The sequence below is a fragment of the Helianthus annuus genome, chromosome 17, assembly GCF_002127325.2.
Source record: "Helianthus annuus cultivar XRQ/B chromosome 17, HanXRQr2.0-SUNRISE, whole genome shotgun sequence".
NCBI lineage: Eukaryota > Viridiplantae > Streptophyta > Magnoliopsida > Asterales > Asteraceae > Helianthus > Helianthus annuus.
The window spans coordinates 129,125,375-129,197,463 of NC_035449.2; the positions used below are offsets into that span (position 1 = coordinate 129,125,375).

The window sequence follows — 72,089 nt, forward strand, 5'->3', positions numbered from 1 at the left end:
ACAGACGTGGCGCCTGGAACTAAGTCAATATGAAACTCGACTTGCCTTTGAGGTGGCAATCCTGGCAAGTCTTCTGGAAAGATTTCAGGATATTCCTTCACGACAAGAATGTCTTCTAGTTTCGGCTGAGCGACTTCTTTATCAACGATGTGTGCCAAGAAGGCAACACATCCCTTCTTCAAACACTTTCTAGCTTTCAAACAGCTAATGACCCTCAAAGGCGTATCGCGCTTCTCTCTATGAACCACGATCGTTTCTCCATCCGCCATTGGGATGCGAATGGTCTTCTCGTGACATACAATCTCGGCTTTGTTGCTTGATAACCAATCCATCCCTACCACCACATCGAAGCTTCCCAACTCGACTGGCAGTAGATCCAGTGTAAACTCGTGTTCTCCCAGCTCTATCACACATCCTCTAATGAGTTCATTCGTTTCAACTAGCTTTCCATTAGCCAGTTCAATTGAGTACGGAATTTCTAACTTACTAACAGTTAACGCAAGCATTTTCTTAAATTCTAGCGATACAAAACTATAGTCGGCACCAGTGTCAAATAGTACAGATGCAAAGCGTTGATTAATAGGGAACGTACCAGTGACAACGTTAGGATCTCGGCGAGCCTCCCTCGCACCGATGTTAAAGACTCTTCCTTGCGCTTGGTTCAGTTTTGGGCATTCTCGCTTGAAGTGCCCTATGTCTCCACAATTGAAACACTCTGGTCCTCGACCATTCCCATTACCACCTTGGGCATTGTTTTGGTTGCGATTCCCATTCCCAGCTTGATTACCACGGTTTCCTCGATTTCCATTCCCGCCATTTCCTTCCTGTTGGTGGTTTCCATTACCATTCCCATAATCCCTTTGATTGCCACAACCAGCACCAGCACCAGCCCAGCATGTATCTCTTGAGTGACCATTCTTCTCACAAGACTCATATTTTCTTAATCTGCACTGGCCAGAATGATGGCGCTGGCATACATCACACTTGGGCAGAACACCCATATATCCTCTTCCCTTGACTTTAGCACCAGTTTTTGCTTCCACTGGTGGGTTCACCTCCTTCTTCTTGCTGGCGCTACTGGTACCCTTTTTAAAATTGGAGAATTTCCGCTTGTTTTCCCCCCGAGGACTCCACATGAGTCTCCTTCTTTTTCTGATCAGCATTTGAAAACTTGTTTAGCCTGATGGCTTCTTCAATCAGTGACACGCTCAGATCGATGGCTTCAGTAATGGTAGCCGGTTTTGACGATGTAACCATGCTCATAATCTGAGGTGCCAACCCCCAGATGAAACGCTCCACGCGTTTGAATTCAGGCGTAACCATGTATGGTACCACATGGGACAGATCATGAAACCTCTGAACATACTCGGCGATTTTTGGGCCGTCCATCTTTAGGTTACAAAATTCCATTTCCAGCTTTTGTATTTCGGTCCGTGAACAGTATTTCTTCCTCATGAGCTCCTTCAGCTCAGTCCATGTCAATGCATATGCCGCCGCCTCTCCCAGGGTCTGTACTTGCAGATTCCACCATGATAAAGCACCATCAAGAAAGAGCCCGGAGATGTATGTAACTTGCTGCTCAGGAGCACACTTGCTCATCCTTAAAATAGAATCCGTCTTTTCTACCCATCTGACGAATGCAACTGCACCTCCAGTGCCGTCGTAATTTAAGGGCTTACAGTCAAGAAATTGTTTGTAGGTGCAGCCTGCACAGGCAATAACATTTACAGATAGTATTAGCGAACGTGTAAGAAATATCCAAATGTATCGTAGTGTGTCTCAAGCGACTTGGACATTACCATTGGGTGGGTTGTTGTTGTTGTTTCTTGAGGAACCTCCGCTAGTCTCTACGCAGGAGGCCTCATACTGTGCTATTGCTGCGGTAATTCGCTCCTATAGTTCAGCCTCAGTAGTAGGCAGATGTGTGTCTCGTCATGGAGGCATCTTCTAAAAGAAGATCATATTGGTCTGATCTTAGTAAGTATAGTAAGTAAGTAATATGCGTATGTAATAACATTCATCAACACAATAACATATAACATCCCATGTTATAATATAAAATAAAGAATTCAACAACGTATATAATGAGAACACTGCGATTTAGCTATCATATAATCAAGACCACAATACAATGTTTACAAGTTTTATAACTGTATCGTACATCAAAAGCGACTAAGGGCCACATCACCCTTGTCTGAACTATCTAGTCATATACAACAACCAAAATTCAAATATCAAAAGTCATCATGTCATCCTGTGGTCTTCAAAATGTTGTACAGTCAGGCTCAGTCGTTGTCTTCTCATCAAAAGTAACGCTACCTGCAACAGACCAAAAATCCTCATGCTGATGGGGGAAGAGGAGGAGGAGGGAAGAAAAGCAAATGGCGTAAACGCACCCAATCCTCCTCAAGTGCGTGGACAACGTGCGGCAGGTAAGCAATCTGCTGCTCTGGATTGAGAAAGCGAACATCAGAATCAGGGTGTAGGGGAAGAGGAGCTGGTGGTGTAGCAAAAGGAGATTGGCAATGACAAGGGGGGGGACACGGAGTCCTCTCTAGCTCCTGGACTCGTCGGCTCAACGCATCCTGCTGTAACTGCAGGGATATAAGTATGTCATATGTGGTATATCCAACATGGTAAGGATGATATGGGTCTGACAGAGGCATAACATTGGGCGATGACCACATAAATGGCTCGCCCATAGGTGCTGAAGCAGGAAAAGCAATGTGTGGGGCAGGTGTAAAAGGGGGCATAAATGAAAAAGCTGCTGTCGTAGGGGGCATATGATCGGGCTGCTATGTGGAAGGTCCTTCTCCTGGATGGGGAGGAGGAATGTCCTGTAGAAAGGTGATGGATAAGTCCGTGCGGTGGACATCAGATACGTGCGGGTGAACCTGGGGAACATCAAGAGGTGCAAAGACAGGTGCAGTAGGGGGTGTGACTGGTACGATAAAAGATGGATAATTGTCGTCCTCAATCCACCCATTACGGGCGTCAGCATATCTGGGATCGCCATGTGTGGCAAATGGTGCACGGTCAATAAACACCGGCACAGGATCAGGCAGAGGTGCATCAGCAATAGGAACATCAAGAACCGGTGGTACAATGACTGGTGCATCGACAACGGGTGGTGCCAAGACTGGTATATCAACGTGATCAGGCTCTAGTAAAAGAATAAGGCAAAAGTGCAACAGTTGGGACATCAATAGGGTCGTGAGCAATGACAGGCTCTGGGCCAACTGGAGTAGGCTCCACAGGTACAAACTCGACCTCAGGATCCGGGTCGACGTCATGGGGAACGATGGGCGCAACAGACATCGCCATGTCTGAGTCTGAGTCGGAGGAGTAGTGCTGCACGCCCTGGGCGTGAAGTGAAGCGGACGCTACAGACTCAAACGAGTCTGGGCCAGACGGATCGGATAAGGCCTCCTCAACAGGAGCCTCGACAGGGACAACAGGGTCAGCAACGGGAACATCAACAGGTGGAACATCGTCATCCACTGGGGCCCCACCATCCTGGTCACCCTCCGGGGGACCCTCAATGAATAAATCGATGTCGTCATCAGCTAACTCGTCAAGAGGCAGATCCTCGACAGGAACTGCAGTGAGTGGGAGAGGAGCAGGGATCTGAATAAGAGGTAGATCCCCATCGAAAGGACCATCAGCTAGAGGCATATCATCCCCAAAGTCTGGTAGGGCAAATGGCTGGAAGTCGTCCTCATCAGTGCTCGTAGTATCTGACGTATAAACCTCGCTCTCAGATAGGATCTCGTCGTCCGAGACTATCGCCATAGGATCCAGCGTGTCTGACACTCCGGTATCCGAAGAAGAGGACATGATGTCTGTAACACAACCACACATATGCACATATATCAACATGTAATCAAATAAGCATGTAAGTCACAACAACACAAGCAAGTAATCATCCTAGTCTTCCCCAGATTATCCCACCCAGTCTCTCAGACTGAACTCCCTAGTCTCTCAGACTAACTCCCTGGCCTCTAGGACCAAACCTTCCCAGTCTCTAGGACTAACTCCCTGGTCTCTAAGACCAACTCCCAGTCTTTAAGACTAATTCCCTGGTCTCTAAGACCAACTCCCTGGTCTCTAAGACCAAAACCTCCCAGTCTCTAAGACTAAACCTCCCCAATCTCTAAGATTGAACCCCTGTCTCTAAGACTGAACCTCCCTCAGTCTCTAAGACTGAACTTCCCCAGCCTCTAAGGCTGAACTCCCTCAGTCTCTAAGACTGAATTATAAATATAAATTTTGAAGTGTGTATTTGTGCCTTTTTGTTTGTAAAAACGTTTGTACCCTGGATCTGGACGCTTGTGTATGCAATGTAAAAATGTTTTCGTGAGAGCCCTGATGATCATAAACTAGACTCGAGAAAGATTCCTAGTTCTCTATGATCGAGGCTCTGATACCAAGCTGTCACACCCTAACTTTTGCGGAAGCGTGGGTTTATTTGGTGTGACTTATTAATACCATAGCAACAATCATGACAATGCTAAATGATAAAAACACAAGATGTTCATCCATTTATTAAGTTTAAAAATACCACAACATCATAGTTTAAAAATGTCGACACTTAAAATAAGTTACAAACCATAGCATGTTTAAAACGTGTTCATAAGACACAACAAAAGACCTAAAATAAAACGAGGTCTAGAGACATGTGACCCGTCCAGGTAAGGGTTACACCTCCCAAACCCTACAACCTTGGATGACATCTTTATTTAGTACGCAGCTTAACACGCATCACTTGCCAGATCCGGTCAATTCCCTGAAATACATGTAGTTTAAAAAATCAACAAAAGTTGAGCGAGTTCATGTGTATGTGAGTATGTATAATCCTTTAAAGTATGTCTGTATGTATAAAAGTCCCTGGTATGTAGCAATTAAGGAAAAAGAGATCACCAATGGGTTGCAAAGCCACTGGTATGTGTGAAAAGGTGCAGGAAGACTCAAACCTAGCAAATTTGTTACCGGCCTCGGCTGTAAGACATAGTCACCACTATGGGCCGCCCTGGCCTCATGGGTGTGGGCTCGCTACACCCAAATAGATCTATCACTCATGTCCCTCGGTCCTAACAACGAGGATTGATGGCCTTAAGTGTTGTACCCACCCTTCACATGATCTAGTAGTAAACCCTCCTTAAGCTAATCATACCATGTGATAAACGTTTGTAATAATCGTAACATGTATTTCACCCCCAAAGTATAAAACTGAAAACAGTTAAAAGAAAAGGGGGACATGAACTCACTGTAGTGCGTCTCCTGTGCTCGTACTCAAACCTTGTCAGCTACACGATACCCTACACCGAACTAATGTCTATTAGATGAACGAGTCGTGCCTTGCTTTTGTATTTACGGGTTTGAGTTACGTTACCTTGATATTATTCCAAGTTATAACTTCTTCTTAAAATAATAATAATTATTATTTTAACTTAAGTTTTGTTTTTTCGGTTTAGGAATAATAGTTAGGCAACTATTTCGTATCCATACTTCTCAAGTATTTTATATGTGCATTTCCTTCCCAAGGATGGGGGTATTTATACATGTATATTTGTAGTTTCGAAAAATATATTTCAATTCCCATTTAGGAAAAATATATTTAACTTATTTGTCCAAGAATAACGTTTATCCAAATATATGTATTTTTCCCAAAAATAATATATTTTCACTTCTTTAATTTCCAAAATAATATTTTACCCAAAATATATGTGTAAGAGTATTTTCTGGAATAATTCATAAGTTACGTTTTCTTGTTCGGTTCCACAATATTATGTGTGTAACTTAAATATTTTATTCCTTGATATTTTTGGTATTATTTTGGAGTTGTAAATGTCAAGGTATTTTGTTAAGTTACATTATTTTACCCTAAAATAATATAACTAGTTCACAAAATACACAAATATTCACACAAGTGTCTTAGTATAAAATATATATTCTAAATATATGTTTACCCATTTTTATTTATGAAAACCAACCTCCGATACCTTGTATTTTGTAACAAAACCCATGGCGAAGTTTATTTTGAAAACATAGTTAAAAGTATGCTTGCAACACTTGTTTGGAAAATATTTTCTAAGTGTTGGAATTTTAGAAAATTTCGCCAGAGTTTCCTTTGTAAACAGAGGTGTCCATGCTTATTAGCATATCATTTTCTTTTAGGAAATCATTCAATCAATCAACAACAAGTTACTAAACAACATTACCCTAGTCAAGTGCGAAAACAATGCACTTTACATAACAACATGAACTTGGTTCTTCATAAAAACGCGTAGTAACTTAGTGGGGTGTTTAGTGGGTTTAGTTACCCTCCAAAGTGTGTTTACTTTTGTTAAAATCTCATTTTCGGGATTTTTATATGTTCACAACTTGTGAACATGTTTTACAAAAATATCCATTTACAACATTTTCATGTCTTACTAGTATTCATAAACTTATTTCCTTCCAAAAATAGTGTAAGAATCACGACCTTTCTAAAATCCGTCTTTTTAACTTGGTTTGTTTAGAGAAATCATTTGTAAACCTCGGATCCATACGATCATCAACTCACTTAGTTCACTTATTTTTCAAGAAATCTCTTTGTTACCAAGTTTATGTTGAAACATGGAGGTGTTGCTTTTATGTAGATCACTAATCACCTCCGAACTTGTTAACTTAAGTTTTTAATCTTACTTTAACAAGTTCAACCATGATGTTCAACATCATATTACTAGTAATCATCAAATAAACAACAACATCATCAAAACAACTTTATTTCATCTTATTTCATCATCATGTTAGCTTTATGTTCAAGACTTTTGTCTATGATCTTTTAGTGTTCTAGAGATTTCATCATAAAATAACTATTAACCACCATAAACATGAAGTAAATGAGGATCAAAGAAGCTTACTACTAGCGTTTAAGCTAGGGAAGAAACACTAGAGAAAATGAGTGGATAAAAGCTCGTGAAGAAGGTCCTTGATGATCCGTGAGTTCCACACTTCGTTATTCACCTTGATACACCTTTGTATATGTATGGAATGGATGAAACAAGATTGAATGAGGGTGATGATGGTGGTGGTGGTGAGTTCGGCCGAAGCCAATGGAGAAGAGAGAAGGAGAGTTGTGTTGAGTTAATGAATGAAATGAAAGTTACGAAGATCTAATGGATTTATAATAAATCTTCCAACATGTCTTTAACCAATGGTCTTAGTGTTTCTAAAGTACTAAACATGATCTAATAAACAATTAGATAAAATCATGGGGTCCCACTTGTTCCATAACCGATTTGGGGGGGGGGGGGGTTGTTTAGTTGAGATGTAATGGTAGTTAGTTTAAATGTTTAGATGTTAAGTGAACTAGTTAGGTGTTTAAGTGTTATGTCATAATATAGTGTGTCATGATGTTCGGGAACCATAACTAGTTCAGAAAATATAAACAATGCTTCTAGCATTATTTTGGTGTTTCGGGTAGTGTCCGTTTGATCGGTTAGATACCGTTCCGTTAAAGTGCTAAGTGATATCGTAAAGTGTCCTTTATGTAACTTTTAGTGACCCTTTTAATTCCCGACACTTAGGAAAGCATACAAGACAATTTTGCCATATTTTTGCAAGTGACTAGCATATTTAAATGCTGAATTTTGTAAATAAATGCAGAATTTTGCATTTTAAGTGGGTTTTATGCACTTTCCGGCACCTAAACTGTGACAACTCGAAATCTAGAACCTTTCGTTGTGTCGTGATGTGACTTGCTTGTACGTTACGTGATTAGTTAACCAATTGAACTTAATGATATACGTGAACTTTTATGTGTTTTGTATGTGTGCATTGTATATATATTTATTTATTTATACGAGTTATATGCGAGCCGAGAACCCGACTCGAGACCATGAGGTCTCGAGTGTCTAGTAATCGGTTTTGGGCCTTGGGCCGAGAACCTTTGGCCGGTTGGGCCTTTGGGCCGTAAACCCACTCGAAACCCACTAAGGGTGCACACACTTGAACTAGCCTATATAAACCACCCTTAGTTATTTGTTACCACTTTGATGAACATCACAACACACACACTCTCCTACTTCTCTCTCACTTAAACTCTAGAACACAAACACTTCATCATTTTCGGACCTTTGAAGTTTGGATCGGCTCACACTCGAATCGGCTAGAAGCTTCACACACACCTCACCAAACCGGTTAGTATCCATGATGTTTTGACTCATATTTGTGGTGTTTGTGCTTGAATGGATGTATGCATGAGATGATGCTTAGTGTTAGGATTTACATGATGATTCTTGATATGTATGATGTTCTAATGTGTATAATGTTGATAATCGGCTAAAGGGTCTTGACTTCGGACATATATATAGCATGATGGATTTTGGTGTTTTGTGTTTGAATGAGGTTGAACTATTTATGTTGATGAACATGAAACCGAGTTACATATGTCATATATTCGGCCTAGTATAGAACCGAGCCTATAGTGTTATGTTAGATAAGTGAGATTGTTAACCATGATTATGCTTATGATTGATGCAAAATGTGTTAGAATAAGGTTGAATATGTGATGAATGTGTTTGAATATTTGAAGAACACTTTGAATGATAGTTAAGAATGTGAAAACCCTTGTGATTTTGATCCATCTTTGACTAGTAACCTGATTAGGAAAACTGTTAGTGGAATGCTATTGGTAGTTTCCGGATTTGGGCCTGATTATACTGTACCATTAATCTGACCATCTGCATCAACACGTGAACTTGAAAACGACTGCTACCGACTCGCAATCACGCAGTTGCGACTCGCAACCACAGCGTGATGACTCGAGACCACGCGGTTGCGACTCGCAACCATAGCAGGACAAGCCGAAACCACAGGTTACGAGTCCCGTTGCGACTCGAGACCTCAGCATGACAAGCCGAAACCACGGTTGCGACACCGGTTGCGACTCGCAACCACCTGAGATCAACACACAGCATGACTCGAGACCATGCTTGCGAGTCCGGTTGCGACTCGAGACCACACTTTGGGCCTAAGTTAGTGGGCCGAATTTATGGATTTCTGTGCTACTGTTGATGAGTTATTTGGGCCTGTTATCACGAGCCCAACTGTTTGGACTTTGAACATGTGATTAACTGTTACCTGTGAACTGCTACTGATTAAACGTGTCTGCCATACGTGTTGAACATTTGTGCACTACTTGGTTCGAATCTGATTATACGTGATAACCGTGATAGGACGTTATTGACTACTTGCGACTTGATTGACTTTCTGTGTTTGACTGCCGAGCAAACCAAGGTGAGTTCACACCCTTTACAAAGCATGGGATTCCCTGGGTTGGGAACGGGGTTAAGGAACGTGGTTCCTCGTCTACCATTGGGTAGGACGTCAGTGGTTCAGGAATGTGATTCCTCGTCCGGATGGACGGATAAACGTACTAGACTAAAACTCTATCACGAAGTCCCTCCTTTTTGTATCGACTAATCGCCGGGCCAATGGCGAGCGGGTCATTAGTTAGATAGCGCTATTTAGGTCTGACAAGCCTCACACCGTGCCGCAGAGGACGGGCGTGAACTAATGGATCTGGGGCACGTCAATGATGATAGACATTGATGTTTTCAGGGCACATAAACATGACTACAGTCAGCAATCGATACGGTAACGAGTCTAGTATACACATGGGGTAGCCCCCACGGCTGGAGAGCCAGATGATGTACATGGGGTAGCCCCCACGGCCGAAATGCCTGATAACTACATGGGGTAGCCCCCACGGCCGGAGTGCCGGAGTAACTGGGAACGAACTGGTCACGTTTTTAAAACTATGGGGTAACCCCCACGGCAGGATGCCAGATAAAGTAAACTGTTTTCGAAACAACTAAAACGAACGCCCACCCGTGAACTCACTCAACTAGTTGTTGACTCGTTACTACATGCTTTGCAGGACCATAGGTACTCAGTGGGAGCTTGCATGGAGGAGGATCGTTGTGGGACAGGGATTGCTACAAGACTATGTTAAACTTGAAACTTTTGGAACTTATGTTATAACTTTAAACTTATGCTTCCGCTTGCAACTTAACTTGTTTGTTTTGAAACACCAATTGTGGTGGTTAAACTTTTATAATTACTTATATGCTTGTTCAGTATGATTGGTGGCTGGATCCTGGTCAGTCACGCCTCCAAGCGGTAGTACTCCGCAGGTGGGATTTTGGGGGTGTGACAGATTGGTATCAGAGCCATTGGTTATAGTGAACTTGGTTTTAATAAAGGAGAAACGTTTTTGTTAAAACCAGACTATAACCGGTTTAGTGCTCAACGGTCCACAACGACACTTCGCTCCTCATGCAAGGCTCGACGTTCTAGGTAATATGATGTATGTATATTGCCTACTTGTTAGTTGCGTAGTACATTGCTCATGGTATGCTTGATTAGTATAGCTACTGTTGTTTGAACACATGCGTACTTACTCTGTCCTACTATCGTGCTTTCGCGAACCTCTCTCACACGTATTGCTTTTATTATGAAGAACCATGTCTGGACGCGTTAACATGACACAAGCCCAGTTGACGGCTTTGATCAACGAGCGAATTGACGCAGCGCTCGCAGCTGCACGCGCAGGAGGTATATCCTGCAGTCCGAAATTGCTCTAGGATCATTTGGATCCTACTCTCGTGAACCAACCTTTGTGTTAAACTCTGTCTTTTCTTTCACCTACCTTAGGTCAGTATGCTCAGGCACCGGTGTGCACTTTTAAGACCTTTATGGACTGTCGACCCACGACTTTTAGCGGCACTGAAGGAGCAGTAGGTCTCCTACACTGGTTTGAGAAACTGGAGTCGGTGTTCGAAATGTGCGAATGCCCTGAAGCGCGCAGGGTGAAGTATGCTACTGGTACTCTCGAGGGTTTGGCCCTCACGTGGTGGAATGCTCAAGTACAGATGTTAGGGTTGGTTGCTGCCAACGCCACCCCATGGGAAACTTTCAAGGAAATGATCAGGGAGGAATACTGCAGTCGTGACGACATTCACAAACTGGAAGATGAGTTCTACAATCTCAAAATGTCGGGGTCAGAAATTGAGGCATACACTAAGAGATCGCATGAGCTTGCTTTGTTGTGTCCTACTATGGTGGATCCTCCCTACAAGCGAATTGAACTCTATCTCAAGGGCTTGGTGCCAGAGATCCAAAGTCATGTGACTTCAGCAAGGTTGACTACTATCCAGCAGGTTGTACAGTTGGCTCACCGTCTTACTGACCAAGCGGTGGAGCAGAACAAGTTACCGAAGCGTATAGGTGTTGCAACTACTTCTGGTGCTTCTAGTGGGGATAAACGAAAATGGGATGGAACTTCAAGCAGGGGTTCAACTTCAGTGCAAACTCAGTCTCAGCAGAGAAAGACGGACGATCACAAGAGCCCCAGTCAGCAGTCGTCTGGTGGTCAAAGTCATGGTGGATACAAGGGGAATCACCCCAAGTGCAATCGCTGCAGCCTACACCACAGTGGGCCATGCACCAGGGGCAACTGTCATCGATGCAACAAGCCTGGTCATGTTGCAAAGGATTGCAGAAGCGCATACCCCGTCAACCAGAATCGTCAGCAACCTCAGCAGAATCAGCGACAGCAGCAGGGTAACAACAAAGGGTGCTTTCAGTGTGGAGCTGAAGGTCATTTCAAGAAAGATTGTCCCCAACTGAACCAGAACAACAACAACAACCAGGGGAATGGTAACAATGGAAACAACAACAATGGTGCTAGGGGACGTGTGTTCGTGATTGGCCAAGGTGAAGCAAGGAATGATCCCAACGTGGTGACGGGTAAGTTCCTTCTCGACGACTTTTATGTTACAGTCTTATTTGATTCGGGTGCCGATACTAGTTATGTGTCACTAGAAGTTAGTAAGATGCTTAAGCGTATTCCTACACCCCTGAGCGACAAGCACACTGTAGAGCTAGCTAATGGTAAGAGTTTGGAAGCCTCACACGTAGTCAAGGGTTGCCAGCTTATTCTCGCTAACCAGACCTTCTCTATCGATCTTATTCCTATTGTCTTGGGTAGTTTCGACGTTGTCATTGGGATGGATTGGCTATCCCAACACCGAGCAGAGATTCTTTGCAACGAGAAGATCGTTCGTGTTCCTGGTTTAGGTGGTGAACCTCTCATGATTCGTGGCGACAAGAGAAGTGCTGTTGAGAACATTATCTCTCTTCTTAAGGCTCAGAAGTGCTTACGAAAGGGCCACACTGCGATTTTGGCTCTAGTTACTGATACCACAGAGAAGGAGAAGAAGCTAGAGGATTTTCCGGTTGTACGCGACTATCCTGAGGTATTCCCTGAGGAATTACCTGGTCTTCCGCCCCATCGCCAAGTCGAGTTTCAGATTGATCTAGCTCCTGGAGCCGCGCCTGTAGCCCGTGCACCTTATCGTTTAGCGCCATCAGAGTTGGAAGAACTCTCCACGCAACTACAAGAACTCTTGGATAAGGGTTTTATTCGTCCTAGCTCATCGCCTTGGGGAGCTCCAGTGTTATTTGTGAAGAAGAAGGACGGTACCTTCAGAATGTGTATCGACTATCGCGAACTCAACAAGGTGACTGTGAAGAATCGTTATCCTCTACCGCGTATTGACGACTTGTTCGACCAGTTGCAGGGGTCGAGCTACTATTCAAAGATCGATCTGAAATCGGGATATCACCAGCTGAGAGTTCGGGAAGAGGATGTCTCTAAGACGGCCTTTAGGACTCGATATGGGCACTATGAGTTTTTGGTCATGCCGTTTGGGCTGACGAACGCACCGGCAGTTTTTATGGATTTGATGAATCGAGTGTGCAAGCCGTACCTGGATAAGTTTGTTATAGTCTTTATCGACGACATCCTGATCTATTCTAAGAGCAAGGAAGAGCACGAACAACATCTACGACTTATTTTGGAACTCCTTCGGAAGGAACAGCTTTACGCGAAATTCTCGAAATGCGACTTCTGGCTTCGAGAGGTCCATTTCCTAGGGCATGTGGTGAACAAGGATGGGATTCACGTTGATCCATCCAAAGTGGAATCTATTAAGAACTGGCCTGCGCCTCGCACACCAAAGGAAATTCGCCAATTTTTGGGATTGGCAGGATATTACAGGAGATTCATTAAGGATTTTTCTAAGATCGCGCAGCCTCTCACCTTACTAACGCAGAAAGGCGTTGTTTATCATTGGGGAAACGCACAAGAGTTAGCTTTTCAGCATCTAAAGGATAGACTTTGTAGTGCACCTATCCTTTCATTGCCAGAGGGCACAGAAGATTTTGTGGTTTACTGTGATGCATCAATTCAAGGTCTTGGTTGTGTATTGATGCAACGAGATAAAGTCATAGCCTACGCCTCACGACAACTCAAAGTTCACGAGAAGAACTACACTACGCATGATTTAGAGCTGGGAGCTGTTGTTTTTGCACTTAAGTTATGGCGGCATTACCTGTACGGAACCAAGTGCGCCATCTACACCGACCACAGAAGTTTAGAACACATATTCAAGCAGAAGGAACTGAATATGCGGCAGCGACGATGGGTTGAGCTGCTGAATGATTACGAGTGCTCTATCAGGTATCACCCGGGCAAGGCCAATGTTGTGGCAGACGCCCTCAGTCGAAAGGACACTACGCCTAAGCGTGTAAGAGCTTTACAACTCACGATACATTCTAGTCTACCTTCGCAAATACGAGCTGCTCAGATAGAAGCACTGAAGCCAGAAAACGTTAGAGCTGAAGCTCTACGCGGGTCAAGGCAACGCTTAGAACAGAAGGAAGACGGTGCTTATTATGTAACAGGACGCATTTGGGTCCCACTCTATGGCAAATTACGAGAACTTGTGATGGATGAAGCGCACAAATCTCGCTACTCGGTACACCCTGGTTCGGACAAGATGTACCACGATATCAAAACTACGTATTGGTGGCCTAGCATGAAGGCCCACATAGCAACTTATGTCAGCAAGTGTTTGACTTGTGCGAGAGTTAAGACGGAATATCAGAAACCTTCAGGCCTACTTCAGCAACCAGAGATACCACAATGGAAATGGGAGCAAATTTCCATGGATTTCGTTACTGGCCTACCTAGATCACAGCGCGGAAACGATACTATCTGGGTGATCGTGGATCGACTCACGAAATCCGCACACTTTTTGGCAATCAAGGAAACGGATAAGTTCTCCACTCTAGCGGAGATATACCTCAAGGAAGTTGTTTCGAGGCACGGGGTGCCCACTTCTATCATCTCTGATCGAGATGCACGTTTTACTTCGGAACTGTGGCAGGCAATGCACAAGTCTTTTGGCTCACGTTTAGATATGAGCACAGCGTATCACCCACAGACGGACGGGCAGTCCGAGCGAACTATTCAGACATTAGAAGACATGCTTCGCGCTTGTGTAATCGACTTTGGCAACAGCTGGGAAAGGCATCTGCCACTCGTGGAATTCTCGTATAATAACAGCTACCACACCAGCATTAAAGCTGCTCCGTTTGAGGCATTGTACGGACGTAAATGCCGGTCACCCCTCTGTTGGGCAGAAGTGGGGGATAGTCAGATCACTGGTCCAGAACATGTGGTAGACACTACTGAGCGGATTGCTCAAATACGACAACGCATGGCGGCGGCTCGTGACCGTCAGAAGGCCTACGCCGATAAGGGCAGGAAACCACTTGAGCTCCAGGTTGGGGAGCGGGTATTACTCAAAGTCTCACCCTGGAAGGGTGTGGTTCGTTTTGGTAAACGCGGCAAACTCAACCCACGGTACGTTGGACCTTTTGAAATCCTTGAGAAAATAGGCAAGGTGGCCTACAGACTGAAATTACCAGCAGAACTCGGTGCAGTTCACAACGTTTTCCATGTGTCGAATCTGAAGAAGTGTCTGTCAGATGAGACGCACGTAGTTCCTCTGAAGGAACTTACGATCGACGAACAGTTGAAATTCGTCGAAGAACCTGTCGAGATCACGGACCGGGATGTTAAAGTCCTCAAGAGCACTAGAATACCTCTTGTACGAGTTCGTTGGAACTCACGTCGCGGCCCAGAGTTTACCTGGGAGCGCGAAGATCGGATGAAACAAAAGTATCCCCAACTGTTTGAGAACAGTACAAACGCTACTGAGGCTGAAGCTACGGAATTTCGGGACGAAATTCCAGATCAACGGGGGGTGGATGTGACACCCCAGGAAAACCGGGAAAACCATGCAACTTAACTAGCTTCCTCAGTGAGTGCCATCAAATTTCGGGACGAAATTTCTTTCAACTTGGGGATGATGTGACAACTCGAAATCTAGAACCTTTCGTTGTGTCGTGATGTGACTTGCTTGTACGTTACGTGATTAGTTAACCAATTGAACTTAATGATATACGTGAACTTTTATGTGTTTTGTATGTGTGCATTGTATATATATTTATTTATTTATACGAGTTATATGCGAGCCGAGAACCCGACTCGAGACCATGAGGTCTCGAGTGTCTAGTAATCGGTTTTGGGCCTTGGGCCGAGAACCTTTGGCCGGTTGGGCCTTTGGGCCGTAAACCCACTCGAAACCCACTAAGGGTGCACACACTTGAACTAGCCTATATAAACCACCCTTAGTTATTTGTTACCACTTTGATGAACATCACAACACACACACTCTCCTACTTCTCTCTCACTTAAACTCTAGAACACAAACACTTCATCATTTTCGGACCTTTGAAGTTTGGATCGGCTCACACTCGAATCGGCTAGAAGCTTCACACACACCTCACCAAACCGGTTAGTATCCATGATGTTTTGACTCATATTTGTGGTGTTTGTGCTTGAATGGATGTATGCATGAGATGATGCTTAGTGTTAGGATTTACATGATGATTCTTGATATGTATGATGTTCTAATGTGTATAATGTTGATAATCGGCTAAAGGGTCTTGACTTCGGACATATATATAGCATGATGGATTTTGGTGTTTTGTGTTTGAATGAGGTTGAACTATTTATGTTGATGAACATGAAACCGAGTTACATATGTCATATATTCGGCCTAGTATAGAACCGAGCCTATAGTGTTATGTTAGATAAGTGAGATTGTTAACCATGATTATGCTTATGATTGATGCAAAATGTGTTAGAATAAGGTTGAATATGTGATGAATGTGTTTGAATATTTGAAGAACACTTTGAATGATAGTTAAGAATGTGAAAACCCTTGTGATTTTGATCCATCTTTGACTAGTAACCTGATTAGGAAAACTGTTAGTGGAATGCTATTGGTAGTTTCCGGATTTGGGCCTGATTATACTGTACCATTAATCTGACCATCTGCATCAACACGTGAACTTGAAAACGACTGCTACCGACTCGCAATCACGCAGTTGCGACTCGCAACCACAGCGTGATGACTCGAGACCACGCGGTTGCGACTCGCAACCATAGCAGGACAAGCCGAAACCACAGGTTACGAGTCCCGTTGCGACTCGAGACCTCAGCATGACAAGCCGAAACCACGGTTGCGACACCGGTTGCGACTCGCAACCACCTGAGATCAACACACAGCATGACTCGAGACCATGCTTGCGAGTCCGGTTGCGACTCGAGACCACACTTTGGGCCTAAGTTAGTGGGCCGAATTTATGGATTTCTGTGCTACTGTTGATGAGTTATTTGGGCCTGTTATCACGAGCCCAACTGTTTGGACTTTGAACATGTGATTAACTGTTACCTGTGAACTGCTACTGATTAAACGTGTCTGCCATACGTGTTGAACATTTGTGCACTACTTGGTTCGAATCTGATTATACGTGATAACCGTGATAGGACGTTATTGACTACTTGCGACTTGATTGACTTTCTGTGTTTGACTGCCGAGCAAACCAAGGTGAGTTCACACCCTTTACAAAGCATGGGATTCCCTGGGTTGGGAACGGGGTTAAGGAACGTGGTTCCTCGTCTACCATTGGGTAGGACGTCAGTGGTTCAGGAATGTGATTCCTCGTCCGGATGGACGGATAAACGTACTAGACTAAAACTCTATCACGAAGTCCCTCCTTTTTGTATCGACTAATCGCCGGGCCAATGGCGAGCGGGTCATTAGTTAGATAGCGCTATTTAGGTCTGACAAGCCTCACACCGTGCCGCAGAGGACGGGCGTGAACTAATGGATCTGGGGCACGTCAATGATGATAGACATTGATGTTTTCAGGGCACATAAACATGACTACAGTCAGCAATCGATACGGTAACGAGTCTAGTATACACATGGGGTAGCCCCCACGGCTGGAGAGCCAGATGATGTACATGGGGTAGCCCCCACGGCCGAAATGCCTGATAACTACATGGGGTAGCCCCCACGGCCGGAGTGCCGGAGTAACTGGGAACGAACTGGTCACGTTTTTAAAACTATGGGGTAACCCCCACGGCAGGATGCCAGATAAAGTAAACTGTTTTCGAAACAACTAAAACGAACGCCCACCCGTGAACTCACTCAACTAGTTGTTGACTCGTTACTACATGCTTTGCAGGACCATAGGTACTCAGTGGGAGCTTGCATGGAGGAGGATCGTTGTGGGACAGGGATTGCTACAAGACTATGTTAAACTTGAAACTTTTGGAACTTATGTTATAACTTTAAACTTATGCTTCCGCTTGCAACTTAACTTGTTTGTTTTGAAACACCAATTGTGGTGGTTAAACTTTTATAATTACTTATATGCTTGTTCAGTATGATTGGTGGCTGGATCCTGGTCAGTCACGCCTCCAAGCGGTAGTACTCCGCAGGTGGGATTTTGGGGGTGTGACATAAACTATCACCTAGTGAAGCAGTTTTATGGTCCTTACTTCCCTACACTCCCTACTAGTGTAGTACCTCGTCTCTGGCTCATACTGGGCCTCAAATTAATGTCTGTCTATGTACTGGCACTGTCAGTATATCCCTGAATTATCTGCTCACTGTGCTAACTGTGCTTTGTGCATCAAGTATGTCACTAAAGTTTGCGTGTAATAAATGGAGTGACAGTATGAAATGTGATGCATATGTATGTTTGTAACAGAAATCAGAAAGCAGTTTAATCATCAGTTGTAATCAAGCATAGTCATTAAGCACAAATTTAATATTAATTAATTGTACGGATACCTGTAATTGTGAGGGTTGTCACATCTGGGATATGTGAGTATTCCTCCACCATACAATCATTCTTACACCACTATTCCTGTGACTGATTAGGAGATTGCCAACAAATCCCCGACAAGGTTTATGGTGGGGTTAAGGGTCTGAAAGTTGAGCCAGTCAAGACCACACAAATTACAATCTCAAATCCTAAAAAGAATGAAACAAAGAAAACCAAACCAGCACCTGTTTTTGTTAAATCAGAAAATGTCTCTAAGCAAACAGAGACATTGAGTTTTGAGTATGGCTGTAAAAGAACAGAACGTTCAGCAGACAGTTCATGAACCATTCAGCGGGAAGTTCGTTTATGTTCGTTTGATTAGCTTAACGAACGAACACGAACAAAAAAATTTGTTCAGTTAGCTTAGCGAATGAACACGAACACAGGTCTCATTCGTTCGACTGCGTTCGTGATCGTTCGGTAATATGTTCGGTTATGTTCGTTCATGTTCGTTCATTTACGATTGTTCGTGTTCGTTTAATTAAATTAAGAAAATAACAAATAATAAACGTTTTAGACATATTGAAAACTTAAAACCCTGTTTTTTCTGACTTTGCTAAAATTTGGACATTCTAAGACATTTTTTGGGATAATTATGTCTAAGTAAGTTAAACTTGATTCATCGATTGGTGGTGTAGTAGAATTCTTATGTTCTGATTTATCATTTTATGGTTGTATTTAACTACTTATATCCAATGTTTAAGAATAACAATGTTTTTATTTTTTATTTTCAAGTTAAACGTTCTTTTACGCTCGTTTTTATTTTCTTGCGTTCATTTGTGTTCCGGACCAATGTTCATGTCCTGTTCATGAACAACTGAATTTCCTTAACGAACGAACACGAACATAAACTTATGTTCGGTATGCGTTCGTGAACAGTTCACGAACATGCTAATTTCCTTAACGAACGAACACGAACATGGCCTTGTTCATGTTCGTTTGGTTCGTTTACAGCCCTACAGAGAACCCATCCAGAAAACAGAAAAATGACTTCCCTGATAGACGTTCCAACATCTGATCGATGAATGGAAGCAGGAAGTGGTCCTTACGGGTGGCATCGTTGAGTTTGCGGTACTCGATGCAAACTCACCGTCCGCGAACGGTACGGGTAGGAATAAGTTCATTCCTATCATTTGGGACTACAGTAATACCACCTTTCTTGGGTACTACTTGCACTGGACTTACCCAAACAGAATCAGATATAGGATAAATCAGCCTTGCATCTAACAACTTGATTACTTCTTTCTTTACCACGTCTTGCATATTCGGATTTAGACACCTTTGATGTTGTGCACTAAGCTTGTAATCATCCTCCATTAGAATCTTATGAGTACAAAAAGAAGGATTAATGCCTTTGATATCCATAATCTTCCATGCCATGGCTTTCTTATGAAGCTTTAGAACTTCGAGAAGCTGTTTCTTTTCCTCTTTTGTCAAAGATGCTAAAATGATGACTGGTAAGTGACACTCCTTGTCTAGAAATGCATACTCGAGATGCGGTGGGAGTTCTTTCAACTCCAAAGACGGTGGATCTTCAACCGAAGGTTTTGACTTTTCTTCAACTTCACGGTCAATATCCACAAATCGATCTGGATTTTGGGAATTATCGTCACTGATTTGGTAAACTGGCTGTTCATCTTCTTGGCCCTCCTACGATGCCATCTAGGTTCCTACACAACATATGTGTGCCCGTGTCCATTTCTTCAATCATGCCTTGGAAATGAGATCTTACACAAGTGTCGACAATGTCGACATAGTAAAGCATGTCACCGTAACTTTACGGATGTTGCATTGATCTTTTAATATCAAAAGTCACGTGCTCGTCATGTACTCGGAGCGTGATTTGGCCAGCTGCCACATCAACAATCATTCTCGTAGTATTGAGAAACGGGCGTCCAAGTATTAATGGCACTTTTGAGTCTTCGTCCATGTCAATAATAACAAAATCCATGGGAAACACATATTTATCAATTTTAACAAGCATATTTTCAATGAATCCACGCGGATACTTGATTGAACGACCTGCAAGTCGAATGCTCATTCTAGTGGGTGAAGGTTCACCCAGATCTAATTTAGCAAAAACTTTATAAGGCATAAGGTTTATGCTAGCTCCTAAATCAGCCAATGCGTGACTGACAGACATGCTGCCAATGAGGCAGGGAAGAGTAAAACTGCCCGGATCTCCCATCTTTTCTGGTAGACAGTTTTGGAGAAGGGCTGAATAGTTTTCATTCATCAATACACAAGACAAGCTTTCAAGTTTCTACTTGTTTGTGAGGATGTCTTTTAAGAACTTTGCGTATTTAGGCATTTGAGCCAATGCCTCAACAAATGGTATGTTTATATGTAATTGTTTAAACATTTCTAAAAACTTACCATGTTGTTCATCGTTCTTCTGCTTCTTCAGTTTGCTCGGATATGGAACGGGAGGAATGTAATCTGCAACTGGCTACTGGAGCTGTGCTGTACTTGCTGGGACTTGCCTAGCGTGCACCTCGTCCGAAGCGTCAGTTTGGGCCATCTCAGTGATCGGTGGTGAGTCCAATTTGTCAGGTCCCGTGGTTTTACCATTCCTCGTCATTACTGCATTAACGTGTCCTCTCGGGTTTGGTTATGTGTTACCTGGAAGACTACCTTGGGGTCTTTCAGACAACATCTTGGCAAGCTAGCCAACCTGATTCTCAATGGTTTGTATTGAAGCCTTCTGGCTGTGCATTTCCCCTTCCTGCACCATGAAACGCTCCTCATGCTACTGGTATCGTTTCTCAGATATTTGATTGGCATTGTTGGAGTTGTTTAACAGCTGCGCCATCATCTCCTCTAATTTTGAGTTATTTTGAGAGGCTTGTGGCTGGGAAGTGCTTCCTGAACCTAAATTATTGTAACGTGGTTGGAAAAATTGCCCTTGAGGCTGAAAAGATTGCCCCTGGGGCTGAAAGGTTTGCCCCTGAGGTTGTTGTGGTGCGGGAGCGCGTTGAGCATATCCGAGTGGGTTTTGATTATTAGAATTAGGTTTCCACCCAAAGTTTGGGTGAATTCTCCATCCCGGATTTTACGTGTTGCTGTAGGGGTTATTTTGGGGCCTAATTTGATTGCCCAAATAGTCCACCTCTTCGTGGCCTGTAAACATAACACCATGCTCACAAGTACCTGGCTCGTGTGACACTCCACACTGCTCACTTGATGATTGTACTTGCGAAATGGTCTGAGCTTGATCAAACCTTGCTGCCAAAGCTCCAATCTGCGCTGCAAGAGCCGTATACATATCCACTTGATGAACTCCATGAATAGACAATGCTTTATTTCGCACTCCACTGTGACGAGAACTCGACTTCAAAGTAGCTTTCTCTTTAATTGTGTAGGCTTCAGTTGGTGTCTTAGTTCCAAGATCGCCTCCCGCATATACGTCTATGCGTTCTTATGAGTCGTAGTTGAGTCCTTGGTAGAAGTTCAACACAAGTTGCCTTTTGGACAACCCATGATGTGAGACATCGATCAGAAGATCTTTGAACCTCTCCCGAGCTGCATGTAGAGATTTCCCTTCGTCCTGCTTGAATGTCATTATACGGTTCTTTAGCTTAGTTGTCTTTTCAGGAGGGAAGTATTTTTGCATAAAAAGATCTGCCATCTCGTTCCAAGTCGTGATAGACCCTGCTAGAAGTGACAATAGCGAAGATCTGGCTTTATCTCGCAAAGAAAATGGAAAGAGTCGCAAACGAATTGCGTGTTCAGAAACATCTCTAATTTTGAAAGTCGAGCACACCTCGAGAAATGAAGCAATGTGCCGACCTGGATCTTCGTGATCCTTCCCATCAAACTACACAGAATTTTGTAACAGGTTAATAATACTAGATTTAATTTCAAAACTCGGTGCTGCTATCGTAGGTCGGGTGATGCTCGGTAGCAAGCCTTCTCCTCCTGGTCGGCCAGTCTCATTCAAAGGTTGGTTATCCTCCGCCATGATGCTTCCTCTATCGTCCTCTGAACTCTCGATGTCAGAAAATATCATTGGTTCATCCATTACGGCCGCAATCCTTTTTGCAACGACAAGTGATCTTTCACGAAACCGCCTACTTCTTCCTAAGTTATTTTCTGATTCATTGGCTGGCTCAACAATAGCGGGTACAGGGGTTGTGGACATTAACCTACAAGTAATAATGAAAGCATTATACGGAAAAAGAATATAATGATATTATAAGTAATAATAATTATTTTACTATTATATTATATACATATATATATATATAATTTATTATACTTATCTATTTATTTATTTACTTATTTATTTATTTACATCCGAAAAATATTTTTTTTATATATCAGAAAATCTGATGAGATCTGATGAAATATGATTATTTCATTGAAAATCTGATATTTTTATAATTTTACCAGAAATTCTGATAAATTCATCAGAAATTCTGATAAATTCATCAGAAATCTGATAACTTCATCAGAAATATGATGATTTTATCAGAAAGTTCTATTTTATTTTCGTGAAGTAAATAAATAAATAATTAAACAAGCTGCTCAATTCCGAACAAGTAGATAAATAAATAAATGAGTACAATTAAATGAATAAATAAGCAGTTAACGAAATAAATAAATGGACAAAAATGAATAAATGAGTAAATGAGCGTAAATAAATAAATGTAAATAAATGCATAAATGAAATAGATAAATATATATAAGCGGTTCGGTTCCGAACACGGGCATAAATGTAAATATAAACAGAAATGAAATAAATGAATTGAAATAAGTGAAATGAATTAATAAAAGAAAATGGTTCGATTCCGAACACATAACGGAATTAAATAAATAAATGAAACAAAAAAATGTTAGCTGAACAATATATTAAAAGGTTAGTATGTTAGTCGGTTAGTTAGTTAGTTAGTTAGTTAGTTAGTTGGTTAGTTATTAAACATAAAAAAGAAATGTTAGTCCAACAATTAAATATTAACAAGTTAGTAAAAATTAAAGCAAATAAATACAAAAATGTACAAGTATTCACAATATTTTCACAGTATGTACACCGGTAAAATAATGACTTGGATTGTTCCAAAAATTCACCGTGTCCCCGGCAACAACGCCAAAAAGCTTGGTGCGTGTCTATGTATACATATTATTTACATTGATTTTACACACACGTGGGTTTTAATATTTATAAAAATGGTTTATACCTTAACATTAAAACACACACAAAAGGACAAGTGTATCCGTCATATATGTAGTAAAGTATTGGTAAGAGCCAAATACCGATCCATGGAACACGGGCATTATTAAGTACTAAATCTTTGTCATTAGGTTACCAGATAAAAGGATAAGTGAATTGTTGTTTAACTAAAAATTATCTAAAATTATTTCTAGAACATAATAGAATCCAAATATGAAAAATAAATATTATCTTGTTTCACAAACAACCTAAACATGTTATCTAGATATGTCACAAAAGCACTTAATCAATTTTCCAATTGCAAGACAGTTAGTCATCCGCTAGGAGTTTTCTAACATGATGATTCTTCGGAAAGTTAACGCGATAAACACACGTTAACCACCTAAAATCATTCTTTAGCGAGCTATTGATTTGCAAGACAGTTAGTCATCCGCTAGGAATTTTCTAACATGATGATTCTTCGGAAAGTTAACGCGATAAACACACGTTAACCACCTAAAATCATTCTTTAGCGAGCTACTGATATGTATTCATGTGAACCTTTAAAGATAGATTAGTCATCCGCTAGGAGTTTTCTAACCTCACTTATCAAAGAAAGCAATACTGATGGTCACAATACAGCCACGAGGATAAGAATTTAAGTAGATCATATAACAAAATATTTCATCTTACAAGTCTTGATCACAAATCTACCATGCTAGCAATTTCAGACCAAAACTACTAAACAAATATCATAAACTGCGTCAAGAACATGTAACAACACCATATAATTCGTTAGAACCCTTACGTGTAACAAAGCATTCTCAATCAAAATCCGATATATCTTAGATAAAACCAATACCCCTCTTGAGTCTCATGGTATAAACAAGTTTACAAATAAGTGATTAATCAAGAAATAGTTCCACTAACCACATATTCATTATCCAAGACAATCAAACATAATCAAGAACTCAACATCAATGAAACATTCATTATATAATCTTGAAGATTCAAACATGAAAAAGTACTAAAGATTCATACAAACAAGATTATAACATAAAGATTATTCAAGAAACAAGTTCATTACTACTATTACACGATACTATATTAAACATAAACTAACATCAGCTCAATACTTGAATAATGATAAGAATACAGGTATAAGAACAAGAAATCGAACCATAAACAAGCAAGGAATTGATGGGTTGGATTGGTTATGCTTCCATTTGGTCTTGAGGCTTCAAATTGGTCTGATCAGGACTGCTTCGAAACCCAGAAATCGCCCAGAAACATGGAGAAAACCCCAACATTGTAACCAGTAGCGAATGGTTCTATTTATAGGCAAAATTCTGATCCGCACGGCCGTGCAGTTGATCCGCACGGTCGTGCACTGTCACTTGTCGGGTGACGTCATTTCTCTGATTCGAGATCAGACAAGTGGACAAGTTGTCCCGGTCACCAGATTGGCACAGTCATGCGACTCGTCGCACGGTAGTGCGTGGTCATCAGAAATGTGATCAGAAACTATGGTCCTGATGGTCCACGGTCATGCGGTTGATCGCACGGTAGTGCGTTCCGAGGTCAACAACGGCACCATCACTCGCACTGGCAGTGCTTCCAAGGTCGGAGATCTGGCACGGTAGTGCACATGATTCGTACGGTCGTGCGTAGCCTGGCAGTCATTAGATTTTTGGTGTTTTTGTCAGATTTGCATCAGAATCGCCCCGTTTTCATCAGATTTGTCTTTCGTACTTTGTTTAAGACCTGAAAATATAAAAGTACCTGATTTGGTACCTAAATGTCACGGTTTCGGTCAAAAACGCTTGAAACGGGAGTGATTTGTGGGATAAAAACATGTATAATTTAACGTATATCAGTAGATCTCCCTTCTAATTGATCGGTCAAGAAGTTCACCGGGGCTTCCTTTTTTGCCGAGATCCCTGCCCGCTTAAGGACATCATGCAGCACATCTCGAACTAAATCATGTCGATCTTTAAATCCCGTTAATTCTTTGCAATGGTCTGCATGCTACCCAAAAGAATCCAATCAAGCCTTCCGACATACGGGACATTGGTCATCAACTGGGAAAAAGGGTACAATCAGCCGGTACTTGAGGATAGCCCGGTATTCCACAGCCGACATACATTGCCCTAAAAGCCTCTAGAACTTGAGGATAACCCGGTACTTGAGGATAGCCGGTATTTCACTAATTTTATTTTTGAGAGGTCTTGTGAGCGTGTTATATAGTGGCACATGCGGCAAACAAAAAATATATTACAGTTCTAAAAGCCTCAAGAACCTTTTTCTATTTTGCCTTGTTGATACCATTAATAGGAAATGGTCTATTAGTATAAATGGATTCATGATTAGAATTGAAATTGACCCATCAATAGGAACCAAGTGATCAACACAAACTACACAATCAACAATAAATGTGATCATTAGTGACCCATTAATAGGAGCCAAGTGATCAACACAAACTACACAATCAACAATAAAGGTGATCATTAGTATTTTGAGTTAGCACTGCTCGATCAATAGTAGTTACGTTATTGCTTACATAAACATCCATCAATAGTACCTAACCTATTGTTGATAGTAATCGATTACTAGAAGCCCCCAATCATTTTAACATAAAAATAATCTAATCTAAAAGTGATTTACATGATTCAAAGAGTTAATCTAAGATATTAAGAAATATGTTATTACTTTTATAGATGGTGCTTATAGATTCCGTTATGCGTATCTCTTAGGGGTGTGCAAAAATCCTGAATCCATATAAAAAAAGGGTTTGAATTACGAATTTTGTTTTCAGATGGGTTATTAACGGAAACCGAATTAGGAATTCAGTTTTCAGATCGGAATCAGATATCCTTTCTTTTTAATATAATTTGTTCAGGTTATCCAATAAAGCGATTTAACCAATTAAAGATTTAACAAATAAAGTAAATATCTATTTACCTATTATGTTCAATATTTCGTTTTTCAGTATATACAAAACAAAAACAGTAAAAGTGTAAAACCTTAAAATCCAAAATAAAATGAATACCTCTACGACTCTCTTAGCTGTCTTTGAAATAGTGAGTTCCAAACGGTTGTCCTGAAGACAAAGAAGAAGTAAAGCTAAGCAAAAATGTTGCTTGACTGAATTTGCTTTATAGAGTTTTCAACCAAATCCGAACCAAACTGAATTCAGTTGAATTTGGATTAGTTAGAAAATTTGAAATTTGGATCAATTCGGATAACGATTAGAGACGAAAAAAAATTCAAATCCGAACAAATCAAATAAATCGTTAACCGGTCTACTACCTAAATAGAGGAGGAGAATAATATAATATACATATTTCTAATATTCAGTGATTGTACATTAAATTATAGCTTCATATACACCTCAACAAATTGGTATGATAAAAAGAAAGAATCAAGCAAGCTCTTAAGAAATAATTGACGTCATGCTCTCATACTCGAGCATGAGTTATGAGTTTTGGGGAAAGGATATGTTGACAGTTTATTTATTATCTATGAAATAGGGTTCCTAACAAGAGGAACAAAGTCATTCCATGTGAAATTTGTAAATAAAGTCACCAAACTTACATGCTTGCCTGTTTGGGATTGTAGGGCAGTGGTAAGACTCTCATGACCTAAAAGGAAAATCTTAGGTGAAAAATGTATTGATTGTATTTTTACAGGATAAGATACATTCTAAAAAAATATAAGTTATAGGTCATAAAACCAAATGGTTTCGTCTATGTTTACCCTTAGAATCAAGAAACACAATCTTTCATGAAAGCTAGTTTTCATTAATACTCAGACCAAAAATCATGCTTCAAAGAGCGAGTGACAATCAAGCAACAAATCACGAACATGATTCTCCCATCAAAGCACTTAAGAGTATCAGAAAGTAAAAAAAAAAAAATAGCTAAAAAAGCAAAATTGTATGGTTCTGATTTTCAATTATATTTGGTTGAAGGATATTGGAATTGAATCTCAATATCCTTGTTGTTATAACATAGCAGAGGATCCAAGAATCTTTGATGAAAGATGCCGGTAATTCGTCGGCAATGACCAATGTCGATAGCAACTATACTTGGTCAAGATATAACAATCATATCCATTCTTGGTCAATCATGGTCAACATTTGTCAATCATAACCAGACTTGGTAATTATAGGTTGATCACAACAGACCTTGTGAATTTGAGCAAAGTTGGTTGCCTAAACAGACTTTCACCAATGAAAAACCGTATCTTACAAATCAACGACAAATATTTTCCTCAATGAAAATCCCTCGTATCTGTAATGAAACATTACTAGGCCAAACCTTCCTATCAACAAAAAAGCTATCTAGTAGAAAATATACATTTTCTTCTAATTTGTGAAAAAAACAATATAATATCATTGATACACAAAACATGTTACAACAAATCTATATAAAACACGTAAGAAAGAAAAATCATAATTAAAACAATATTAGAGTTGGATGAGCCTACATGTTTAACACACTTCCTTTAAAACAAATTTCACAAACTATTAGCATATTTGTCACAAGGTACAATATCTAACGTGCACTGCTAAAGGTGTGAATAAGTTGAAACATAAGAATAACACCAGTGTTTTTATAGAATATTTTGTGAAACAAAATGTGTGTGAGATATATATATTTTGGTAAAACGTTTTTCATATGAGGTGAGCCTCCCGTGAAATGGAACAAAGTTATTTATATTCTAGCATAAGGTACCTAAAATTTGGATATTACCACTTATACGTACAACCTCCCGTTGCGCTCACACACCTTTCTAAACTAAGGAAGGATCCACTTTGCCAAAGAAACACATGTTTATGTAGGAAACATATTCAAAAGATATCTGGGAAAGTAATAACATCACTTAACAGACAAACATTCTTTCAATTCAACTGCTCAAACGGGTACGTGTTTGTTTGTAAAACATTTATTTCATCGCCCAAGATATGAAACACGCTCCTTTTGTACCGCTTGTGCCAAGTTGATATCAAAAAGCTCACACCGTATTGGCATCTCCATCTCATAGAACGGATTCTTCAGAACATAATCCGTGTAGAGTTCATAAATATGCTTCAACAGATTCTCCATATTTTGTGTCCCCGGCTCAGATACCACGAAAAACTTTGTCCCTGCCAAATACACTTAATTAGTATAAAATCTATTTTGGTAGCAATTACCATAAGATTATTAAGATTAAGATGATTGTTGTTGTTATTGCATCTGTTTAGGAAGAAGTTGACATGCAAACAATAGGGGTGCTAAATGGGTCGTCTTCGCTGGTTGGCGGGTTCAACACGACCCGAACCCGACCCGTTTTCCACGAATTTTTTACTTTTTTTCAGCAAATTAATATATTAAAATTAACACTACTAAGAAAAACACAAATTTATATAATAAAATTACATTAAATCGTAAAAGTAAAAATTTATGTCAACTTCCATTTTTAAGTTAGAGTGAATTTCAAGGATTGTCCTTCATCTTTATACCCATTTTTAGGCGCTGTCCTTTATGTTCAAAATTGACGAGTTTTGTCCTTTATGTTTTCATATCATACACGTTTTGTCCTTTAGGCCTAACCCAGTTAGTTTTTTCAGTTAAATTTGGTCATGTGCTTTGCACATGAGGGCATTTTTGTCAATTCAAAGGTTGCAGAAGCTTTGAGCTGTAAATCTGTTGTTGAACTTACCTTTGAATTGACCAAAATGCCCTCATGTGCAAAGCATATGACCAAATTTAACTGAAAAAACTAACTGGGTTAGGCCTAAAGGACAAAACGTGTATGATATGAAAACATAAAGGACAAAACTCGTCAATTTTAAACATAAAGGACAGCGTCTGAAAATGGGTATAAAGATAAAGGACAATCCTTGAAATTCACGCTTTAAGTTATATTTATAGCATAAAATATACACCCAATTTAATTTATGACATAAAACATATTTTAAAAAATATAATATAATAGAAATGGGTTAAACGGGTCAACCCGACTGGGTTGACCCGAACCTGACTCGTTTAGGTAAACGGGTTCGCGGGTTCAACCTGAAACTGACCCGAACACGTTTAGACTAAACCCAAACCCACGAAATTCGTGTTAGGTTCGTGTCGTGTTTTCGGGTCATGTCAGAAATTCACACCCCTAGCAAACAGATGCTTATAGACAGACTTGCTGCAACTGCATATCACGAACAAGATATGAATTAAACATGAAAAAAAGCTAAAAGATAAACAGAAGTGGATGTTGTAACAATGTTATGATAGTCTCATAAGATGACATGACTGACCCATGTGCCAATACTATTAATAGGGGTGGCAAATCACTCTGAACCCGATAGGGAAATGCGCAACAGCTGAGACGAGTATTCGAGTGTGGAATCAGCTTTAACAACTCAAGGATGTGCGACGTGTATGGTATTAGGTGATGCCCACCTGAACCCTTTACTTGTATCGCAACCCAATATACTTACTATATATATTATATACTCTTAAAAAAATATAATAAATAGTATGTTGAATTTTTTAGAAACTTGAAATAATTCAAGACTGCATAATTTTTACAAGTGTGGTTGAATATTTGATATTTCAAGCCGGGTTTTCTAGGCGAGTTTGATATCAAGCTCCGGTAATGGGGATTATTCCAAATGGTAACTTTTTCCACATAAGACCATAAACGAGTATATCCGATACCCACGGGTTTAATTGCTAACTCGATGCGTAACGAGAAACAGATACCTGATGAGTATGTAATGGGTACGGGATACGGTTTTATAATCGGGTATGAGACTAGGATTACCAAATCCTGGAGGTCGTTTCTATATAAAATTAAGCATGAAAAACTAGAAATTCAATTTCATTTACATAAAAGGTCTGTCAAAGCAGTACCATAAACTATTCAACCTGCAACTAAATTTTTGAAAACAAGTATTAGGCTACACTCACTATTTCAAGCTACTATTAGGACTAGAGGTGGCCAAAAGGGCTGGTTGGATTGGGTTAGTAGTTTGGTCAAGATGGGTTTGGGTCAGGATGGGCTAAAAATAAAAATAATAAATTAACAATTAATAATAATAAAAAAAATAAAATAAAAATACAAATAAAAAAAAAATGAAAAATAACAAAAATGAAAATCACACGTGGGTGTTGTGCAAACCATCCTCCATTACAATTTACAAAGTGGTTACATCAGCTTTGATGCTTTTATCAAAATAAATAGTGCCAAAAACAGAATGAGAGTTTAAAACAAATAAGTTGCACATAGAAGCATATACAAATAAAGCTATTATATTACATACAGGATTTATATAAAACAAGGGACTAATTCGCAAGTGTGGGTCAGCAAAAGGCATCACACTTTTAAAGTTTCTGGCTCTAACCCCTTTAAGAATACTGGTTAACCCAATATGACCCATCAGCTTTTAAAATCCGCCCATAAAGACCCAAAAGTAGATGTTTGGGTCTGCTTTGCAGGTATATGTCAACATAGTGTATTTTTAAAACATAAATGAACAATAGAAAATAAAATAAAAATAAAAATATATGATATTAAATGTTATATAATAGCTTTTGTGTATTTTATTTGAAGAAAATTATTATTTTTCTAATACATAATATATGCTTTTCTTTTCTTTTCTCCAAATACTGGAATGGAACCAGAGAAATAAAACATAAACAACCACCCCTAATAAACTGAAAACCCTACTTGTAATATCCACGAAGTGAATCAACAACCAACCGTTCCACTTTTTCAGCCCACATCCCTAACTGCTCTCTGTCTCTAACTATTGGATTGGGTTTTCACTGGATTGGGCCTGCTGGGATCGTATCAGTCTTCCATGGTGCAGGTAATGTATAGTATTCTTTGCTGGATTAATGTTCACCTTTCTTTGATTAATGTTTGCTAGATTAATGTTTACTTTAAATCCTTTCAGAAAGAATGTATTTTTTTCATGTATACGAAACTGTAATACTTTGCTGGATTAACGTTTAAGTCTGGTATTTTTTTCATGTCCTAAAAGTTGATTTATTATGTGAATGTAACAGGGAATAGCAAGAATTCCGGAGGGTCCAAACACAGGTCCTGCAAACGTTGTAAGGGCAGGTTTACTAACATTGTAAGGATTACCAAACCGAATTTGATGTGTGCTCCCAGAAGCTATAGTTTGCATTTAAAATATATATAAAAAAATTAGAAATCTGTCAACAAGCAGACTCGAAACCAGGACCTATTGCTGCTTGTAAACCATTGGATCTTGGTTTATTTCGAAACTTAATGGGTTCCGGTGAACTCGTACACATATATGTAAGTCCGCCCATACCAGATTTACAAAGGTCGGTGTACATACATGAGGTGCTGATATTTTTAAAATACTTATAAATAAATTCTAGATAACACTTTCTGCTGTAAGGCATTCACGATCATAGCTAAGTTGCTAAAACTGGAGCCTGTGACATGCCTGATGTCATATACACTATGACAGGTATTCTGACACTTAAAAGAACTCCTGTTTATGCAGCTTTTGTTCTTGGTGGAAAGGACATAGAAAGATGGGTATGATAACATAGTTATTGAAGGCGCATAGGCCTTGCCTGAGGCCTAGGCGCAAAGCGCAAAAAAACGAGGGCATGAGAAAATAAAAGCACACAACAAGAAAATCTAAATATATATTATGACTGAGTTAGCAAAATAATACTATTTTTCATATAAAATAAACAAAAGCTATTACATAACATTTAATATAATCTACAGTTCTAAAATATTAGTGCATTATTGTAGAAAAATAGTTTTTCTTAGATAAAAGTAGAAATCTGGCTGGAATCTTGCCAGAATTTGGCCTAAAACTATCAGGAATATAGGAATCTCGCCGGAATGTGCGCCTGAACCATCACCTAAAGCGCAATTGCCTCGTCTCACATGAAAAATTATCGAATGAAGAAGATAGATACATACATACCAGTAAGAGACTGAAAGCAATGGAGATCAAATGTATCGGCTTCAAGAAGTTCGATACCAGAGCAGCCCTGAATGGGGGAGAGTTGCTGAGAGATTGCGTGCATTGAATGCCACAAACTGGCCAATCTCAAGCTATCATTCGTATCCATCCTTCCTTGTAATCCATAATCCTATTCCATTCCAATTTCTGATTTGATTATTATTATCCAAGATCCAAATAATAATTCAATTAAAATCATTCTGGAATTACCTACCTTGTAGAAGATGAGACCCCCTGATTTGTTGATGATGTAGAGGCTGTAAATTGCTGCCATAATTCCACAGATCCCTGATTTGAGTGCTGTTCGCTAGCAAGAAGAAGAAGTTATACAAACAGATATTCGAAGGTCTCGGATCAACGACAGCAAATGATGTTGTTTCACGAAACGGTTAAAGCTCCCACGAATCAGCTGTTTAATTTCTTCGTTGAAGCGATTGGAGAAGCTGTTTAAGATCTTAGATAATTCGTTACTCGATTTCTTGCCTGATATTGATGACGTGTGTGTTTGATTCGAAACCGGTTAGGGGGTGTTTGGGTGGGTTATTTTGGAGCAACTTATAAAAGTTAATAGAGTAAACTCCGATTTTGGTGTCACTTTTGTCACTTTAGTTCAAAACTCAAATCTTTTGCATCTGGGTTTATGTGGTTTCAATTTTATTGTCATTTTAATCCAAAAATGAAATCATGTTATATTTGTCTTATAAAATCTTACAATTTTGTCATTTTCCTCAGGGGCAAATCAGGTCTTATTTATCTTATAAAATATGGTATTTATTTATAAAAAAAAATGATTATTTTGCCCCTGTGAAAAAGGACAAAATAACAGGATTTTATAAGATAAATATGAGCTGATTTCATTTTTGGACCAAAATAGCAATAAAACTGAAACCACAGGGACCCAAATGCAAAAAGTTTGAGTTTTGGACTAAAGTGGCAAAAGTGACCAAACCACAGGGACCAAAATAGCAGTTTACTCAAGTTAATAAGTTGTTTTTTTAGTGTTTGGATTAACTTATTTAATAAGGTTTGTCTGTCAATGGATGGATATGGATTGGATCATGGTCTGATCTATTAATGATCCAACTTAAATGGATCATGATCTGATCCATGATCCAACATACTGGATTGTGATCCAAATAATTTTAAATGGACCGGATCGATCCATATAAAAAACATAATAAAAAACCTCTAAAAATCACAAAAATAAAAAAATTGTAAAAATTCAAAAAAAAACTTAAAAAAATAAAAAATTTAAAAAATAAAAAAATCTAAAAAAACAAAAATAAATAAATAAATAAATAATAAAAAATTAATAGGTTAAAAGGCCTCCACACAACCCAAATCAACCCATTTTAAGTTAATGGGTCAAAATAGCCACTTATAACAAACTAGATTTAAGCATGTAACACCCCGTGTTTTCCATAGGTCAAAGTCAAAGTCAAAGTGTTGACTGTTATTGGAATTAAAGATTAATAAAGATTAATTTCATTTTAGTTTCATTTTGATTTTCGTATTATTTGGAGTAAGTGTTGTATAATCAAACTAATCGACCGATAATCGAACTGTGAATCAACGATCGACTGTGAATGATAGGAAGTAACAACGCAATAAAGCTAGTCAATCAATAATCAAGCTAATCGAATCAATTATCAAACTCAAGTGTGGATAATTTTAATGCTTTTATACGTGTGTGTGTGCCTTATGTGTTACTTGTGCATGTTTACTTTTATGTTAAAGTGTGTGGTGAATCAATCGAATCAATCAAGACTCAAAGGTGAATTAAACTCAATCGAAATCGAATCTAAATCATGGTGTAAGGATGCTTGTATGTTAGATATAGTAGTTGGAACTAAAAGTAATTTGATTTGGAATTCTATCATTCTCAAATCATCGTTCATCGAACTCGAAATATCGCAAATCGTCGCGAAACACTCAAAACTAGGCAAGCCGTTCGAACAGGGCAACCTGATCGAACAGGCTAGCCGATCGAACAGGGCAACCTGATCGAACAGGCTAGCCGATCGAACAGGCTGTTCGATCGGGCAGCTGCTCGATCAGGGATGCTGTTCGATCAGCTGACCCTTTCCTCTTTTGGAAGCCTATAAATAGGGCTGTCCTTGTCAAGCTTTCCACTTTTGGAAAAGCTCTGACCGACCAGCCTCTTCTTCTCACTAAATCCCAGATTTCTCTCAAACCGGTAACTATTTCGCTCTAATCTTTGTACGTTTTTGTTCATTAATCGATTCTCCATCTTTCTATCTTTCAAAATCTGAATTTCATCCATGAAATCACCAAGATCTAGGTGTTCTTGAGTGATGTCATCATGGTGTTCTTGGTGTTCATCAAGAACTTCATGTTCTTGACTTCATTCAACCATGAATAAGCTAGATCTAACCGATTTCCACATCAATAACTTAAAATCTTCCAAAGATCTTAACATTTCACGGTGGAAAAGGATTGGAAGATGAGTTTTCATATCTTTCAACTCTTTTACACTCAAAAAGGTGCAAACGAGACTTGAACCGATTTACAAATCAATCTAAACAAACACATGGTTCAAGAATCGGGTTCTACCGGGAGATATACCGATTTCGGGTTAAACGTTAAACTTGGGTTCCAAACCGTCTCTGACCGAGTTGGGTGATTCCTGCTCGAGTCAGTAGACTAAGTAGGGATTTCAGCTTTGTGGTTCAATTCGTAGTCAAAATATCTCTAAAACACCAACAATTAACGGGAATAACCAAGTGTTAAGTGAAAGGTTAACCAAATCGAGAAGCTGGCCGAACGGCTAGGCTGTTCGATCGAACAGTCCAACCGAACGACTATGCCAGCCGATCGACTAGGTTAACCGATCGACTAGCACTTAGACCCACCAACTCACAAAAGTGTAGTATTGACGAGGTACTGTTCGATCGACTACGCCACTCGATTGTGAACATTACTGCTCGAATCATGAGATACTATACTTTAAAACACTTAGACTTTTCGAACCATTGGAATGTCACTCGATCGAACATGCCAACCGATCGAGTGACATATTTGAAAACAATGGAGTGCTAGCCGATCGGTTGGGCTAACCGAGCGAACAGCTGTTCGATCGGCCAACTTGAAAGGTAGTACAAACCATCATACACAAACACATCCTTCACATCAAAGGAAGAAACAATCCACTTGAAGAAACCAGCCGATCGAGCCAGCCAGCCGATCGAATGGATGTTCGAACGGACTTTCAAACCAATCGAACAGCCCACTCGATCGAACTGCTGTCCGATCGAATGGCCTACTCGATCCAAGTACATTGTTTACTTTTCCGCGTTACTCATCGTTGTGTTATCGAACTATTCAGGCTAACCAATTCTCAGTGCTCCCTTCAATCCACAATCAACCACTGTGAGTATACTCGATCCCTTTTTGCTTTCAGCACTTTTGGGTGTTACATACGTAATCTATCAAATTCACAAATAACACAAACTATTTGAACGCTAACCTACTTGCATGTATTACTTGTCTAAATGATTGCTGTTTATTATGTTTACACGTGGAGTGCTATCTACCTGCTTTAGCAACATAGTACTATAGTTTGGACTCAGCACCCGTTCACACGGGGGTTGCTAAGGACAATTACTTGCATGGATTACGGTGGTAATAATGTATTGCGAACTGTCTCGGACAGTCAACCCGAAGTCGTTGGTATCGATGGTCCCATGTTGATAATTTACATGCATCGTTTGCCCTTGTGTACGTGCTTGGTTATGCGTAAACTATTCGAACTCTATATGCTATAATAAACTTGTGTACTCACCTTTACATTATATGTATTGACTTTTATTTTAACGTATGTGACAGGTGTTTAAGCTACTAGCGTGCTAGGGAAGCGAGGCAATAATAAGCTTCTAGGAGTCTGTGACCTTAGGACAGTGTCCACGTACCTGCTCCAGGGCCATAATTATCTGTAGATCTTGTACTGGCACCTGTAGTCAGTAAGATTTACGGATAGCCGTCTAGAAGTCTTAAAACAATATTTAAATTCGGTTTGTAATAATTAAGAAATTGAGTTGTCGGAACAGTTCCCATATTGTTTAGTTGATTTCTATGATAACTTGTTATTATTTGGGACACGGTATGGGACGTGTTATATAACTGAATTGTATGATAGTTGTTGTGGAAACTTCTGAACAATCTGTTTCGCTCAGTGCCGCGCCCCGATGATTCCGCCATCGGTTGGGGTGTGACAGATTGGTATCAGAGCCATAACTATAGGGAATTAGGTTAGACACGATCTAGTCCGGATCGCTGTCTTAGAGACCTAGACTATAGTTAGGAACCAAGAGACCAAGTTTATGTGCTTATTTTATGTTGTTTCCTTCTATCAATACATCCGAACTCCGAGCCAAATTTTGTAATTTGGACGGGATTAGGAGTGAAACCCGCAAATTCCTGCCTAAATTACAAATTTTTGCCAATTATTTTGTGTGAATTTCTATCAACAAACAGGGGAGAATTATACCAAATTAGGGCTGAAACCCGTAATTTGATGAAAACTTTCCTCTAAATTTTCTTAAAACAAGGAAGAAATTGCTAAGCTAGGGGTGAAACCCTAACCTTGGCAGTTATTCCAACTTTATTTCATCTCGCCAAGGCAATTGACGGACTCCAACGACCTGAACTCACGAGTATGGTCTAGAATGCGCATGCATAATGCCCAAGAATCGAGGCAGAAACATGTCCCCTAGAGTCGAAAGTGACGACAAGTCAACTGTGAATAGTTAAATTGCCATGGTTAGTCAAAGTCTAGTAGCCGCAGACAATCCATTTTCCAAATTTGAGTATTGCTTCGTTGATTTTATATGATTTACCTGTTTACGTGTTTTAAGATTCGTTGATTACTCCATTTGTTATCAATCCGCGTGACTTTGTTGCTATCCTATCTCGATTCAAATCCCTGTTGATGTGATCTAAACGAAGCCAGTGTGCTATGCTACGCTATACGACTAAGTTAGACGAAACAAAGTGATGCTATCCGATACGCAAAACGAACGGCACTCGACTTGTGGTTATAGGTTTCTGTTTTCTGACTGCTTCTGTGATAAAATTGTGTGCGTGTTTAGGAAATTAAGTGCTCTATTTGCTTAATTGCTTATGTGCCCTAATTGCTTCTGTGCTTATGTGCCCTAATTGCTTCTGTGCTTATGTGCCTCTATGATTATGTGCTTATGTGATTATATGTGTTACGTGACGAGAGGTGCGACGTGATTCTAAGCTTTAGAGATCTAAGTACGTGTGAGACTCGAATTCGTTGTGTTGAGCCTGTGACGATGTCTATTGCAGACCATGTCGTCATCTGGACAACCTAGATCACACTCGCGTCTTACCCGTCAGGAGAAAAGAGATCGACGTCTGGCTGCTATCATCTCTAAGACCGTGGCGAAAGCCGTCAGTGATGTGTTCGAGAACGCAAGCAAGTCATCTGAGGAATCCCGAACCCTCACGCCCAAAGACTCCAACAAAGCTACTTTTAGCTTCAAACAATTCAAGGCATGTGGGCCAAAAGAGTTTACCGGTGAAGATGGCCCTACGGCTCTGTTTCATTGGTTTGACTCGGTAGAAGTCACCCTTCGTCAAAGCGGATGCCCAGATCACCTCCGTACTCTCAATGCTACCGGTGTCTTCCAGTCGCGAGCTTTGGACTGGTGGACCGCAGAAAGGAACAAGCGCGGGAACGACGCTGCATACGAGCTGACGTGGAAGGAATTGAAAGCGATCATGATGGACGAGTTCTGTCCTCCCCACGAACGCCAAAAGTTGGAGGATGAGTTCTGGAGTATCAAGCAAAAGGAGGGAGACAATGCTGGTCTCACCGCCCGTTTCAAGCAATTGAGTATCATATGTCCCGACCAGGTCAAGACTTCTGACATGACCATCAAGAAATACATCCGTGCTCTTCCGGATTGTGTCGCAGATTTTGTTCACGCCGCCAAACCCGCATCAATCGAGGAAACCTACCTACTCGCTGCCGAGATTAACGACAAGCGAGTTAAGGCTGGTTTCTGGGATAAGCAAGTCAAGCCCCTGCATCAAGTCACCGCCGCATCAACCGACAACACCACCACTCAAGCCTCCAAGTCTTCGAGAAGAAGAAAGAAGAACAAAAGTTGCGCTGCCGCAACCACTGCTGCTCCACTACAGTCTGTACCAGCCCAGCAGCAACAGCCACAGCGTTCAGCGCCAGTGATCAATGCGCCGCCAGCGAAGCGTGCGTACACCGGCCCCCACCCACTCTGTGCTACATGTTCTTATCATCATCCGGTGGGTGTGGCCTGCCGTTTCTGTGCCCACTGCAACGTTTACGGGCATTTCACTGCGAGTTGCCGCTATGGTCCTCGTCAAACGCAAGCTCAAGCCGCTGTCAACCAGGCTCTACTCCCAGCTCCTCAAGCTCCTCAAGCTGCACAGGCCCCGGCAAACAATGTTCGGACCTGCTTTGCATGTGGTGACCCTAACCACTTTGCAAACCGGTGCCCGAACAGGGTAGTGAAACAAGAAGCCCAACAACCCCAGCAACAACAACAACAGCCCCAACAACAAGCCGCTCACGCCAGAACTTTCAACATCAATGCACGTCAGGCTCAAGCTGACAACAACGTGGTCAATGGTACGTTCCTTGTGAATGGTATATATGCATCATGTTTGTTTGATACTGGAGCCGATAACTGCTTTGTGTCATTTGAATTTGAGAAACTTCTTAGACGTAAGCGCTCTTATCTTTCGACACCCTTCGAAGTGGAAATCGCTACCGGAAGAACCATTGCTGTCAATTCTGTGCTCCGTGATTGTACTCTCGAGCTCAACAATCATGTATTCCCGATTAATCTCATTCCAATGCAACTCGGAAGTTTCGATGTCATAGTAGGCATGGACTTTCTTCGTGAAAACCATGCTGAAGTTGTGTGTGCCGATAAGATGATTCGTTTTGTGCTAGCTAGTGGTGATATTCTATGTGTGTATGGTGAAACTACTGCGAAAGATCTCAAGCTCATGTCCTGTCTTCAAGCTCGCAAATATCTCCGCAAGGAATATCGAGCCTTCTTGGCCAACATTGTTGTAGCAGAGACGGACAAGAAAAAGAAAGTTGAAGTCAAGGATGTCCCCGTTGTCCGAGAATTTCCTCAGGTGTTCCCTGATGATCTTCCTGGATTACCTCCTAGTCGTGATATCGACTTTCGAATCGACCTTATTCCAGGAGCCAACCCAGTGGCCAAAGCTCCGTATCGACTCGCTCCATCCGAGATGCGAGAACTCTCAAACCAACTTCAAGAGTTACTTGAAAAAGGCTTCATTCGCCCGAGCACTTCTCCATGGGGCGCACCAGTCCTTTTCGTCAAAAAGAAGGACGGGTCGTTCCGAATGTGCATCGACTACCGGGAATTGAACAAGCTGACCATCAAGAACCGATACCCCTTACCAAGAATCGATGATCTGTTTGACCAACTACAAGGTGCTCAGTGTTTCTCCAAGATTGATCTACGTTCAGGCTACCATCAGTTGCGGATTCAAGAGGAAGACATACCCAAAACCGCTTTTCGAACCCGATACGGCCACTACGAATTTGTTGTCATGCCTTTTGGATTGACCAACGCACCCGCGGTCTTCATGGATCTGATGAATCGCGTGTGTAAACCGTTCTTAGACCGTTTTGTCATTGTATTTATCGACGATGTCCTGATCTATTCCAGATCGAGGGCCGAACATGCGCAGCATTTGCGATTGGTTCTCGAGTTGCTTCAGGGAAACCAACTCTACGCCAAATTCTCCAAGTGTGAGTTCTGGTTGGAGGAGGTTCAATTTCTGGGTCACATTGTGAATAGTCGAGGTATACACGTTGATCCTGCAAAGATTGAGGCAGTCAAGGGATGGGTTACGCCAAAGAATCCGTCAGAAGTTCGTTCTTTTCTCGGATTAGCCGGTTACTACCGGCGATTCATCGAAGGATTCTCAAAGATTGCTGTACCGCTTACCTCCCTTACTCATAAAGACAAGCCTTTTGTGTGGGGAAACGCGCAGGAGACTGCTTTCCAAACCCTCAAACACATGTTGTGCCATGCACCAGTTCTTACACTGCCGGACGGAAGCGATGACTTCGTTGTCTATTGTGATGCTTCAAACTTTGGACTTGGCTGTGTTCTCATGCAACGAGACAAGGTTATAGCTTACGCATCTCGACAGCTCAAAATCCACGAGAAGAACTATACAACCCATGACCTCGAGCTAGGCGCAGTTGTCTTTGCCTTAAAGATTTGGCGACACTATCTGTATGGTACAAGGTGTACGATCTTCACCGATCACAAGAGCCTACAACATATCTTTAACCAGAGAGAACTCAATATGCGTCAACGCCGATGGGTAGAACTTCTCAACGATTACGACTGTGAGATCCGTTATCACCCAGGCAAGGCGAATGTAGTTGCAGACGCCCTCAGCAGAAAGAATTACGTGATAGGTGTTCGAAACATCCAGGCTCAGTATAACCTCGAAGCTCTTATCCGCGAAGCACAACACGCTTGCTTTAACGAGCGTACGTTAAAGAAAGAACGAATCTATCACGATGGAACTCAGCTCGTGAGCAAAGCCAACGGGATATTCTATTATCTGGACCGAATCTGGATTCCGAGGAGGACAGATTTGCGAAAGATCATCATGAACGAAGCCCACAAATCCCGATATTCCATTCATCCTGGTGCGGACAAAATGTACCAGGACCTTCGCTACAAGTATTGGTGGCCTGGGATGAAAAGGGATATTGCCCTATATGTTGGTAGCTGTTTAACTTGTGCAAGAGTCAAGGCTGAACACCAAAGACCTTCAGGCTTACTCGAACAACCGCCGATACCCGTATGGAAGTGGGAAAGCATAGCTATGGATTTCATAACTAAGCTTCCGACCACGCCATCAGGTCACGACAGTATTTGGGTTATAGTCGACCGTCTAACCAAATCAGCCCACTTTTTGCCAATACGAGAAGACTACAAGGTGGCCAAACTAGCCCAAATCTACACCGACGAGATCATTAAGAATCATGGTACGCCTCGAGACATCATTTCGGATCGCGATGCTCGGTTTACATCGAGATTGTGGGAAACTTTTCAAGCAGCTCTTGGTACGACGCTGAATTTGAGTACCGCATTCCACCCGCAAACCGACGGGCAGACGGAAAGAACGATTCGTACTATTGAAGACATGCTCCGTGCGTGTGTTATCGATTTTGGTGGTAGTTGGAGCAAACACCTACCGTTGGTCGAATTTTCGTACAATAATAGCTATCACTCCAGCATCGAAATGGCACCTTTCGAAGCCTTGTATGGTAGGAGATGTCGCTCGCCTATTGTATGGCACGAGGTCGGTCATTCACAACTGACTGGGCCCGAGATTCTGCAAGAAACGACTGACAAGATCCACCAGATAAGGGAAAACTTGGTAAAGGCCCGGGACAGACAAAAGATGTACGCCGATAAACGACGCAGGCCCCGCGAATTTGCAGTTGGCGACTACGTGCTCCTAAAGGTATCGCCTTGGAAGGGAGTAGTCCGATTCGGCAAAAGAGGGAAACTTGCGCCTCGATTTGTTGGACCTTTTAAGATTCTGGAAAGGATCGGTAAAGTTGCCTACAAACTCGAATTACCGGAGGAACTCAGCAATGTCCACCCGACTTTCCATATTTCAAACCTTCGAAAATGCGTAGCCGACCACGACGCAATAATACCACTCGACGATCTTCAGGTCAACGAGACACTACACTTCGTGGAAAAGCCTGTCGAAATCATGGACCGACAGACCAAGCAACTCAGACGCTCTCGCATTCCTATTATAAAAGTGCGATGGGAAGGCAAACGAGGCGCGGAGTTCACTTGGGAACTCGAAAGTGACATGAAGGCCAAGTACCCGCAGTTGTTCAGATAGATCTGAAGCATCAAATTGGTAAAACCACACGGCGATGTACGGTTCTCGGCCTAATTTCGGGACGAAATTCCCTAAAGGAGGGGAGACTGTAACACCCCGTGTTTTCCATAGGTCAAAGTCAAAGTCAAAGTGTTGACTGTTATTGGAATTAAAGATTAATAAAGATTAATTTCATTTTAGTTTCATTTTGATTTTCGTATTATTTGGAGTAAGTGTTGTATAATCAAACTAATCGACCGATAATCGAACTGTGAATCAACGATCGACTGTGAATGATAGGAAGTAACAACGCAATAAAGCTAGTCAATCAATAATCAAGCTAATCGAATCAATTATCAAACTCAAGTGTGGATAATTTTAATGCTTTTATACGTGTGTGTGTGCCTTATGTGTTACTTGTGCATGTTTACTTTTATGTTAAAGTGTGTGGTGAATCAATCGAATCAATCAAGACTCAAAGGTGAATTAAACTCAATCGAAATCGAATCTAAATCATGGTGTAAGGATGCTTGTATGTTAGATATAGTAGTTGGAACTAAAAGTAATTTGATTTGGAATTCTATCATTCTCAAATCATCGTTCATCGAACTCGAAATATCGCAAATCGTCGCGAAACACTCAAAACTAGGCAAGCCGTTCGAACAGGGCAACCTGATCGAACAGGCTAGCCGATCGAACAGGGCAACCTGATCGAACAGGCTAGCCGATCGAACAGGCTGTTCGATCGGGCAGCTGCTCGATCAGGGATGCTGTTCGATCAGCTGACCCTTTCCTCTTTTGGAAGCCTATAAATAGGGCTGTCCTTGTCAAGCTTTCCACTTTTGGAAAAGCTCTGACCGACCAGCCTCTTCTTCTCACTAAATCCCAGATTTCTCTCAAACCGGTAACTATTTCGCTCTAATCTTTGTACGTTTTTGTTCATTAATCGATTCTCCATCTTTCTATCTTTCAAAATCTGAATTTCATCCATGAAATCACCAAGATCTAGGTGTTCTTGAGTGATGTCATCATGGTGTTCTTGGTGTTCATCAAGAACTTCATGTTCTTGACTTCATTCAACCATGAATAAGCTAGATCTAACCGATTTCCACATCAATAACTTAAAATCTTCCAAAGATCTTAACATTTCACGGTGGAAAAGGATTGGAAGATGAGTTTTCATATCTTTCAACTCTTTTACACTCAAAAAGGTGCAAACGAGACTTGAACCGATTTACAAATCAATCTAAACAAACACATGGTTCAAGAATCGGGTTCTACCGGGAGATATACCGATTTCGGGTTAAACGTTAAACTTGGGTTCCAAACCGTCTCTGACCGAGTTGGGTGATTCCTGCTCGAGTCAGTAGACTAAGTAGGGATTTCAGCTTTGTGGTTCAATTCGTAGTCAAAATATCTCTAAAACACCAACAATTAACGGGAATAACCAAGTGTTAAGTGAAAGGTTAACCAAATCGAGAAGCTGGCCGAACGGCTAGGCTGTTCGATCGAACAGTCCAACCGAACGACTATGCCAGCCGATCGACTAGGTTAACCGATCGACTAGCACTTAGACCCACCAACTCACAAAAGTGTAGTATTGACGAGGTACTGTTCGATCGACTACGCCACTCGATTGTGAACATTACTGCTCGAATCATGAGATACTATACTTTAAAACACTTAGACTTTTCGAACCATTGGAATGTCACTCGATCGAACATGCCAACCGATCGAGTGACATATTTGAAAACAATGGAGTGCTAGCCGATCGGTTGGGCTAACCGAGCGAACAGCTGTTCGATCGGCCAACTTGAAAGGTAGTACAAACCATCATACACAAACACATCCTTCACATCAAAGGAAGAAACAATCCACTTGAAGAAACCAGCCGATCGAGCCAGCCAGCCGATCGAATGGATGTTCGAACGGACTTTCAAACCAATCGAACAGCCCACTCGATCGAACTGCTGTCCGATCGAATGGCCTACTCGATCCAAGTACATTGTTTACTTTTCCGCGTTACTCATCGTTGTGTTATCGAACTATTCAGGCTAACCAATTCTCAGTGCTCCCTTCAATCCACAATCAACCACTGTGAGTATACTCGATCCCTTTTTGCTTTCAGCACTTTTGGGTGTTACATACGTAATCTATCAAATTCACAAATAACACAAACTATTTGAACGCTAACCTACTTGCATGTATTACTTGTCTAAATGATTGCTGTTTATTATGTTTACACGTGGAGTGCTATCTACCTGCTTTAGCAACATAGTACTATAGTTTGGACTCAGCACCCGTTCACACGGGGGTTGCTAAGGACAATTACTTGCATGGATTACGGTGGTAATCATGTATTGCGAACTGTCTCGGACAGTCAACCCGAAGTCGTTGGTATCGATGGTCCCATGTTGATAATTTACATGCATCGTTTGCCCTTGTGTACGTGCTTGGTTATGCGTAAACTATTCGAACTCTATATGCTATAATAAACTTGTGTACTCACCTTTACATTATATGTATTGACTTTTATTTTAACGTATGTGACAGGTGTTTAAGCTACTAGCGTGCTAGGGAAGCGAGGCAATAATAAGCTTCTAGGAGTCTGTGACCTTAGGACAGTGTCCACGTACCTGCTCCAGGGCCATAATTATCTGTAGATCTTGTACTGGCACCTGTAGTCAGTAAGATTTACGGATAGCCGTCTAGAAGTCTTAAAACAATATTTAAATTCGGTTTGTAATAATTAAGAAATTGAGTTGTCGGAACAGTTCCCATATTGTTTAGTTGATTTCTATGATAACTTGTTATTATTTGGGACACGGTATGGGACGTGTTATATAACTGAATTGTATGATAGTTGTTGTGGAAACTTCTGAACAATCTGTTTCGCTCAGTGCCGCGCCCCGATGATTCCGCCATCGGTTGGGGTGTGACAAAGCACCCCCGCGTTGCGGCGGGGGCCTAAAACTATGCCAAATAACATCAATGTCACACCGTTGGTAGCGATCACCAACACTAAAGTTGCGGCATGTTAATGCGAAGAAATAATATAACATGAAAAAAATAACTATGTCGATTTAGGACAAACACGTTGCGACGAACTTGTTAAATGGAAAAAATAGACGTAAAAACATTGAACCGCACACACACATTGCGCCTTGTTAACTCGCAAAATAACGTAGAAAAGACTAAGTCAATGTAGGATCCGCCCGTTGCAACGAACTTGCCAAAGGGGGAAAATAGACACGTTGCGACATACTTGTCAAATGTGAAAGAATAGACGAAAAAACGTTGAACCACAATATTAACTCGCAAAATTTAGAACGAAACGTAAAACGAAAAACTTGCGAAAGATAAAAAGTATGGGGGACCAAAGATGTAAATAAAAAAGTTTTGGGTTAAATTACAAAAGATGAAAATTTTTGGGTAAAAAGTAACCAAATTAAAAGTGTTAAAATACAAAATGTGTAAACTTTTGGGTTAAAAGTGAAAAATCACAATTTTTTTTGGAAAACCTCCTATGCTTACATTACAACAACATAATGCAAGAAGGTGTTGCAAATTTATATTATGGAAATATATAATAGTGATGAGTTCAGAATGAGATTGGTTAAATTTGATTACTTGAAATAATGTTTATGGCTTTATGGCTTGGGAATAGGAACCCAAATCAGCCGGAGCCTTATCTGTTTTTTTTTTTTTTTTTTGAACGGCAAATTTGGATCACTGACGGACCACTGGAGTATCATCGTGCCACCAGCAGAACCACCCGATCATATCCATCTCCACTAGGCAATAATGCCTAAACACCAATTCAGGAGGAAACCCAATAAATCTGGGAAAACCCCCTTTGTGGGAATCGAACCCATGACCTAATGGTCATAAGCCTTATCCCACCCCCAATGCCTCCTTTAAACCTTCATCCAATATAAAGAAACTTATTATTCTGATTACTTGAAATAATGTTTTTAGATGCAAACAACATTATACACATTTTGTGAATTGTATACGGGTCTTACCGTTAATTCTAATATAACAAGGCTATTTTTACTGATGTGTTATTTTTACATAAGCCTAGCTATTATATTGACAAGTGGAACTCTTGTTTTTTAATTATTTTATTTTATTGTTTTTTAATTATTTTATTTTATTACTATAAATAAGTAAGAAAAATATGCAATACAAGTTATACCTTGTGCTTTGGGACTTTTTTCCAAAAAAAAAAATGATTTTTTCTTTTAATCCAAAGGTTTTTACCTTTTGCAATTTTAACCCTACATAATTTCTTTTTTAATTTTAACCCAAAACTTTTCATTATTTGCAATTTAACTTCACAACTTTTGTCACTTATACTTTTCATCTTTCGCAAATTTTCGTTTTACGTATAGTTCTAAATTTTTCGAGTTAATACGACGCAACGTACGACTGTGGTTCAACTTTCTTATGTTTTGTTTCAAATTTTGCAAGTTAACACGGCGCAACGTGCATGTGTGGTTCAATGTTTTTACCTCTATTTTTTCATGTTTGACAGGTTCGTCGCAACACGCAGATCCTAGGTCGACTCGGTGTTGGTGGTCGATGACGGTTGTGTGGCATTAGTACTATCTGACACCGTTTTACGCCCCGCCGCAACGCGTGGTGTGCTTTGGGGGTTTTTCAAAGAAAAAATGGTTATGCATATGGTTGTTGTAACCTTGGCTTTGGGGGTTTTAAAAAAAATCGATTTTTTTAAATTTCACCCAAAAGTATTTCATAAATTACTTTTAACCCCAAACTATTTGTTTTTTTACTTTTACCCCAAAACCTTTTATCTTTTCCAATTCATCCTCACAACTTTTTTTACTTTCAATTTTGGTTATTTATAGTTTTCATTTTCCGCAAATTTTCGCTTTATGCTTGCTTCTAAATTTTGTGACTTAACACATCGCAAGGTGCATCTTTGGTTTAACGTTTTTACGTTTCGTTCTAAATTTTGCGAGTTAACACGACGCAACGTGCGTGTGTGGGTGAATGTTTTTACATCGTCTGTTTTTTTCCGTTTGACAGATTTAACATAACGTGCAGGTCATAGATCGACTTAGTTATAACTAATGAATCCCCGCCGCAATGCGGCGGGTCGCAATCCTAGTTACTATAAATAAGCAACAAAAATATGCAATACAACTTGTACCTTGTGCTTTGAGACTTTTTCAAAAAAAAAAAAAAAAAAAAAAAAAAAAAAAAAAAAAAACCTTGATTTTTTACTTTTAATCCAAAGATTTTTACCTTTTGTAATTTTAACCCTACATAATTTGTTTTTTTAACTTTAACCCAAAAATTTTCAACATTTATTCACAACTTTTATACTTTTCATTTTCGCAAATTTTCGTTTTACGTATAGTTCTAAATTTTTCGAGTTAATACGACGCAACGTACGACTGTGGTTCAACTTTTCTATGTTTTGTTTCAAATTTTGCAAGTTAATACGGCGCAACGTGCATGTGTGGTTCAACGTTTTTACCTCTATTTTTCCATGCTTGACAGCTTCGTCGCAACACGCAAATTCTAGGCCGAGTCAATGTTGGTGGTCGATGACGGTTGTGTGGCATTAGTACTATTTGACACCGTTTTACGTCCCGCCGCAACACGGGGTGTGCTTTGGGGGTTTCTCAAAGAAAAAATGGTTATGCATATGGTTGTTGTAACATTGACTTTGGGGGTTTTCCAAAAAAATTGATTTTTTCTTTTTACATTTCACCCAAAAAATATTTTATAAATTACTTTTAACCCAAAACTATTTGTTTTTTTACTTTTAACCCAAAACTTTTTATCTTTTGCAATCTATCCTCACAACTTTTTTACTTTCAACTTTGGTCCTTTATAGTTTTCATTTTCCGCAATTTTTCGTTTTATGTTTGGTTCTAAATTTTGTGACTTAACACATTGCAACATGTGTCTTTGGTTTAACATTTTTACGTTTCGTTCTAAATTTTGCGAGTTAACACGACGTAACGTGCGTGTGTGGATGAACGTTTTTACATCATCTATATTTTCCCGTTTGACAGGTTTAACATAACATTCGAGTTCTAGATCGATTTAGTTATAACTAAGTCGGGTCGCAATCCTAGTTTGAATAAAATTAGACATGGCAATTCATTCCTCACGTGTCTTTGTTGTACCCGTATGAAACCCTAATCTCCAACAATCCAACTTTTTCACTCCAACCATCATCTACGGCAATCCTTTCTTCCCTCAGATATTCAAATCATCAAAAACCCTAATCCTTCCATACCATACCAGTGATTCGAACAAAGGTATTGTTTCTCATACACCTTAATTTGAAATTAGTGGATTTCTTTTACATCTAAATGAATTGAGTGGTATTTCATTGTTTATTCTTTTCGGTTGGTTGTATTTCAATTTGGGGTTTTTGTTTTCAACAATTTTGAGTATTCAATCAACACAGGTTAGCTTTATCGCTACACACTTGGTTGGTGGGGGGTTTATGCCTTGTGCTTTTTTGGTGTAGATATGCTAACCATACGGGTGGTCTGTTGTTACCGGTGAGTGATTTTCAGTTGGACATATTTCTTTTCGTGTTTGGCATAGTGTTACTTGGGGTTTGGAATTAATAGGTGTAGTGTGAATTCGTAAAGTGGAAAATGGACTGAGAGAATTAAATCAAGTAGGAAATATATACCATCAGACTATATGCATAGATAAGACATATGGTGAAATATATAAAATGCAGAAAAGTATTTCAGTACTTCTAGAAAACAGTTGATAATTGTTGTTTATACATTGGTCTTTCAATGAAAGCATGTGAGGTATGCTAGAAGATAACCTGCAAATTTGGTTCCCTTTGTTTCTAACTTGAGCTGCTATGTTATATTCATTACATAAAAAATAAGTCTTTTAACTTCTTATAAGCATTGCAAAATTGATGTGTAGGGTAACGGGCCAAAATCAAAGATAATTGTGTTGGAGTAAAAGGGATTCGGGTCAACCCGATTCCATGTGACCAACGTAACAATGAACTGTTTTGACTTTTGACACACCCGCCCCCTATTTTGCCACCTATACTTGCAACAATTGTGTATGTTCTTTAACTTTTTTTTTATCAACTGTATTCATATGACAGTGCATTAGATTGCTACTTTGAATCAGCCAAATCGCACGAGACTCCATGCATATGCACAACCATATATGTGTTTACACTTTTTGTTCATGCATTCACTTATCTTATTAAAGTATCCTATTTTGTTGTGAGTTCATGGGCTAATTAGTAATTACACTGAAATGTTACTTAGGGTGTGTTTGGTTTGTAAGTGGTTTGGATATTGTTATAGGCTTTTCCCTTTTTTATTTTTCTGTATGTATATAGTTGCATACTTTGGTATTCATGAATCTTAATCTTAATGATTGATATTGTTTGGAATTGAAGTTTACATCTGTGTCTGTGTGTCCGTTTGTGTATTATTTTTTCATCTTTTATCTTTGGATACTAGCGTTTAGGTGGATTGCTCATCTTTTGTTTGTTTTTTTTTTTTTTTTTTACTAAAGATTTTACCATAATGGTGTAAATATATGCAGGAGTTGCTCTTAATTTAATTTAAGCTTTTAGTTTCTATTTTCATTGAAAGTTTTGTGATATGAATGTAACTGTTCGTCATATGAAGAAGCAAATCATTAGTTTCAGATGTTGAATCTTATAAGAATTGGCTGCAAGCGTTTAATCTAGATAAAATCATTTACATTACAGGGAACCGGAACTAAAAATGTCTTCTAGGTCAAAGTCAAAGGATAAAAAAGCAGCTGGCAAAGAGCCATTGAAGCCTTCCACCAAACCTACAACAAGTGCAATTGTTGGCGGCAGTGCTCCTGCCAGCGGTTACAATCCACTTCTGGGGACCTTTCATTCACTTGAAACGGCACCGGTTTCTTCTGTTCCACCTGTTCATGCAAATGGCCGATTTCGTGATATCGATGATACGGATGACCCTAGTGGGAATTCTGTTGTGGAATATGATTGTGTGTCTAACAATGGTAGTTGGTCGGGTGAGAGTGAAGATCCAAAAGACAAACCGTCACAAGGGCCCACCTCTCGTCAAGAGGCAAGCCATGGGGTTGATAGTGACAAACGAGAAAAAATCCGTCAAAAAAATGAGAAAAAACACCAGAGACAAAAAGAGAGACGGGCCCAAGAGCTACATGAACGTTGTTGTGGGTATTTAATGTCTAGAAAGCTAGAAGCACTTGCTCAACAGCTTGTTGCGATGGGATTTTCTTCAGAACGTGCAACAATGGCTCTTATTTTGAATGAAGGAAAGTTGGAAGAATCGGTCGCCTGGTTGTTTGATGTCGGTGAAGATTCGGTCAACCAAAAAGAACCCAAGTCTGACCATGGTGGTGGTGGTGGTAATTTGAAAGTTGACATATCACAGGAGCTTGCTCAGATTGCTGACATGGAAATTAAATTCAAATGCTCAAAACAGGAGGTTGAACGAGCGGTTGTTGCATGTGAGGGTGACCTCGATCAGGCAGCAGAGCATTTGTTAAAGTTTCAGAAGCAGGAATCTAACGCCCCTCCGCCAAAGCCAGAAGATATTCAAACCGGTGTCCCTCCGAAACCGCCTGTCGGCATCACTCAGATGCCGCCAGCTTCACAGGTACACCAATCAAAGCAGAATCCATCATCGGGAGCCATGAATTTCCCAACAATCGCTGTTGCGGCAGGGCGATCTTCAGTGGATCTTGGCGGCAAAAATATACAGCTGTTGAAGAAGGTTCCACCGGCCCCATCTTTAGAAAAAAGGTGGGCGGTAGGTGGGTTGAGCTCGTCTGGTTCTTATTCGTTGCCGTCTTCATTGCAGGCGGCACCACCGCTATCTAAAACCGAAGCACAGTACACAGGCGGTGTCGGAAATGAGTTTAAGAATCTCCAGATCGGGTCAGTGAGAGAACCAGTTATAATGATGCAGCGGGCACAGCCAAAGCAAATACCAGCTGCAAGTATGAGCTCCTCTTCTCATAGTGTGGTTGAACCTGTAATGGGCATGAGCCCAAACGGTGGGTTCCATGCTACAAGAAGCTTCAACGGTAATACCCCAAGCTATAGAACCAACCAACTGTATGACCAGTTCCATTATCAGCCTCGACACGTGTCTAATAGCGGTTTGATGGACCATCATGGTGGTCAACCACCGGTTGCTACAAACCACTTGAATAACAATGGTCTATGGAACAACAGGACGGTGGGCTCCACCTCCACACCTCCTTTGGCGGCTGCTACTTCTCTAGGACTGTTCTCCGGTTTTGGTTCAAACGGGATTTCAAACCCGTCACAGGTAGATTGGAACGGAGACTGGTCATCACAGTTTGATTACACCAACATAGACTGGAGTTTAAATCGGCTTCCTTCGCCAGCTGGCAGTGCATTTATACCAAACGGGTTGTGGATGGGTGCAGGCTCTTCACCAGGTAGGAGTGCAGTAAAACCAGCATCGTCAATAGGAGGGTTGCACCGCCCTGATGGGGTTGGGGTGGTTGGTGGTGGCTCAGAAGCGGCTAGTGGGGGTTCACGAGAATGGACGTCTCCTTTTGAGGAGAAAGACCTGTTCAGTTTACCCAGACAGTTTGTTTCTTCGCCCTCTCTCTAGTTTGAAAAGAATAAGAAAAAGAAAGAAATGGTTTGAAAATTAAAAGGAAAACATGACTTTAAAACATGTGTTAATTGTTGTTGTCTGTTGGTTTTTTCAATCATGGGTGCCTCCTTACATGCTTTTATTTTATTTTTTCCTAAGCTTACATAATTATTTGGTTAAAATGGTAAAAAGTGTTCACGATTAAATCGCTAACTTAGTGAGCTATATAAGAGGGGTTCAAGCTGACCAAATCTTGAGTAGCTAAGCATGTTATAAAGTTGTAAATCGTTGGAACTAAGTTGATTAAAAATCATTTGTTGTTAAGGCAAAGCTCCTCTATTGCAGGTGATGAGAACAAGTAAAAGTTGCAAATAATAGTGTTACAAACGAAAACGAAAACATATACGATGATATCGAGAAGGGAGCCGCTAGAATGAGAACCACCCCGAGTTGTAAGAACCGCGAGAACTACACCCCACGGAGCGCTGTTCGCCATGATTTTTTTTTACAAGTAGATGTGTATATTATAAACACAGCCGTAAAAAATCATGGCGAACGGCGCTCCGTGGGGTGTAGTTTTTTACATCACAAGTTTGGTGACAAAAAAAAGAAAAAAGAAAAAAAATTAAAAAACACCAAACTTGTGGTGTAAAAAACTACACCCCACGGAGCGCCGTTCGCCATGATTTTTTACAGTTGTGTCTATAATACACACATCTACTTGTAAAAAAAAATCATGGTGAACGGCGCTCCGTGGGGTGTAGTTCTCGCGGTTCTTACAACTCGAGGTGGTTCTCATTCTAGCAGCCCCCATATCGAGAAAACTATGTTAATAGATCATAAATAGCACTCTCACCTCAACCATGTTAACTTTTTAACAAACTAGTAATAACACCCGCGTGCGTTGCGGCGCGAGAACATCGCAAACATCAAATGGATTAGTCCAAACGTCGTGTGATTTGTTAACCGTATGGAAACGCGCATTTTAACGTATCGAATTGAACCTGATGTAGCCTATATAAGCATTGCGATTGAATTAAAACGTAAAGTAAATCAAATTTATATGTGACCCGACTCATACATAGAAAAGAAACTACAATTTGACTCCACACGTTCGAAACAAAATTCACGAAACATACATAAAATACACACGAATACATATTATATTTGTCCTGACTCATCTCCCAAATCGAAACGTAGACCAACTCAAATTTATAGTACATAAAAAATATGCACGTAAAACTTTTTTTTAATGAAAAAGTATTATATTTGACCTAAATCGTTTTCTAGAAAAAGTTTACGTTGAAACATAGAGCAAATCATATTTATACTTATACTGATACGTAAATAAAAATATGCACGTAAAAGTAATTTTTTTAGGTAAAGGAAGTATAGGGGTAAACTCGAAACAAATTATAGGTAAAAAACTTAATAGGTTAAAAAAGTTCGTAAACCGTACCAAGTAGCACCAATGCAACACAATTGCAGGCGACCCCAACATTGGAAAATTTCGTAAAAACAAAAATAAATAAAAAGGAAAAAATAACAGCGAACGAAAAGCAGACGCCAAATTGTTGAACCACGCACGCCCGTTGTTGTGTGTTAATGCGAAGAAATTAGACCGAAACGTAAAACGTAGAAAAGAATAAGTAAGTCGAACGGGGAAAATAAACGTGTTGCGACGAACCTGTCAAATGGAAAAAATATATACCAAAAAACGGTGACCCCACACACATGTTGCGGCGTGTTAACTTGCAAAATTTAGAACGAAACGTAAAACGAATAAGTTGTGAAAGATGAAATTTATAAGGGGCCAAAGATGAAAATAAAAAGTGTTAGGGTTAAATTGCAAAAGAAAAAAAACATTGGGTTAGAAATGAAAAATCAACTTTTTTTTGAAAATCTCCCCATGCATGGGGTACAACTCTATAAAACAACATTTTGTTGCTAATTTATAGTTTATAATACCTACAATCATTTAATTTAGAGTTAATTTCCTGGATAGTCCCTGTGGTTTGCAAGTTTTTCACCTTTAGTCCCCACCTTTTCAAAATAACATGTTTGCTTCCTATGGTTAGCTTACTTGTTACTCGTATAGTCGCTACAGTGGATGGAGGTTAGTTTGTTCAGTTAAATACGCATGAACTGACCGAAATACCCTCACTCTTAATATAAATAAATAAACCAAAATCCCCTAATATCTTCAATCACAATAGGTTTGCCAGATTGAAACTGAAAACCCAAAATCCCCAAATTTTCACTAGTTTGTTCTAAATCCTCAAATTCATCCATCAATTCACCAATATTCCGATCATGTCGTCGAAAAGATACAAATCCGGTGGATTGTCACACATGTAAGACCCTAGCTTTATTTATCAATATTCATATAAATTTCGACTATAATTGTGTATTTGTGATTACACGTACATTTGAAAATGCGGGTTTCTTAAAACATTTTATGAAATTAAAACATTTCGACATCATATTTATATATTTGTCGTTCGACGAAACGTAATGCGGAATCTTGAATCTTATCGTCTTCGGTTCTTTATTGAGCTTGATCGTCATCCGGCACTTCAAGTTATACCTACATTTCATAAATCATGAAATGAGTTAGTCATATGAGTTTATAACATGTTTAATCAAGTCCGAATATCAAAACGAACAAGGAAAAACAAATTTTTGCCAGATATATAGCCCTCGCGGGGCGCGACAGGCTTCGTGCTTGGCTTTCGCGTGGCGCGACAGCCGTTGCGTTGCGCGATGGTGAATTCCCTTTCTCATCGCGTGACGCGACACCCCCATTTCGACAGAATGTTGTTTACCTGGTGCTGCATAATCCCAACAAACCAATTTTTGACTTAAACGGTCATAACTTGCTCAAATGTTGTCCGTTTTACGATCCGTTTCTTCCTACCTGATCGTAATTCATTCCTCCATCATGTGGAGTCAAAACCCGACATCGAAATTCACAAAATTCAAGATTTTAAGCCCTCGGCTAAAAATTCAATTTTTAAAACTTTTGACCCGTTTCATGATTTATTAACCAACTTGTTTCTGAATCATCATAAACCCCTGGGACTACCTATTAACTCAAAATCTTTAACTTGTGATCATAACTTTTATGAAGTATGCGACCAATACCCAAGCTATGCGCATAATTCATTTTGATCCGTTTAGAGGATTTATGCGCAAAAAGGGCATTTTGGTGATTCTTATGCATATATGAACGACTTATCATATAACTAACCAAACGAAGTGACCATAAGGTATAACCTCAGTAGGTTATTCCCTATACAACTATGGCCACAAATATGTGTTTGGTTGGATCCTAAGATCGACCAAACGGGTCGGATTTGAAAGTCAAAGCGGTGGTCAAGACCGCTCGCCTTACGACCTTAAATAAGCACTAAACTAGAAGTGACGAGTTAGACATGTTAAAACATGTCTAACTAAGTTGAAAAACTGATTTGGTATCAAAACTTAGTGTAAACACGATATTTTAGGTGTATATTTTAAGCCCTTTTTATACTTTTTAGCCAAGTTTTAAATTTATAAACACGATATTCACTAACACTAAACACACATATGGGCAAGTGCACCCATCGTAGACGTAGTATAGTGTTGGTAAGATACCGAGGTCGTCCAAGGACACAAGAGCTTTTGTTACCGGTTTATCCTCAACGTCTAATCAAATCAAAATGTTAGAAAAAGGTTTTTAAACTAAGAAAATAAAACTAACTAAAATGCTGAAAAATAAAATAAAAATAAAAACAGATAGACAAGATGAATCACTTGGATCCGACTCGTGTATAGTGTAACCTTTGATTATTTCCACACTTTTGCACTTTTTAAGAGATTATCTTAGTTATTGTAGTAGGCCTCTCTTTTGAAGGTGACATTACCCTTAACCCAGTAATTTGAGTCAGCAAGGATACAATCCTAAAGGGTTGGATTATTGAAAGATAATTAATTAAGTTAGTAATGCATAATGTGGTAGGCCCCTCTTTTGAAGGTGACGCTACCCTCGGCTAAGTAGTCTGAGTCAGCAGGGATACAGTCCTAAGTAGCCGGGTTAAATTTTTAATAGTAGCTTACTTATGAGGGGATCAAAGAGTTCGGACCCCCGCCATCCAATACCGGTGGGTATTGAAGAGGTCTGTAACACCCCGTGTTTTCAGAATATCAAAGTCAAAGTCCAAGTCAACTTTGACTTTCTTTGACTGTAGATAGTCGATTTTGTGTTTTAGTTGTATTATGTGGAGTAATTGTTGTAGTCAGCAAGAATCGAAGTAATCGAACGTGCATTAATGCGAACCGATCTACGACTGTGAATGATAGGAAATAACAATGCGATAAAGTTAACCTAATCAGTAATCAAACCGATCTAACAATCAATCGAACTCGAGACTCGAATTGCGCAAATTGTGTTATTATTATACGTGCGTGTGTGCCTTATGTGTTACTTGTGCGTGCTTACTTTATGTTTGGTATGGTATTCAAGCAAATCAATCGAAAATCGAATCGAAACTCGAAAAACAATCGAACTCAATCGAACCGACATCGAAACGTGACTTATAGAAGATTGTATGTTAGATATAGTGGTTGGGATTAAAAGTAATTTGACTAGGAACTCTAACGAAATCATATCATCATACGTCGGGATCGAAACGTCGAAAATCGTCACAAAACACTCGAAGTGCGTGGCGGATCGAACAGGAAACATCCTGATCGAACAGGCCAGACGATCGGCTAAGCACCTTGCCAGCTGATCGAGCTGCCCACTCGATCGGAGTTCCCAGCCGATCGGCTGCCACTTTCCTCTTTTGGAAGCCTATAAATAGGGCTGTCATTGTCCTACTTTCCATTTTTGGAAAGCTCTGACCGAACCAGCTATCTTCTTCACCTTTTCTCAGATTTCTCTCAATCCCGGTAAGTTTTCACTCTAATTCTTGTATGATCTTGATCATTACTTGATTCTACACCTTTCTATCTTTCGAAACTTGGATTCTAACCGTGAAATCACCAAGATCTAAGTGTTCTTGGGTGATGTCATCATGGTGTTCTTGAAGAACATCATGTTTTGGCCTCATTCCACTATGATTAGCTTAGATCTAACCGATTTCAACATAAACAAGTTAAGATCCATCATAGATCTAAACATTTTCATGATGTGAAGGATTGAAAGAAGGATTTCCAACTTTCTTTCAACTCTTTTACACTCAGTGCTTTCAAATCAATAGAAACGGAGCTTGAACCAGCTAACCAATCCTTCTAACAGTTACGGGGGTTCAAGATTCGGATTCTATATACAAGGTTAACCCGATATCGGTTAAACTCTAAACCAACATTTTGAACCGTTCAACCGGCCGGACTTGGGTGATTCCTGTTCGAGCCAAGGGAACAGGTAGGAACGAAGGTTATCATAGTTCAACACGTTGTCAAGATGCCTTAAAAGAATGACAAATAAACAAACGACCAAGTGTTAGACGAAAGGCCGACCAGGTCAGAAATGCTGCCCGAACGGCTAGGCTGTTCGAACGGCCCAGCCGATCGGACATACCAGCCGATCGACCGGGCCAGCCGACCGGCTAGCACATGGTCCCACATTTCCAAACTTTCGAAGTATAGTATTGACGAAGTAATGTTCAACCAAATGGGTCGCTCGGTTGGTAAACACTACTGTTCGGATCATGAGATACTATGCTTCAACACTTAACCATTTTCACAACTCGTTCGTAGTAAAGAATGTCAGCCGATCGAACAGACTGTTCGATCGAGTGACATTCAGTTGGGGACTAACTTGAAGCTCCTAGCCGATCGAGTGAGCTAGCCGATCGAACGAACCGTTCGATCGAACGACTTGAAAAGGTAGGAACACTTCAGTGTTCTCAAATACTGCAACAAGAACTTCAAAAGTTCAAATCCTCTAACACAAACACACCAGAGGAAGAAACAATCCACTCGAATGGTCCAGCCGATCGAGCCAACCGGCCGATCGAACAGGACTGTCCAACCGGATATACTAGCCGATCGAACAGGCCGTCCGATCGAACCTGCCGTTCGATCGACCAGCCCATTCGATCCATCCATACTTGTTTACTTTTCCGCGTTACTTATCGTTATGCTATCGAACTATTCAGGCTAATCTTACTCTCAGCGCTCCCTTCAATCCACAATCAATCACTGTGAGTATACTCGATCCCTTTTTGCTTTTAGCACTTTTGGGTGTTACATACGTTACCTATCAAATCACAATCAAACACAAACTATTTGAACGCTAACCGAATGCATGTGCTATTTGACTAAACGAATGTTGTTTATTATGTTTACACGTGGAGTGCTATCTACCTGCCTTAGCAACATAGTACTATAGTTTGGACTCAGCACCCGTTCACACGGGGGTTGTTAAGGACAAATACTTGCATGGATTATGGTGGTAATCATGTATTGCGAACCGTCTCGGACGGTCAACCCGAAGTCGTTGGTACCGATGGTCCCATGTCGATAATTAACATGCATCATTTTCCTCAGTGTACGTGCCTGGTTATGCGTAAACTATTCGAACTCTATATGCTATTATCAAACTTGTGTGCTCACCTTTACATTTTATGTATTGACTTTATTTTAACGTATGTGACAGGTAATTAGGATGCTTACTTGCTAGGAAAGCGGGGCAATAATAAAGCTTTAGAGCCCATCTAGCAGTTGTAGGTCGTAGCCTACCTAGGGGTCTCTAGAAGCGAATAAACTATAGCCATGGAGCCGTTGGAGTTGTTCGATCAAGCATCTATGGCATTAGTTGTCTGTAGATCTTGTCCGGACGAGTCTTAATGACTCTGGGCAGTACTTTTAAACATTTGGTTTGTAATAAATTAAATCTGAGTTGTCGAAGCAGTACTATTTGTTTAGTTGTATTCTATGATAACTTGTTTATTAATTTGGGATACGGTATGGGACGTATCACTTAACTGAATTTATAATAATAGTTGTTGTGGAAACTTCTGGACAATCTGTTTCGCTCAGTGCCGCGCCCCGATGATTCCGCCATCGGTTGGGGTGTGACAGATTGGTATCAGAGCCATAACTATAGGGAATTAGGTTAGACACGACCTAGTCCGGGTCGCTGTCTTAGAGGCCTAGACTATAGTTAGGAACCATCAGACCCAGTTTAAGTGCCTTATTCTGCAATTCTTCACTATCACTGCACTCGAATTTTCAATTAAAATCAGGCGATTCAGTCAGGAATAGGTGTGAGGACCGCGAACTCCCGACTAAATTGGCTGACTTATGATTTTACTCATGCTTATTCTAATATTCTCAATTACATATAAGGAGAATTATACCAAATCAGGAGTGAAACCCTCATTTTGATGAAAATCCTCCTTAAAGTTTCTTAAAACAAAGAAGAAATTCCTAAGCCAAGGGGTGAAGCCCTAACCTTGGCAGTTTGTTCTGGACTTTATTTATCTCACCAAGGCCTCGATGGACTCCAACGACCTGAACCCACAAGTATGACCTAGGGAACGCGTGTGGAATGCCCAAGAATCGAGGCAGAAACACGACCTCTAGAGTCGAAAGTGACGACAAGTCTACTGCGAATAGTCGAATCGCCTTGGGTAGTCGATGTCTAGTAGCCGCAGACAATCTATCTCTCGATTTTATATGTTTCGAATTTGACGAGTCATCAAGTATGCTTGTAGATTTTATGTGTTTTGAGTGCCTTATCTGTTTACATGTTTATATTTTTGGACTTTATTCCACTTCGATCAACACACGCGACTCGCAATTACTATTCTATCTCAGTTCGATATCCAGTTGTCACGAATCTAGACGATGCCATACAATGCTGTGCTATACGACTAAGTTAGACTATTCGATATAATATTTGAATGACACTCAAACTTTGAAGGATAGGTTTCTGTTTTCTGACTGCTTCTGAGATTAAATGGTTACGTGTTTTCGTGATTATGTGCCTCTGTGTTTATGTGCTTCTGTGCTTACGTGCATCTGTGGTTTTGTGCATATGTGTTTACGTGCTTATGTGTTTCGACGTGATTCTAAGCTTTAGTAGTCTAGACGTGTGAGGTGAGATTCGATTTCGTTGTGTTGAGTCCTGTGACGATGTCTGTTGCAGACCATGTCGTCGTCTGGATCACGTCAACGTCTGACCCGCCAAGAAAAGAGAGACCGACGTCTCGCTGCTATCATCTCCAAAACCGTGGCGAAAGCTGTGAGTGAGGTGTATGAAAACGCTAGCAAGTCGTCAGAAGAATCCCGAACTGAGATCTCCAAGGATTCAAGAAAGGCTGCTTTCAGCTTCAAGCAGTTCAAAGCATGCGGACCAAAAGAGTTCACTGGCGAAGATGGTCCAACAGCCATGTTTCACTGGTTTGACTCGGTCGAAGTCACTCTGTGCCAGAGCGGATGTCCTAAGCATCTCCGTACTCTCAATGCTACAGGCGTCTTCCAGTCCCGTGCTCTAGACTGGTGGACGGCCGAACGAAACAAGCGCGGAAATGATGCAGCTTACGGGCTATCATGGAAGGAGTTGAAAGCGATTATGATCGAAGAATTCTGCCCTCCTCATGAGCGCCAAAAGCTGGAGGACGAGTTCTGGGGAATCAAGCAGAAGGATGGAGACAACGCTGCTCTCACTGCTCGCTTCAAGCAGCTTAGCATTATCTGTCCTGATCAAGTCAAGACCTCAGATCAAGCCATCAAGAAGTATATCCGAGCCCTACCCAACTGTGTAGCCGATTTTGTTCACGCAGCCAAGCCAGCAACGATCGAAGAAACCTACCTACTCGCCGCTGAGATCAACGATAAGCGAGTCAAGTCTGGTTTCTGGGATAAGCAAACCAAGTTTCTGCATCAAGCTACTGCAACACCCACCGACACACCTGCTCAATCCTCCAAGTCATCGAGAAGGAAGAAGAAGCATAACAACAACAGCTCCAGCAACAAGAGCTGTGCTGCCGCAACCACTGCTACTCCTCTGCAAGCAGTACCAGCTCAACAGCAGCACCACCAGCGTTCAGCTCCAGTGATCAATGCACCGCCAGCGAAGCGTGCATACACAGGCCCTCACCCACTCTGCCCGACATGTTCGTATCATCACCCAGTGGGTCTAGCTTGTCGTTTTTGCGCTCACTGTAACCTTTACGGTCATTTCCCTGCGAACTGTCGCTATGGTCCTCGTCAAGCCCCAGCTCATGCTACTGTCAACCAAGCTCTACTCCCTGCCCCTCAAGGCCAACAGGCAGCTCCAGCACCAGCAGTCAATGCTCGAGTCTGCTTTGCATGTGGTGTCCCTAACCACTTTGCAAACAGGTGCCCGAATAGGGTAGTCAAGCAAGAGCCCCAGCAGCAACAGCAACAACAGCAGCCTCAGCAACAGCAGCAAGCAGCCCATGCCCGAACCTTCAACATCAATGCCCGTCAGGCTCAGGCGGATAACAACGTGGTTAATGGTACGTTCCTTGTGAATGGTATTTATGCATCATGTTTGTTTGATACTGGAGCCGATAACTGCTTTGTGTCATTTGAATTCGAGAAGCTCCTTAGTCGTAAGCGCTCTTATCTATCCTCGTCATTCGAAGTCGAAGTTGCTACAGGGAGAACCATTGCCGTTAACTCAGTACTCCGTGATTGTACTCTCGAACTCAACAATCACATCTTTCCAATCGACCTTATTCCGATGCAACTTGGAAGTTTTGATGTCATAATCGGCATGGACTTTCTTCGTGAAAACCATGCTGAAGTTGTGTGCTTTGAAAAGATGATTCGATTCTCACTCGCGAATGGTGATCTTCTATGTGTATACGGTGAAACAACGTCGAAAGGTCTTAAGCTTATGTCGTGTATTCAAGCCAACAAGTATCTCCGCAAGGAATACCGAGCCTTCTTGGCCAACATCGTAGTAGCGGAGAAGGGAAAGAAAAAGAAAGTTGAAGTCAAAGATGTTCCAGTGGTTCGTGAATTTCCTCAGGTGTTCCCTGATGATCTCCCCGGACTACCGCCAAGTCGTGATATCGACTTTTGTATCGATCTCATTCCTGGAGCTAACCCCGTTGCCAAAGCCCCTTATCGACTCGCTCCATCCGAAATGCGGGAACTCTCGAATCAACTCCAGGAATTACTCGAAAAAGGCTTTATTCGCCCAAGCACCTCTCCTTGGGGCGCGCCAGTCCTTTTCGTCAAAAAGAAGGACGGGTCATTCCGAATGTGCATCGATTATCGGGAATTGAATAAGCTAACCATCAAGAACCGATACCCTTTGCCTCGAATTGACGATTTGTTTGATCAGCTACAAGGTGCAACATGCTTCTCGAAGATCGATCTACGTTCAGGATACCATCAGTTGCGGATTCAAGAGGAAGACATTCCTAAAACTGCTTTTCGAACCCGTTATGGCCATTACGAATTTGTTGTTATGCCCTTTGGTCTAACCAACGCACCCGCGGTTTTCATGGACCTCATGAATCGCGTGTGTAAGCCATACCTTGACCGTTTCGTCATCGTGTTCATTGACGATGTCTTGATTTATTCCAAATCGAAGGCCGAACACGCGCAACATCTACGTTTGGTTCTCGAGTTACTCCAGGGAAACCAACTCTATGCCAAGTTCTCCAAGTGCGAATTCTGGTTGGAGGAGGTTCAGTTTCTGGGTCACATAGTGAATAGTCGGGGTATCCATGTCGATCCTGCGAAGATCGAAGCCGTCAAAAGCTGGATTACGCCTAAGAACCCGTCTGAAGTTCGTTCTTTTCTCGGACTAGCGGGCTATTATCGACGATTCATCGAAGGATTCTCCAAGATCGTTGTGCCGCTTACCGCTCTTACCCATAAGGACAAGCCTTTTGTGTGGGGAAACGCACAAGAGACTGCCTTTCAAACCCTCAAGAATACGCTGTGCAACGCGCCGATTCTTACACTGCCCGATGATGTCTGTCGTTAAGGACATGCAAAAACCGAAATAAACTAGTAGCTAGAGTAAGTCGGATATCGAACCAGAGGAGGATTGTGGAAAGTGTGTAATGTTAAGTATTTATTAACAACTATAAAAAAAAATAAACTAATGATTGTTTGATTTGTGGATTAACTAAAAGTTACAAACTAAAGGTGAGATTTAAATCAATAGAGAGAACAATGGTTCCTCCAGATTTCAGGTTTTGCAGTAACTTCAATTATGTGTTTAATCGAACACTTACATAGACATAAGTGGACTAACCTAATCAACTAATTGTGATAACCAAAGACTAAGTACTCCGGTCAATACATAACGGGAGGTTATCTAGTGGTTACCAATCACAATTACCAACCCTAATCCCATAACAAATATATCCCAATTACTAGAACTCTCGGGAACTGAATGATCAAAGACTAAGGTTAAGCAAATGCAATCGATTACAATTAATCAACTAAATCACAAGTGAAAAGCATCGAATGCTTAGATCACTGAGTCAAACGATTGTCACCAAACACATAAAATTAGTTAACTTACAAAAACCCTTCATCCGAAGGAAACCATAAAGAAACTAGCCGCTCATGTAGAAAATTGATCGTCAAAGGCCTGAGAAACGATTGAACCCCTCTTGAATCTTGTGGGTGTATCTATGAATGATGATAAAAATTGTGGAAAAATAATACCCCCAAACCTAAGGCTGTCGTCGAAGATGATACCGTCACAAGTAGTCCAATCATGTGCAGCCCACACAAATCCAATACTGTGCGTATATGGAGTCCAAGTATCGGCCCAATCCAAAAAGAATCCCAAAGTCTCGTGATTGTTGCTGCACCCTTCTGCCGTGATGATTGATGATGACCAAAACCAAACTCTCCAAATCCACGTGTGCTCTCCTTTTCTTTTATAATGTGTCACTTATTGATATTGGTAAAAGTCACAATAATTATCTCCACAAAAATCCCTTAAAGACAAAAGCCTGCACGTGATGTTGCTGCCAATTTTTTGTGATGATGTGATCATGTAATCTCTTGGAACCCCCACCTCACGTAATGTTTGTTTATATATTGTTTGATGATTTTTTTTATTCAATAAAATAGTGCACTAGTGTAGCCGCCAATCTTGTTCTTTAATTCAACCGTAGCTTACGTTGCAAAATGTAAGTTACGGTTTACTCTTTCTGTTTCTTTCGCTGGAACCATTGTGAATTGCTGAAGATAACCGTAGGTTACGACAAATCGACCGTAAGCTACGTCTATTATTACAAGTTCTTCATGGGCTTTAATTCAGCTTCCATTTAATGACCAATCATCCCCGTGAGTTCAATCCTTCGTGTTAGTCCCGTTTCATCATTGAACTCTCTAACTTCGCCGATTTAACCCAATTAACCTGTAACATCACAAACGCTCGTAGATATCACATTCGACATTTATAATCAAGTTTACGACAATAAAACACATGTTATAATACACTTTAGCACCCGGTTTTCACACACTCCATCACATCCCCACACTTGCCATTGATTGTCCTCAAGCAACCATTACAAACAATACTCACCTTATTAACAAATCACCATTAAATCCTTGCCGAATTAACAATTCAAGATCCCAAGTCATACCCGTCCCATAGACTGACACAATCGAGATTGACAATCTGACAATTAAACGATACGCATTTAAAACCGCTTAAGACTTGCCTAACTAAAACTAACATGCTTATATTACTACACATGTCACACGCCCCTCACAATGATCACTCCTCTCGGCTTAATCAAGACTAGCGTGTAATGTGCTAGTATATATATCACTGAAAACCAAATATGCTACCTTGCAATCATAAGCTTGTATGGCAATCACACCTCCACTGTATCAAATAACGTAGCACATATCAAAAGGACTTTTGGGTTTTGGGTTATGGGTAAAGGTAAGGAAATATTTTTGGATTGTTTTATTTATTGGCTAACACAAATGAATATACCAAACCACGACAACTTTATTCACAATAACTACTAACACATTAGGTATTTTCGACCCATTTATTCAACACAAACATAACAATTATTTTTTTTTCTTTTTCTTTCTTTTCTCTCTCTTTTTTTATTTTTTCTTTTCTCTTTTTTCATAACATACTTCTAAACATACTTGTCATTCATGGTTGGTAATCAAACGAGTCAAACAAGGTGTAGCACACGAAAGGTATAAGGCTCAACATGGTTTACTAAGGTGGGTGGATAAACCATCAATAAATAACACAATGCAAGGATCCTAATGCCTTTATCATCTATGTGCATACGCTAAACCACAGTCTCGGCACGTATCAAACCACACAAGTTCTAATACAAAGCAACATATGGCCTACACTCAACAATTGAACAGTTATTGTAATTTAAACTAACAATCTAGTAGGCTCAAATATCTCACCGAACAAAAGGAATATAGGTTGCCGACACGTAGCATGTGTAATTCCTAAAGCATGTTACCCCTAGTTAGGCATCTCTTCTCAACTATTCTCTAAAAACATGTCAGAAATACTCTCATGAAACTTAAAGGGACAACCATGACTAGGGATCTAGATTAGCTTAATATCAGCAAGAAACCCTTTAGCGATTGAAAATGTTGGTTTTCATGTAGCTCAAGCATACTTGAGAAACAAAAAATTTCAAAATTTTTCAATTTTTCAGCAATTTCAACCCTTCAAGCATTTAAGATCATCAAACCTACCAACCCTCTCTCAAGTTACCACATCCCCACACTTGGGATACATTGTCCCCAATGTATGGTGCAATTTATACTCTAAACTCGAGAGATACCACCCGCAAACCATGAACGGCTAATACCTAGATGACTCAACACAAAGAAACCACTCCTAACACAAGAAGTTTCACACCACCAAATACACGAAAACAAATAAAACACAAGATAGATAGACACATGCACCTGATTGGAAAACAAGTGAGTGTCTGTGGCGGTGTAACTGCTGCAATCTAACCGGAACATACGCCCCTCATAGATTCTTTGAGATCTCATCGGGGATGTTGCCAAACATCCCCACACTTGATTCATTGCATCCGTGAAGATGGAACGTAAAAACCTGTCAAAACACAAACACACCAAAACAAAACCAAACCAAAATACAATACTCTACATCCTCGGGCTGCCTCCCGAGAGCGCTAAGTTTAAAGGTCTTCAGCCAGACCGTACCTGATTTCCGCTATGGTGGTCTCAATGCACACTTACCCAAAACATTTCCAACGAATGCCCGGAAATTTACATGCCATCTCCATAAGCTCATCAGTACAATTGGCATGTTTAGAAAGCACATGCGGGTTTCGCTAATCCACTTCATGCAATATACCCTGATGTCTTGTTGTTTCACCCTTCTCATCTTCTTCCTCGAACCCTCTTCCCCACACTTATTAATTTGAATGATTGATATGGGGAGAGGTTCGGTACACACATTCATCTCATCAGACTGCTCTGCCTCCTCATCCTCACACACCATCTGATCCACCAGTGACTCTTCATCAGATAAGGGATTCATTGGTGTGGTATTATCCTCCACAACCTCATCCTCCATGTGAGAATAATCTCTAATATCAACAGGTAATGGTGAGAGACGTTCTTCTATTTCTATCTTCATTTTTAACTTCTGACACTTGGAAACTAGGCAGCTGATTCGATCTTCATCGGAAAGGTTGGGTGCTAATAAATATTGTTCGAGTTTGGACAAACTCGCTTCCAACGTAGCAAGCTTTTTCTCCTCCTCGGTCTGATAAGTATAGACACCCTCGGGCTCAGGATATTCCTCCGGATGATACTGTCGGTATCCCTGATACGGTGTTGAGATGTATGCATCCATCATTTTTTTATTCCAATACTCTGGATTTTCCAAATACACCGCGCACACATCCTCATCATAAGAAGTATGATAACGACCGCAACAGAAACATCGTCCATCCGTCCTTGGCTCATAATAAGTATCCTCGTCCCGATCCCATCCATCAGAGTAATAACCATCCTCCACCGTTGTATCATAATCATAAAAATATGGTGAAGGGGAAGGATTATCATAGCAAGGCATCGGTGGTTTTGCCAATTTCGCTCTTTCCCGTCTAAATCGGGCCTCGTGGCAACCGATACACGGGTGAAGTGGTTCCCTGCACAAAATGCATCTAAGAGAGGTGCATAATATTGTAAGATCTGTCATCCTGCACAAACAAAAAAAAACACAAGCACCACGCATCAATCTGAACAAAACAAAACTGACACTATTTTTGGATTTTTTTTTAAACTAAAACTTAATACTAAACACTTTGCGCACGCCTCCCCGGCAGCGGCGCCATTTTGATGTCTGTCGTTAAGGACATGCAAAAACCGAAATAAACTAGTAGCTAGAGTAAGTCGGATATCGAACCAGAGGAGGATTGTGGAAAGTGTGTAATGTTAAGTATTTATTAACAACTATAAAAAAAAATAAACTAATGATTGTTTGATTTGTGGATTAACTAAAAGTTACAAACTAAAGGTGAGATTTAAATCAATAGAGAGAACAATGGTTCCTCCAGATTTCAGGTTTTGCAGTAACTTCAATTATGTGTTTAATCGAACACTTACATAGACATAAGTGGACTAACCTAATCAACTAATTGTGATAACCAAAGACTAAGTACTCCGGTCAATACATAACGGGAGGTTATCTAGTGGTTACCAATCACAATTACCAACCCTAATCCCATAACAAATATATCCCAATTACTAGAACTCTCGGGAACTGAATGATCAAAGACTAAGGTTAAGCAAATGCAATCGATTACAATTAATCAACTAAATCACAAGTGAAAAGCATCGAATGCTTAGATCACTGAGTCAAACGATTGTCACCAAACACATAAAATTAGTTAACTTACAAAAACCCTTCATCCGAAGGAAACCATAAAGAAACTAGCCGCTCATGTAGAAAATTGATCGTCAAAGGCCTGAGAAACGATTGAACCCCTCTTGAATCTTGTGGGTGTATCTATGAATGATGATAAAAATTGTGGAAAAATAATACCCCCAAACCTAAGGCTGCCGTCGAAGATGATACCGTCACAAGTAGTCCAATCATGTGCAGCCCACACAAATCCAATACTGTGCGTATATGGAGTCCAAGTATCGGCCCAATCCAAAAAGAATCCCAAAGTCTCGTGATTGTTGCTGCACCCTTCTGCCGTGATGATTGATGATGACCAAAACCAAACTCTCCAAATCCACGTGTGCTCTCCTTTTCTTTTATAATGTGTCACTTATTGATATTGGTAAAAGTCACAATAATTATCTCCACAAAAATCCCTTAAAGACAAAAGCCTGCACGTGATGTTGCTGCCAATTTTTTGTGATGATGTGATCATGTAATCTCTTGGAACCCCCACCTCACGTAATGTTTGTTTATATATTGTTTGATGATTTTTTTTATTCAATAAAATAGTGCACTAGTGTAGCCGCCAATCTTGTTCTTTAATTCAACCGTAGCTTACGTTGCAAAATGTAAGTTACGGTTTACTCTTTCTGTTTCTTTCGCTGGAACCATTGTGAATTGCTGAAGATAACCGTAGGTTACGACAAATCGACCGTAAGCTACGTCTATTATTACAAGTTCTTCATGGGCTTTAATTCAGCTTCCATTTAATGACCAATCATCCCCGTGAGTTCAATCCTTCGTGTTAGTCCCGTTTCATCATTGAACTCTCTAACTTCGCCGATTTAACCCAATTAACCTGTAACATCACAAACGCTCGTAGATATCACATTCGACATTTATAATCAAGTTTACGACAATAAAACACATGTTATAATACACTTTAGCACCCGGTTTTCACACACTCCATCACCCGACGGAAGCGACAACTTCATTGTCTACTGTGATGCTTCTAACCTTGGTCTCGGCTGTGTTCTCATGCAACGAGACAAGGTTATAGCTTACGCATCTCGTCAGCTCAAGATCCACGAGAAGAACTATACAACCCATGACCTCGAGCTAGGCGCAGTTGTCTTTGCACTAAAGATATGGCGACACTACCTGTATGGTACTAAGTGTACAATCTACACTGATCACAGGAGTTTACAACACATCTTTAATCAGAGAGAGCTTAATATGCGTCAACGCCGATGGGTAGAACTTCTCAATGATTACGACTGTGAGATTCGTTATCACCCAGGCAAGGCGAATGTGGTTGCTGACGCGCTCAGCAGGAAGAGTTACGTGCTCAGTACCCGAAACATCCAAGCCCAGCACAACCTCGAAACCCTTATCCGCGAAGCCCAACATGCTTGCTTTAACGAGCGTACATTGAAGAAAGAAAGGATCTACCACGATGGAGCTCAGTTAGTAAGCAAACCAGATGGGATATTCTATTATCTGGACCGAATTTGGATCCCTAAGCGGACCGATTTGCGAAAGATTATCATGAACGAAGCCCACAAGTCCCGATATTCTATTCATCCCGGTGCGGACAAGATGTACCAGGACCTTCGTTATAAGTACTGGTGGCCGGGGATGAAAAGGGATATCGCCCTGTACGTTGGAAGCTGTTTAACTTGTGCAAGAGTCAAGGCTGAACATCAAAGACCTTCTGGGTTACTCGAACAACCGCCGATACCTATATAGAAGTGGGAGAGCATAGCTATGGATTTCATAACGAAGCTCCCACCCACGCCATCAGGTCACGACAGTATTTGGGCACATCAATAATACAAAAGGAAGACAAAAACACACTTTTTCTGTATTTTTGCTTCTTTTGTTTGATTTAGCTGTATTTTTGCTTCTTTTGTTCATTTGAGCTCATTTAATCCTGAAAATATAAAAGGAAGACAAAAACACACTTTTTCCAACATTAGTACTAAAAAGGGTTAGTTTTATGTCACATTTGATGTAATTTATATGTTGCATTTTGTGCACATCAATAATCTCTTAAAAAGCCCAAAGTACGGAAATTATCAAAGGATATATAAAAGAGGAGCCAGAATCAAGTGATTCTATCTTGATTATTATTTTTACTAACATTTTATTTTTGTTTCGTTTTTCTCTTTTTAAGTAACTAACATCTTTTCTCAAATTTTTTGTTAGATTAGACGTTGAATATATTCCGGTATTAAAAACTCTTATGTCCTAGGACGACCTCGGTATCTTACCGTCACTATACTACGCCAACGATGGGTGCACTTGCCCTAACGTGTTGTAGATAGTGATTGTATTGTATTGTATCGTGTTTTATAAATTTAAAGCTTGATAAACGAGTAAAAAGTGCTAAAAATATATTAAAAATTATACCATGCTCGCATCGCGTCAGGTTTTTGGCACCGTTGCCGGGGACACAAGGATTTTAAGAAAGTTTAAAATCCACGGCCTGATCATCTGTTTTAGTTTTTTCTCTCCAAACTCTTCTTCGTTTTCTTAAAATTTTCGGTTACAGAAGGTTCATACGGGGTGTGCCTAGTAAGACACGCGTCCGGAAGTTTGGTTTATCTTTTAATTTCCTGATCAACCACAACGCGTCAGGAAGTTTGGTATTCTTCGTTTTCGTCCGCTTTCGCTTCCTTTTTCTTCCAGACACCTGCAACACAAAAAAGACTAAGTACAAAGCGAAATCACAAGCAAAACGACACAAAATTCTATGATAAATGTACATAATTTACACTATAAACAGATATGTTTTGCAATACATCATTGGGTAACATTGTTAATCAGTTCTATAAGTACATAATGGAAAACATGTAAATTGTGTATCTGTTACAGCATTCAGGCCAGCACGAACTGATGCTGCCATCGAGGTAGACATGATATTCAGCTTGATCTGGTTCCCGTTTAAGGTGTATATTAGCGATGGTTGATGTGTGTAAAATGCAACATATAAATCACATCAATTAAGACATAAAACTAACCCTTTTTAAGTACTAATGTTGGAAAAAGAGTGTTTTTGTCTTCCTTTTGTATTTTCAGGATGAAATGAGCTCAAAATCACAAAAGAAGCAAAAAAGACAACTAATTCTACCATAAATACAAGAAAAGGAACAAAAGTGGACTGCCCGGACCCTCAACGGCACCTCCCAAGGCAAAGGAGAAGAAACAGAGTCTGAACACGCCCCGTGTCCAGCGAACACGGGGGCGTGCCCAGGAAGCAGCAGAAAAGACAAACCAGTAGAAGCTTCCATTGCCCACCACGGGGCCGTGTCCAGCGGGCACGGGGGCGTGGTGAAAGTACAGCAGGCGCATTAATTGTAATTCGCAATTACAATTAATGAAGAGAGAGAGTGTCAGACGGACACGGGGCCGTGTCCAGCCTTCTGTTCAGCCTATAAATAGAGGAGCTTGGCTTCATTCTCTCTCATCCCTTGGCACACCACCTCTCTCACACTTCATCCACCACCCACCACCACCATAACACCATCATCCACCACCATCATCCATTGTCCATCGTAGAGTGTGTGAGTCGTCTCGGGATCCAAGATTGATCGTAAGAGTTCTTGACAATCAAGGCCATGTTTGCCTAAGTCTCTTACATCACTTGGTGAAGACAAGTGTTTAGTATAATACTTTTTATTTTTAATCTTTTGCACTTTTTATTTGGTTTTGTATTAATGACTTTAATAACTAGTTACTTATGTTGAAGGTGATCTTTCCTTATCGTTTGTCCGTGGTGTCTTGGCATTATTTTACTGTCTATATAAAATAAAAGATTTTCACCATTCATATCTCCACGGTCTATATGGAGGTATGTTGGCTACCTGGTCGGGGGTTAAGGGAACGGTTTGGTAAGGGTCTTGCCCTTGTTCAGCGTTTAGAGGTCCTGCTTGGGACCTGGGTCAAATTTAGTAGGATCTCCTTCAATGCCCATAGGTATTGGATGGCGTGGATCCAAACTCTTTGACCCCCTCATAAGTTAACTACTATTAATACTATAACCCGGCTATTTAGGACTGTATCCCTGCTGACTCAGACTACTTAGCCGAGGGTAACGTCACCGCCAAAAGCGGGGCCTACCACAATTTGCATTAATAACTTAATTCATTATCTTTCAATAATCCGACCCTTTAGGATTGTATCCTTGCTGACTCAAACTACTGGGTTGAGGGTAACGTCGCCTTCAAAAGAGGGGCCTACTACAATAACTAAGATAATCTCTTAAACAAGTGCAAAAGTGCGAAAATAATCAAAGGTTATACTAATACACGTGTCGGATCCAAGTGATTCATCTTGTCTATATGTTTTTATTTTATTTTTATTTTC

The 72,089-nt window shown here is 40.4% G+C and overlaps 2 protein-coding genes across 3 annotated transcripts; one reads left to right on the plus strand and one right to left on the minus strand.

Moving 5' to 3' along the window:
- Window positions 1-28,105: 28,105 nt before the first annotated feature.
- LOC110940821 (trafficking protein particle complex subunit 4) lies at window positions 28,106-32,839 on the minus strand. The gene is made up of 3 exons (XM_022182393.2): window positions 32,512-32,839; window positions 32,259-32,427; window positions 28,106-28,439 (listed from the first exon to the last, which is right to left on the minus strand). Exons 1-3 carry the CDS (start codon window positions 32,569-32,571, stop codon window positions 28,243-28,245), a joined length of 426 nt encoding a protein of 141 aa, XP_022038085.1. The 5' UTR covers window positions 32,572-32,839; the 3' UTR covers window positions 28,106-28,242.
- Window positions 32,840-48,351: 15,512 nt separating this feature from the next.
- LOC118489332 lies at window positions 48,352-52,001 on the plus strand. Of its 2 annotated transcripts, XM_035987153.1 has the most exons (3): window positions 48,356-48,529; window positions 48,682-48,778; window positions 49,978-52,001. In XM_035987153.1, exons 2-3 carry the CDS (start codon window positions 48,747-48,749, stop codon window positions 51,872-51,874), a joined length of 1,929 nt encoding a protein of 642 aa, XP_035843046.1. In that variant the 5' UTR covers window positions 48,356-48,529; window positions 48,682-48,746; the 3' UTR covers window positions 51,875-52,001. The 2 variants fall into 2 exon arrangements, with proteins under 2 accessions (XP_035843047.1, XP_035843046.1); XM_035987154.1 differs by lacking the exon at window positions 48,682-48,778 and having other exon boundaries at window positions 48,352-48,529.
- Window positions 52,002-72,089: the final 20,088 nt, after the last annotated feature.

Coding starts and splice junctions, on each gene's coding strand:
- LOC118489332 (XM_035987153.1), top strand. CDS start 48,747: ATGCTAACCATACGGGTGGTCTGTTGTTACCG. Junction 48,779..49,977: donor CGGGTGGTCTGTTGTTACCG/GTGAGTGATTTT, acceptor TTTACATTACAG/GGAACCGGAACTAAAAATGT.
- LOC110940821 (XM_022182393.2), bottom strand. CDS start 32,571: ATGGCAGCAATTTACAGCCTCTACATCATCAACAAATCAGGGGGTCTC. Junction 32,428..32,511: donor GGGGTCTCATCTTCTACAAG/GTAGGTAATTCC, acceptor GGAATGGAATAG/GATTATGGATTACAAGGAAG. Junction 28,440..32,258: donor TTGCTTTCAGTCTCTTACTG/GTATGTATGTAT, acceptor TGTATTTGGCAG/GGACAAAGTTTTTCGTGGTA.